The sequence below is a fragment of the Pristis pectinata genome, chromosome 16 (genome assembly GCF_009764475.1).
Source record: "Pristis pectinata isolate sPriPec2 chromosome 16, sPriPec2.1.pri, whole genome shotgun sequence".
NCBI classification, from domain to species: Eukaryota; Metazoa; Chordata; class Chondrichthyes; order Rhinopristiformes; family Pristidae; genus Pristis; species Pristis pectinata.
In genome coordinates, this window is record NC_067420.1 from 18,807,018 (window position 1) to 18,879,106 (window position 72,089).

Below are 72,089 nucleotides of genomic sequence, written 5' to 3' on the forward strand. Positions count from 1 at the left end.
TGGTGAACTGCAGCACTGTTTGTGGGCTCAGGTACTGGGAATGGTCTCCCCCAGCGAGTGGGATCTCTCGTGGCAATACTGCTGGTGTCCATGGGGGGGAGATCAGTCTGTGTTCCTGTTCCAACCCCTGACTGTTCTGTATCCTCCATCTCCCAGAGCTGAGGGTCGATAGCCTCCGTACTGCTCCTGGGTATCCCAGAGCTGTGGTGCGTTGGATGCTGTGCTGCTCCTGGATATCCTGGAGCTGGGCGCGGCAGATTCGTTTCTTCCCTCGCTCGTGTTTGTCTCCTCCTCTTTGTCTCCTCCATTTTGACGCTTCCCCTGCCTGTGTTTGCTTCATTTTCTGACGAGGAGAGGTTGTTGGTGTCTGCCTGTTGCATTGCTCTTTTCTTCCCATTACTCTTATTCTCAGTGGCCCGTTGTCCCTTGGGTGGTGTCTTCTGCAACTTCTTCCTCTTCACCACCTGCTATTCCCCTTCTTGTCCCTCTGCCACCCCCTCTTCCTGTTGGGGAGGGGCCTGGGGACATGGCTGGGGTTTGGGAGCTGCAGGTAGTTGGGCTTCCCTCACTCCTCTTGGTCTCTGTCTTTGCTGGGGTCTCTGTGCCACTGGGGGGTGCATCGGTGTTCCTTGTTGTTGGTGCCAGTTCCCCCTGTCATTGCCTGTGCGTAGGCGCAGGCACGTTCTGGGCAGGCCTTGTAGAGGTGGCCTGCCTCCCCACCCAGGTTGCAGCATTTGCTTTCCCTGCAGTCCTTGGTCTGGTGGCCTCCCTGCCTGCACTTCTTGCAGACGGCTGCACTGCACTGGGGCGCCACGTGTCCGGGTTTGCTGCAGTTGTGCCACACCCTCGGTTGTCCTGCATATGCCTTGTACCCACAGTTCCCTCCGACAGCAAACACTGAGGGAGGGTGGATGATGCTTGACCGTCTCCGGGCGCTTGCTGGTCCAGATCCCGAACAGGTCCTTGATGCCCACGCAGCTTCCTGCTCCCTTGATGTAACGAGCCAGGAAGGTGAGGACATCCACAACGGGCACATACATGTTAAACATGTGCACCATTATCACACACTCCTTCTGGGTGGGTAAGGTGAAGATGGCTGCACCTTCAACAGTGACAGTGGAGCTTCATTCTCCTTCTCCCAAAAGTTCTGTCCCACCTTCTGCCATCCAACTGGGTGCTTGAAGGTAACGTCAAAGTACCCGTTACCTGGGAAGTCCTGGAGGCAGTAGATGTCCTTCGTCTCAAACTTGCAGCAATCCAGCAAGATCTTCTTGCTGAAGAGGTCCGAGGTGAAAGGGTTTCCCCTGCTGAGATCCTTCACTGTCACCCTGACAGTGTTGCGAATGCCTTGTCTTCCTCCCAAGGTTCTCGTTGCTGCAGCCACTCAGATGGAGCTGGTTGGTTACAGCAGGTTAGTTGCTGGAAAGAGGTGTTAGATTGGTTTCCCATTCACCATTATCATTCACCCCTCCGTCAGCAGGTTAAGCTCTTGTCAGGCAGCCACTTGATTGGGAAGAGTTCCTGTTGTCTTTCTTCTTCAAAATTTGAGTTCACGGAGATCACTTGCAAATCAGCTCAGGTAGATTGACCTTTGTGATTACTGCCCTGGGAGAACCGCCTTTTGATCATGGTCTCTCCCCTGCCAGGTAAGTAAGGCTACAAAGCCACTACCACTCATGACGTGTCCTTGTGGGAGCCTCTGCTTCAATGGCTCTGATATATATGTGAAGGAAAAAGGTTGAAGATACTTGAAACCAGGACTGCCATTGACAAACGGACAAGCACAATGCACCATACCACTTCCTCCTGATTTGTGTGCCAGCAAGAAAATAAACAAAGGAGATATGTGACATCAATTCTTTCTGATTTACCAGATACAAAGAAAATGAGCAAAGTAGATCATACAATTTACTCCTGATTTGATCCTTGAGTTAATCTTTAGTATAGGAATTTAATCCAGACACGTGTGAGGCAATTCTGTTAGGACATACAGAGCAAATGACAGGGACCTTAGCAATGTTGATGTACGGAGAGAACTTGGGCTGCAAGTCCATAGCTCCCTGAAAGTGGTGACACAAGTAGATAGGGTGGTGGGTGAAGCCATTTGATGTGCTTGCTTTTATATGCTGAGGCATTGAGTCAAGAGTTGGGGCTTCATGTTGCAGTTGTACAAAACACTGCTTATACTGCATTTGTGTACAGTTCTGGTTGCCACACTACAGGAAGGATGAGGTAACAATAGAGAGAGAGTGCAGAAGAGATTCTTCAATCAGTTGCCTGGAAAGGAGGGCTGTAGGTATAGGGAGAGATTGGATAGGCTGGGTTTATTCTCACTGGAACATAGGAGGCTGAGGGGCAACCTTTTAGAGGTTTATAAAATTATGAGGGGCATAGCTAGAGCAGATAGTTAGAAGTTTTTTCCTGAGGACAGCGGAGTCTAGAATTAGAGAGTACAGGTTTAAGGGAAGAGGGGAGGAAGTTAAAGGAGATCTGAGGGGTAAGCTTTTCCACCACGCAGAGGGTGGTGAATATCTGGAGCTGCAATAGAAGGAGGCATTTTCAATTACAACACTTAAAAAGTGCTTGAACAGGTACTTGAATAGGAAAGGTGTAGAGGAAAATGGGCCTAATGTGGGCAAATGGGATTAGCACAGGTAAGCATAGCAGTTGGTTGGTCGAGTTGTGTCAAAGGGGCCAGTTTCTGTGTCGTATGTTTCTATGATTCTGTATCAATGAATCTGTCAAGTGGATCAGAACATTGCAAGCAGAGTGCAATCTTGATAAGTGTGAGATGATGATTTGAAAAGGGAAAGCAAGGCAAGGCAATCCCTAATAAATGGTATGAAATTGAGAACTGCAGAGGACTGCTCGTCAACACATCCCTGAAGGTAGCATGTAAATGAGGTAGTTTAGTAGACCCACAGGATTAAAAATAAAAATAAAATCTGCAAATGCTGGAAATCTGCAATAAAAAAAATAACTAGAATTAATGTTTCCGGTCCAAGAGCCTTCAAGATTGACTAAATTACAGAACATAAGAGCAAGGAAGTATGCTGGAATGGAATAATACACTAACTTGGCTACGGCTAGCTTTGTGGGCTGGAACATACAGCCAGCAGCAAGCTCCCTCTGCTCACTGTTGACATTCAAGGAAATTCTTTTTGGCCTTGGGTGAATGGGAAAGAGTAGCTGACGTGACTAATGATGTGGAACTCAGGAACAGAGGACCTGACTGTATTGTAGCTAACCTTCCTCATCCTTGCAGTTCCTCCTCCTCTGTCCACTATCTTCTTCAAGCAGCTTGCTCTGCCCTTCCAGAGTTAACTCTCTGCTCTTGTCTCATTTTAATGACTTTAAAAGACAATAGTATTATTGCAGGACTGCAGCCAAAAACCGGCGAACCCCAGTCTCAAAATCAGCCAGGAGAAATGTGACCAACTGAAAATACTGCTTGATCCCTTGAAACAGAACCTCCATTCAGCTGAACTTTGTCTTCAGCTGCGTGAAGTTAAGACAGGGAGACGTGGATCTCGAAAATGACAGAAGTATCCTGCAGTGAAAAATTGCTGAATTTCTAGTGACCCTTACTCAACTCTGGAATGGCATATGATCTCTTCTGGGAAGTCTGAGCTGGAGCTGCAGAATTATGGCAATGGCTCCGCACACAATCTGAGCCGAGAGCACCGAATCAGCAAGTGTTCTTTTTTTCACATAAATTAGTATCTGAACAAAGATTTCTGTTCATTTTACTGTATGCAAACTAACCTTGGTATGACACATCACTTTTCAAACAGATGACAAATCATTAATATTTACATGCATATGAAGAAAACTGTCGGAAAACGAAAACATGTTTCTGCGGAAGATTAAGTGAGTTTGTTATCAGAATCAATGAAACACTTTTATAATTGACTACCGAGTAAAATAGCCTGAATTTTTATTTGTTTGGATTTACTGTTGAGATGTAATTTATCAATACTGTGTCAGAGTCACTGTCTAACTTTATTGTAGCCTGAAGCAATTCTCTCAGTCTCTGGAGTCTGTAATTACTGGTGGAGTTTCCAAGTGAGAAAAACCTGGAAGTAAATCACTAGTCATTAAGGACAGGAATTTCAAGTTGTGCCACTTGATCTTATTATGCTCTGGCACAAAACTTTAAATAAACCACCCGCGACTGCGATTTGCTAAACAAATTCAAAATCACCTTTGCTGGATACAGAGTCATCATGGGGTTTGGAATACATACACTTGTGCTTTTCTTCATAATTGTAAGTGCATTTTGATTACTTATTGTTTAATTTGATTGTTAAATCCATATTTAACCCATTTAATAAGTCACCTTGTTAAAATGGACTCAATAAATTCCACGCAGCGTGAATAAATACATACTTTTGACTCAAAGTTTTAGCAAAAATATTTGTCTCAAATATGCTTCATCTTATTAAATTTTAACCAATGCACTACATGATGGCAAACTGTTGTTTTTATAAGGAGAATTTGTTTGCTTTACTTTAAAATACTCAAGGATTAAATTTTGTGCCCGTTCTTTGTAATGAGTCATGAGTAGGTAGGAAGGCAGAAGCCAGCCTGTGAATGAAATAAGATTTTTATCAAACTGCAGCTTTCCTTTCTCCGCATTCTTTATGGTGACAGTTAAGAACAATATGACACTTTTCTCTCTGGCCATGCAATCATCGGCTATTAATCAAAGAAATTTCAATTACATCAATACAAAATATCTAATGTGAAAGAAACAAAGGGAGTTTTACACCAAACAACGTTTCATATCTCAGATTTCTGTTGCTCTGCGGTGTCAAAAATACCAATTTGCAAGTTCACAGTTTAAGCTTATTCTAATTAAGATAAAGTAAAAACATACCTAAATTGTTCAAGATCCCACCACTGTGTTCTGTCAGTGTTTCATCTTTTCATTCATCTTGAATGGTTTAAATAATGTAATTTTTTTGTCTATGATATTGTTTCCATTTATATTGTCAAATCGCCTGAATGAGATTGGAAGGGGATATTTGTCGTTTGATTTCTCTTCTTGCTTATTCAACATCCCCTTCAGGGATTATAGCTTTCTGAACTTGAACAGCTATGATGTGAAGTCAGAGACTTTAATATAGAATTTTTTTTGCAGAATATTGTGCATTATAATGGAATCTTTTTCAAAGAAGTGATTGCCAAATGGTTAATGCGTCAGTAGTGTTCTCCCAGATTTTCAATTTACCTCCTCCACCTCTGATGTAGTGTGCTTGGAAACCAGTGGGTCACAAGCTTCCAATATTGAAGCAGGTCTGAATGAAATGGTTGAGTCTACTTTGCATAATTTACAGTCCTCAAGCTTAAGCTGGGCCAATGACATGGCCGACTGAGGCATCAAATGTCCCCCAGACAGGCTCCTTCTTTGAATTTATTTGCTATTTATCATCGTCATCTTCCTCCTTGCTGTTCCTCAGCCCAGGCAGCCCAGCCCGGACCTCACCCTTCATCCACCTCCAGAGCAGTGCTGCTTTAATATGTGTGCTAAAATTTTTGTAGTTTCTAGCTTTTAGTAACTTTTAATTTACTTCATTTGGCATTAACAGTGTTACTACAGCCTCAAATTCAGACCCATGCTTTATACTAACCACTCCAGTCATTTTGAAAAGGTATTTCTGCAAGGTGTCCAAAATTCTAGCCTGTTTCAGGAAGTAGCCTTGTTTTAATAACAATGTCTTTAGATGCAAATAAAATGCTTATTTTCACTTTGAATGGGAATGGGTTGTGGTCTTTAGTGCACAGGTTCCAATCATTTTCTGTATGATGGAGCAGAAGAGGGTCAGTGAGGGCAATTTCTGAATTATTTTTGTGGAACCTGGAGCATCAGGAATACCCACCTGCATAAATTTATCCTGCTGGTTGACTGGGCAATAGGTGGGTTTCAATCCAACAATTTGCATGGGTGAGTCATTTAGCACCCAGCAGATTGTTGGCTCGATATAAACACAGCTGGTGCCTAAACATCATGGCTTCCAGTTTGCATGCGCAATGCTCCGCTGGGTGCAGTACAAGCTTAAATCCTCCATCCCTTCCACCAACTCAGAAAGCCGGGACCAATCAAGATTAGGACCAGAATTTCCATCAATTTTGCATTCTAACAGCATGTGTCGAGTTACTATTTAAGAATGTTATGTACAATAAGTATAAACATGAATGGTGAATTAAAGGATATTTAGAATTTGGTACTGCTTAAAAATTAAGAGAGCTGATTTTTTTGAAGAGGATCTCTTACTGATAGATTGGGGGCAAATTCGCGTCTTCAGAATTGAAACTTAAAGAAAGCATCTGTGAACAAAATGTTACATATTAATCTTGGATACTTGTATATTAAAAATTGAAACCTTAAATTTAGGACATGTGCAGGGCTGAAGGGCAGCATTCGATCATATTGCACCGGCAAAAGAGAAGATGGATTTCTGCTGTTTTTAAACTTATAGAAGAAGACCCAGGACCTTATCCAAAGAAGGCTATAAAAGTAAGCACTGTAATGGGACAAAGAAGATATTCTTTTTAATGGGAACAAATTAGCATAAAAGAAATCTAAGTTTTTCAGAAAGTTATGAAGTAGTGCAATTTTAATATCAATTCAGCTTCTGTCTCACACAGAACGTTGATGACTGGCTGACTGTAGCCTTATGTTCAAGCATTACAATTACTTCAGTGTTGGAGAAAAATGTTGCTTGTTATTCTCTATTTAAATTAATTTGGTGTTGGTTATAGTTGTGAGAGGTTCTAGAAATTTGTCTTGTACAAGAAGTGCATGTGTCTATAATTTCTATCGTACCAAACTGCTACCCTGTGCCTCCAACTGTGGAAGCCCTGGAAGTCTTCACCTTTTCACAATATCATTGCATACATCTCTCAATTGGAGCAAGTGACTTGGATCATATAGGCCAAATGACCAATACAGCCTACAAATGTGGTCAATCTGAAAAATGTGCTGGAATTGCAATGCACAAGTAATGCATGCCAACATGACCTGGCTTCCTTCATGCATGAAGTTAGTGCATGCCCTTCATTAACACAATTATAGGCTCCAGCCAATGGCAATGTTTCTGCTTATATGGACATTAGATGTATTTTAGTGCACATTCACAGTCTGCGACCTCAAGACTCCTTGGCACAAGCCAAAGATGCAAGTTACACATGACAGGCAAAAGTTCTGGCAGTAATCGGGGCAGCCACAATATAGAGAGTGGGGGGTACAGAACTGATAAAAATGTCCACTCCCCCTTCCCATAAGGGCAGGAGAAAGCCATCTTGCCCTTCAAAGCTGCTCTGCCATTTATCAAGATCATGGCTGATCTTTTACCTGGCATCTTTTTCCAGCACAGTTTCCACATCTGTTGATTCCTTTAGTATCCAGATATCTACTTATTTCTGTTTTGAATGAACATAATGACTAAGCTTCTACAGCTGTCTGGACTTAATAATTCCAAAGGGTGACAATTCTCTGAGTGAAGACGTTTCTCCTAACCTCATTCCTAATGGCCTCCCCTTTATTCTGAAACTCTACGCATTGTTCCCAGACTCCTCAGACAGGGGAAACATCCTCTCTGTATCCTGCTTGTCAAGTTCTTCAAGAATTTTTGATGTTTCAATGAAATTTTGTTTTCTACACTCTGAAGGATACAGTCCCAGCCTACTCAATCTCTATTTAAATGGCAAACTTACCATCTGTGGAACCAGTGCAATACATCTTTGCTATACTCCCTCTATGGCAGATAGTTCTGGATACCAAAACTGTACACAATACTCCAGGTGTGGATTTCATCAAATCCCCATGCAAATGCAATAAGACTTCCTTACTCCTGTAACCACAACTTCTTATAATTAAGGCTAACCTATCATTGTCCCTCCTAATTGCTTACTCTACCTGCATGTTGTCTTCTCGTAGGACTCTTTGAGTATCAACACTACCCGAGCTCTCACCACTTTTAACAGTACACTGCTTTTCTGTTATATGCACCAAAGCAGATGACCTCATATTTTTCCACATTATATTCCCACTGTCATGTTCTCCCCCACTCTCATTCAGCTTGTCCATATCCCCTTGAAGCCTCATCGCATCCTTCTCCCTATTCACAATTCCACCTAGTTTATTGCCGTCCGCAATAATGTGACATGTAATTCCCTCAGCCAAATTGCTGATATAGGCTGTGAATAGCTGAGGGCCAAGAACTGATCCCTACAGCATCACACACCTGAGAATGATCTGTTTAATTATAATTCTCAATCCAAGTCAGATCATTACCTCAAACCCCCCCATTCTCACATCCTACTTCCCCTCTTCCATTATTTCCTCCTAATTTGTGCAGATGACTTAATTATACTTCTATGTCCTTCTACCTTATCCATGAACTTCCAATTACCCAGGTCCCATCTGCCCAGAAGAAAGGCTTTCAAGAAATCTTCTCATTCAGTCTGATAACTGCAACCACCAATACAGCTCCTGGCACTTCTGTACTGGAGGCTAGTACAGCACGTGGTGGGTCACCAGGCAATCATGTCCTCCAATCACAGTAGATGGGAAGAGGAGCTCATGTGTCAGTTTCCTAGAGGGGAAGGCCACAGATAGTTCTGCTCCAGCAGACTCAGTTGAGGATTTTGCTGTAGCAGACTTCCAATGAAGGCTGATAGGTGTGCAGGTTTCAAGCACTGAGCATTTTAATTGGATTAGTAAGTGGGAGTTACACTAAGAGACTGGAGTGGTGATTCACCATCAAATTTCCAACCAAATTGGGACCATCATAATCCAATTTCTAGACCTACTCAGTGTCAGCCCTAGTGTCATCCACAGCTGTAACAGGGATTACAAACTCCTCCACTAGATCCAAAATAAACACATCTTGCTGCCCACCATCCAACTGCATACTCTTCCAAATCTGACTATGTTATTTTGAATAGCTTTTGATAGAGTCTCTACTATCGAATCTCCTTGCTCCCAGCTGTGGAGAAAGATGCTGGATTTCTACAGTCAGAATATAACTTCACCATCTCTTTCCTCAAGCTCATCTTCTTTTTTCATTCTCTACATTTCTTCACCTTTTTCATTTTCTGTTTTGTTTCAGCATCACATGTTTTTGTTTCATATTTAATTTGGACATTCTTTCCTTCTCTTCTGTTCCCTCACATTTTCTTCCTCTCCCATTTGTCACTCTCTTGTTCTCACTTGAGTTGATTTTTCTGTTTGCCCATCACTTATGGACAATGGTACTTGTATCTCTGTCCTTGTTTCTCCAAAGATGGAATCTGAGAATAAACAGAGAGAAAGTAGAATCAGGGGGATAGTAGAAGAAACAAGGGACAAGGCTCTGGGGGTTTCATTATTTTGAAATCTTGGTGCACTTCAGTCAAGTTGTGTTTCCTAAGAGATATTACAAGAATTGAGCCACTGCATTAAAAATGACCACTTAAAATCTAAAGATAGTGGATATTCTTTTGAAATACTTTTGTAATAACATGGGAAAGTGTGTATTCAATCATAAGAAAGTAAAACTTGTCTGACAGTTCTTGCAAAAGCAAAACAGGTGTACAGGCATTGGCATGTCCATCTGTTGTAGATTGTGAAAAATTGTCATTATAGATTCCAGCTCAATGAAGAAGTATAATCCATTTAAAACAAACTAACATAACTTTTCTTATTTAATAGAGATTAGCAGCTTAAATATTTATAAATATTATCCTATGGAGTAAATTCAAAGCCAAAGTTTTTAATGGCACGTCATGTTTGAAAGTTAAAAGCTGAAAATTAGTTTCATATTTTAATGAAATGCTCTTACTAAGTCACCTCAACTCATTCTCTTGGATAATTATTTCTAAAAGTAACAGCTTTCTTCTCTTGCAGCTTTCCAATGACAAGTCACAAAACCATTCATTGCTGTTTTCCATTTCGGGAGAGGGGGTTGAGCGCGATCCTGAGAAAAACCTCTTCTCAATCGACAAGTATACTGGCGAAATATTTGTTCATCATAAAGTTGATCGCGAGAAGACAAAATCATTGATGGTACCTGTTTTCTTCCTATGATTCACTTCAACAAAAGTTTTGCTGAATGATTTGAAGCATACAAACTGGGTCCTATGATTTACACACACCTGTCCTGTGCTGACCAGCATTAAATACATGAGATCTAGAATCCCATAAACCTAATCCCATACCTTAACAGTGCTGGATTTCTCAGAGCTTGGTAATCAGGCTGTTACTGTGTTGACAGAGGTGGGGTGTCATAGGCAGGGGTAAGGGACACTGAGCAGAATTGTCACAGCTAGCTAAAAACATCAGCCTTTAATAAAAATTGTCATTTTTTGTTCAGAAGCTGATTCTCCTTGGCACAAAGACCCCTGAGTTGTAATTTCAGTCAATCAAACCAATTTAGAACAATCCCGAAAAATTGGAAGTACTGTGGGTGCTTTCAGTAGTATTATGGCTTTCTCGGAACAACCACATGGTTTTATGTTTTGTGACTTTTCTGCAGTTGCAGAGGAGAGAGAAGTCAATGTTTGCGTCTTTTGTCTAGTACCTTCCTGAGAATGCTGCTGTAATTTACTATTTGTTTCTATTTATACATACTAACCTCAATTTTGTGTCTTAAAAGGTGCATGGTTATCTTATTCTCCTAATTACATTAAAACAATTCCTGATTTTGATATGACCAATGTAAGCCAGAGACACACATTCAGTTCCGCCTCTATTCATAAACTTAACATCACTATTTCCACTCATAAAACCTATCATCTGCCTTTCTGCATTTCCTGCAATGGTGTCTCCATTAATTTCTCCTGAAAAGTTTAGTTCTTCACACAACACTCCCTAGCATTACTATAAATTGCACCAAAATATGATCTTTAAATGCTGAAATAAGCTTACTCCTTTTCAAAGGAAAGCAGTTATCCTTTTGTAAATGGTGTCTTCCCAAAATTTCCAGCCTCCTCAGTTGAATTGGATTTCACCCCAATTATCACCATCCATTCTCCAAATACTAGGAATGTGTCTGGAAATTGCAGTGAGGTGAGCTGTCCTAATACTGGCACGTTGAGGGGGTTCTGATGTGGTTGACACTATTTGGCACTAAGCTATCACTTAATAGGAAGTACAGTCAGCATTTGTAAAAATAAATCACGATCATGTCTTTTGGACTCTTGAAAGTCACTGGACAGATTGTACTCTATCTGACTCACTGGCTGCACCTTCTAGGGCTGCTCTAACATGCTGTGAACCCTGCGACTGGCCACAACAGAGGCTTCTGCTCTGTTGTCAGTGCTCCATGCTGTAAAAGGCTCCTTCACTGTATTCAATATCTCTGATATTCTTAGACATTTAAAAACTGTTGAAATGATTGAAACAGTAAAACAAAAAGAATTTAAAAATAAAAATGTGAAAAATACATTACTGTTATTTAAAAATAAATATACAGTGAAATAAAGAAAACATTAAACTGAAAATGTTTTAATAAAGGTTGATGATGCAATTTAAATGAGCTAAAGCCAGTGTAAAATTGAAGGTTTCAGATGCAAAGCACATCTGTCCAGCCTGTGATCTTGATATGTTCTTGATCCACTGCTGACCTCAGTGGTGAGACTAGTTGTGAAACGGGAGTGTAGGTGGCTGGCCTCAGATCTCCAGTGCATTCCATTCTTCAGTTTTGCAGAGCACGGGTGTGGATGTTGAAAATGTGCTGACTAGATGAACCTACGAGCATATGAATGAGGAGCTGTGTAAGCCACAAAACCCCTTGAGTCACTTTGACATTCTATCAAATCACGGGTCATCTGACTGTAACTTCAAGTGTACTTCAGAGTCATGGAAAAATAGAGCACAGAAACAGGCCCTTCTGCCCATCTAGCCCATAGCGATCATCAACCACCCATTTTACACTAATTAGATATTAATCCCATTTTTTATTCTCCCACAGGAAGAACCTGCAAATTCCAAACAAACAGCACCCACGGTCAGGATTGAACCTGGGTCTCTGGTGCTGTGAGGCTGCAGCTCTACTAGCTGTGCCACTGTGCTGCTCCTTCCCCGCCTTTCATCCCCAATAACCTCCCATTCCCTTGCTTATCAAGAATCTATTTACCTCTGACTTAAAATTATTCAAAGACTCTGCTTCCACCACCCTTTGAGGAGGAGAGTTCCAAAGGCTCATGAGCCTCTGGGAGGAGAAAATTTCGCTTCATCTCTGACTGAAATGGGTGATCATTTATTTTTTAAATAATGACCCCCTAGACCTAGACTCTCCCACAAGAAGAAACATCCCTTTGATATCCATGTAGCCAATATCTATTTCAATTAACTTATCTTTTATGCTTCTAAACTCATTCTGCCTGTCCAACCTTTTGTCATCAGACAACCTGCTCACTGTAAAAATAACTTCCATTAATTTTCTGACTTTTTTCCTTCAATTTTAATAGTGGGCACAATTCAGCACCACCTTGGATCACTGATATCAGAGACTGGTCCATTGAATCAAAGACCTTCTTGCTGGGTCACTGAGCTCTATGGAGAGCACAGCATCACAACAAAGGGACTACTAGATTGAAAAGAGGCCTGTTTGCTTATCTTCTAATAAGAAAAGCTTGTAAATGCCAACAGTTACAGGAATAACTGCTGACCAACTATTGCAGGATATGCCACAATGTCTTTGCAAAATGTAATCTATCCGAGGAAACAGCACTCCTGCATTGAATATCGGCCTAGATTATGTTATAATATATTATGTTATAATATAACCTACTCTTGACATTCAATGACATTACCATTGCCAATTATTATATAATTAGATTATGTGCTCAGTCATGGGTGTGATGTTTCAATCTATAACCTATTGAACTCGAATCAATATGCCTTCAACCTACCAAAATAAAAAAAGTCCAGGAATGGAAGTATCCTGACAAGGTACATAAATTATAAAATGAAGTTTACTTTGACAAGAGGTAATGCACTTTGGGAGGTTAGATTCTGTCAGGACAAAAGGAGTAAAGGGCAGAGATCTGAGGAGTGTTGATGTACAAAGAGACCTTGAGGTGCCAGTCCATAGTTCCCTGAAAGAAGCAACACAGTTGGATAGGGTAATGAACAAGGCATTTGCTATTCTTGCCTTCATAGGCCGAGACATTGAGTATAAGAGTTGGGAGGCCATGTTGAGGCTGTACAAAATAGTGGTTAGATCATATCAAGAGTATTGTGTACTGTTCTGGTAACTACACTGCAGGAAAGCAATAGAGACAATGCAGAAGAGAATCACCAAGATGTTGCCTGGAACAGAAGACTATATTTATAAGGACAGATTGGATTGGTTGGGTTTTTACTCACTGGAACATGGGAGGCTGAGGGGTGATATTATAGAGGTTTATAAAATTATGTGGGGCATGGTTGATCAGAATCTTTTTCCCAGAGTAGGGGAGTCTAAAAACTAGAGGGGAATGGTTTAAGGTGAGAGGGGAGAAATTTAAAGGAGATCTGCTGGCAAGTTTCTCACACAGAGGGTGGTGAATATTTGGACAAGCTGCCAGAGGAGGTAGTGGAGGCAGATATTATAAGGCACTTGGATAGAAAATGAGTTGAGGGATATGGGCCCAATGTGGGCAAATGGGATTAGCATAGATAGGCATCATAGTCGGCATGAACAAGGTGGGCCATAAGGGCCTGTTTCTGTGCTGTACGTTTCTATGATTCTATGATAAATTAAGTATATAATGCACCTTTTAGTGCTTTTTGATTGTGGTATCTCAAAATGAGATACCAAACTATTGAGAAAGTAAATGCAATGATATTTGCTCATGTATAATTAATTTTTGTATGATACCTAATTCTACCTATTTTGGCTTATTTAGTTTCAAGTTGATGCTATGGACAGGGATACTTTGAACGTAGTAGATGACCATATGTTATATAAAATTCAAGTGATTGATATCAATGACAATCGTCCTGAATTCAAACAAGCAGTATATGATGTCGACGTATTGGAAGCTACATATCCAGGTAGGAGTTTCTTTCAAAACAGATCTTTGTTTTTATATTTCTTTTCATTTATTCAGAACAAATATATTAATGTTCAGAAAGGAAGAAAGAATGGATGCTTAAATAATATAGTTACTCCTTGACCACAGAAAATGGGGTCGTCCATGCCTGCTTGACAGTAAGACAAAGACAACACTGTGGGAAGAGTTGATAAGCAGCAAGTAACATTCATCCCATGAAAGTGCCAAACAATGACCATCTCTAACAAGAGTGTCAAATGACCTATCCTTGACATTCAAGGACATTACCATTGCCAAGCCCCACACTTTCAATATCTTGGGGTTCACCATTGTTCAGAAATCAACTGGACCTGCCACTTAAATTCTGCAGCTAGAAGAGCAAATCAGAAACTAGGTGTCCTCCGGTGAGTGGCTCACCTCCTGGCAGTCCAAGACCTTTCTTCCATCCACAAGGCACAAGTCAGGAGGGTGATAAAATGCTTTCTACTTGCCTGCATAAGTGCAGTACTAACAACATTCAAGAAACTTGACACCACACAGGATTAAATAGGTCACATTTTTGGCATCCCAGTCATAACCCTAAACATTCAGTTCCTTCACCAATAACACACAGTATCTGTAGTGTGTAACTTCCACAAAATACTTTGCCCCGGCTATTCTGACAACACCTCCCAAATCTATAACCTCTACCAACAAAGATGCATGGGAATACATACCTGCAGGTTCCCCTCCAAGTCACACCATCCTGACTGTTCATTGATCACCACTGGAACAAAATCCTGGAACTCACTAGCCAACAACGTTTTGGGAATATTTTCACCAAAAGGACTGCACTGATTCAGGATGGAGGTTTAACACCACCCTTTCATGGGCACTTGAGATCTATGAGATCTACCCAAACAATAGTCGGTGAGATCGTGTTGACTTTAGCCAATTGTTCCATTCAGAAACATTAGTATTCAAACAGTGAGACTGAAATAAATCCCTATCTTCTGTGCATATGCTATGAAAGGTGGAAGGCTGAATCTACAACTCACTCTGCCACTGAACCCCCATTGCTACTTGGACCATGTGCTGAGACTCAATTCATTGCAAGGACAAAGGAGGCAGGGGGAACATTAATTACACCTCAAAAAATACTTTGCATTTGTTTATTGTTTTTGTATGTTATTGGTTTATTTTAAAATATTTCATAATTTTGTTTTGCTTATTTATGTCAATTTTAATAGTTTCTAAACATTACTTGATTTTGGAGACGGCCAAACACTATTAAAATCAATTAGAACTGGCAAAGATCCACACTTAATTTCGCTGGCTGGCAAATGGGTAGAGTCTGCACCACATCGTCTGAGTCCAACAGCCATCTAGACAGCACCACACAAGGGCACAAAGGGTCAGTGAGAAAAATCTACTGCATCAAATGTCTGCTCCATGTCCATGCCCATGGGGGGAGTCCTTGGGTGGCGATTCCAGGCCCATTGTGTTGTTAAGTATTGGTTAGTCCATCAAACATTTCCAGTGTCTTGTGTTTTTGTTGGATATATCGCTTCATGCAAGGTGAACAGAACTTTTTCTGGAGACTTAATGTAACTTACTAAGTAATTCATGTACTATATTTTAGGGGCAGAAGTCTTCAGAATTGAAGCAGAAGATGCTGATGACAAAAGCAATGGCAATGGATTTGTTTCATACTCAATTGTTTCTCAAGATCCTAAAATACCTTCGAATGTGTTTAAAATTGATGCAAAGAATGGATCCATTCTTCTTCAAAAATGCTTAAATTATGAGGTATGTATCTGGAAATTTAATACGTAACTGCTTTGATTATGTGCCACAGTGACAGGCCAGGCACGGTAGTGTAGCTGTTAGCATAACGCTTTACAGCACCAGTGACCTGGGTTCAATTCCGGCCACTGTCTGTAAGGAGTTTGTATGTTCTCCCCGTGTCTTTGTGGGTCTCCTCCGGATGCTCTGGCTTCCTCCCACTTTCCAAAGACGTACAAATTAGGAAGTTGCGGGCATGTTATGTTGGCGCTGGAAGCGTGGCGACTCTTGCGGCTGCCCCTGGAACATTCTACGCAAAAGATGTATTTCATGTGTGTTTTGATGTACATGTGACTAATAAAGATATCTTATCTTTTTTACTATTACCTTTTTTTTAAGAGATTGTCTATAAGGTCATGTACACCCGATTCTTCTTTGTGTTTTAGGCCATCAAATCTTATTCGTTAATCATTAAAGCAAGAGACAATGGACAAAATGTGACCTCATCTTCTGCGGAAGTGAGGATCAACGTGATAGATTCCAATACCTATCCTCCTATTTTAACTCAGAAAAGTGTAAGTATTTTTATAGACACTTCAAGGGGAATATTAAGCACAAAGAATGAAGAAGATGGGAGTAGGTTGGACTTACGTTTTTGTGATCAAAATGGCAACCAGGGTCCAATGTACCCTTGTCTGTGCTTAATACCTTTGTATTTGGATACTGCTGAGCAGGGATGTGTACAGTAATTTAAATTTAACTTCTTTTGGAAAGGCATATCATACACATAACAACTGGATGCAAATATGCTTTCATAATCTGCCTAATGATAACTGGGAGTGGGTGTCTATGCCTCTGCTAAACTAGCTGCTGTGTACACTCCTCACTGAAGATGAAGATTGGATTTTTGAAGACGAACAGGTACATGAGCAATTAACATCCTATGGGAGATGTGAATGAGAGAATAAAGAGCTGAGACCATGGCCTTGGGGAGAGTGCAAGAGAATGTTGAACATGTACTTTCTACTATTTCTAAGTGGGGATCCCACATGGCTTCACTGACTGTAGAAGCAGGCTACTCAGATCCCTGCCCTGACTGATGAGATGCTTTTTTGCCTTCTGGGTTTTTACCCCATTATCACCCGCTTCCTGCTGACCCCAAATATTGCTTTACTTTTACCCTCAAAGTCTGCTCCATCTCGACCTCTTCAGAGGCGCACACGACCACAGGGAGATGTAGCAGCATGGCAAGTACTGAAGGAGGGAGGAATCAACTGATTAGAAGAGGGGACGCTTTCAATGCAGTTCCCACCTTCACGAACCTTTTGCCATCATTCTTCTTCTGGCCAGCGCCACATCAATCATATTGGTGTGCTAAAGAGCAACTTGGTGCATTGCAGTGCCAGGGATTCTGCTCTCTCTCTGCTGTTATGGAATGTGTCTGTACAACATGTGTCAGTGCCTGGATAAATTGATTATGCCCTCTGGCATCCTTCTTCTCAATGATAACACCTGGATTCATTGTCCATGTCCTGTTAAGAAGAACTTGGAGACACTTACATACCACAATGTGGATTTTCCACAACTGATGGCTTATGCTTATCTGTGAGTTTTGGATCAGAGATGAAAAATCATCTAAATGTATAAGCAAGTATTTGTGCTAGTGGATGTCAATAGGTCCTGACAAGTGCACCCTGAGAGGAAATGAAGCCCTCTTAAGTATCAGCCTGTTAGTTGTCTCGAGATGCTTGCTATGTGTGTGAAGACTTGAAAGACAAAAGGAAATGGTGTGAATTATTTCTTGAAACCTCCAGACTTGACATCATCATGCTCAGTATTCCAATAGTTCAGGTTAGTCACTGATGAGGGAGGCTGATACGTTGGTCAAGTTCAAGAGATTGTTAGATAAACATATGGAGGAATTTAAAATAGAGGGATATGTGGGAGGAAGGGGTGAGATAGTCTTAGGTGTGGTTTGAAGGTCGGCACAACATGGTGGGCCAAAAGGCCTGTTTTGTGCTGTATTGTTCTATGGTTCTATGATACAAGTTCTGTGTGTGTGTGTGTGTGTGTGTGTGTGTGTGTGTGTGTGCGCACACGTGCACGCGGGGGGGAGGGGTTGGGGGTGGTATGTATATGTCTCGGAGATATTTAAATTTTGTTTCTCTCTTTTTCTGAGTTCCATGTATCTAGGCAGTTGAGCACCAGAAAGGTCCATGAAATCATAAAGTTACTTATTTTGACTTTAGAGTCCAAATGTTCATGAATTCAAATCATCGTGTTGTAACTAAATGTTTGGTGTAATAAAGTTCTAAAACTTACTAAAGTTTTTCTTCTGTGACTATCTAATTTTCTTTTCCTTAGGTTTCAGGAAGTATCAATGAGTCCGACAAAAACATAGTTATATTACGAGTAGGTGTTACTGACCAAGACACTCCCAATACACCAGCCTGGAGGGCAAAGTACAAAATAATAGAAGGGAATGAAAATGAAAATTACAGGATGGAAACAGATCCAGAAACAAATGATGGACTACTGATTGTGATAAAGGTATGATATTTTAACTTGAAAACATTGCATAAAACTCTTTGCTTTATTTATGCTCGAAGAAAAAGAGGGTGAAGAGATGTACGTTATCTTCATTTGTATTTTTTCCAATATAAATATATTTTTCATTTTCTATATTACAGCTGAAATGCATATTTCACCATTTTCCTTTGTCCTTGAATATTATTTATATACTACTTTTGTGATTATTTGAATTAAGTTTATGTTTCTGCCTTTTAGATTTAGCGATCAAGTGGTCAAAACCAGAACTCTGGGGTGACATTTCTGTATCTCTGGATTTGATTTTTAGTTCATGTAAATGAGTCTAAAATTGTTCCTTTTGCGTCCATGCAGTTGCACTTTCCATCATGTGGTTAAGAACAGGAAATCTCCCAAGTTGGTTTCCCTTTCTGTTTCAATTGTTCCAAGATCATTTGTAATGCTGCAATTCTTTCTGGCTAATCTGATCATTCAAAAATGCAAAGTCAAATCTAAAACCTTCTGCTCCCAAAGGCCAGCAAACAACATCAGTACTTATCTGTATCTGAAACAGTGAGTTGGATTTCGAATAAACTTTAGCTGTTAGAATTAATATAATGCTGAAAAAATGCCTATTGACTTCAATAGATTACATGCAAATAAATATTATTACATTTCAGAACCCAATTACTGAAGCTTTGTACATTTTGAACTACGAGGCACATTGTTGATCAGCCTTTAAGAATGCATTTGGAAAGCTTCCAGTAAATTTTAAAACAGTGTCAGATGTGTATGGTTACAAAAATGTCATCATAGCAATTAAAAAGAACATTACCTTCCTTGAATGTACTCTTTCATAAGACCTTTTCCTTGCTTTGTATTTCTGTCCCATCAGAAGCCACTTTTAGTTCTACGATCTTGAGGTCTTTATTTACTTTGTGATCACCAAGGTAAAGAATGGAATTCTTTCTACTTTCAGAATTCAGTATCATTCAAACCGCAGGTAATAGTTATCCAAAAAATTCTGACAACTGGGCAATGGCCTGAATTTTCATTCAGAGCTCCAAGAATAGACAGGAAACAGCACATCATTGACTGCTGTTTTAGAATACAGGTCCTCCCCAAGTTACAGCAGGGTCCGTAGCCTGAACAATTCACAAGTCAGAAATGTGGCCGCTAACACGTACAGGCACGGCAGAAGGTGACTGCAGCCCCACAGCAGATGGCAAATCCATCCCACTGGTCTCCCAAATGCTCGTTCATACGTACAGTCTGTACATAAGTCAGCGTTCATTAGCTGGGGAGGACCTGTAAGGAAAATCTCCATAAGATATTTATACTGTAATTCAAACTGATGACATGTTTTTACTATTGCAGTCTGTGGATTATGAGCTTGGTCCTCAAAGGAATCTTAGGATAACTGTGGAGAACGAAGAACCACTTTTTACATGTCCTGATACAGAAGACAACATTAATAGAAAACCACAAGAGTTATCTGCAGTTATTACTGTGAAGGACTTGAATGACCCTCCAGTGTTTGATCCTCCAGTGATAACCATTAATGAGGTTGAAGGTCAAAAACCTGGAAAAGTTCTGGGAAGATTCAATGCTTATGATACTGATACATTTTATAAACATTCCATCAAGTAAGATACCAACAACTATAGAATATAAATGTGAAAAACATTGAAATGTGCTGTTTTTCTGCCATTCAAGATTATTGTTTCATTTCTTTATCATGATGTGAGAAGCTTTAGCTAAACTTTTGGCATGGTGAGCTACTGCCATAGCATCAGCCAGATAATGTGTAAATATGGTTTCGCTACTACATAATGTGTAAACTTCAATAACTTAAATATAAAAGCAGCAGATAGAGCAAAGTACTGCATAATCAATGGATCATAAAAAAGATCTGATGTTCGGCAACGTTCAGTTGAAATTGCTGGTGGACTAATAGAAAATGACGAAGCCCAGTATAAAGTCAAGAGACAGCTAGAAGTATCAAATAAATGATCTTACTCAGTAACATCACCATTGGTATCAGTATCTAGCTGCAAGATGTTCATGAGTGTCTGAATACATTGAAAGGCAAGAGCTTGGAAATTCAATGTGTGGTGAAATACTTTTCAAAGTCACACAAATGAAAATCAGTTATATTTGGAGTGGATTGTGTTGGTCACCATTTCCGGGTTGAATCGCACTACTCTGGAAATTTAACCAGATCATGGGCTAATGGCACGAATTCCAAGCCAATGTACATAGAATTGTCATTTCCCATGCTCTGCCTGGGAAATTAGGTCTTATCCTGACCAGAGCTGAAGTTAGGAACTTCCGGAAGCAATGCTGCCTCTGTAGCAATGGAATTTGATTGGATGTTACTGAAGAGGACCCCCCAAGTGCTGGGAACGTTGACTCTTGAAGACTCTTTAATTTAATTATTTACCAGTTCTCCTCTGGCTCCAACAAATCCCCCAGACAGTGATTGGATTTCCAACCATCATTCCCTGATTCTGTAGGTGTCTCATCTTTAAATGTTGACATCCACTCTCCCATGAACCAGGATCTGCTCCCAGATGTCCCCCAGACTTTCCTTTACACATTCCACAATGGCACAGTGTGAAAAGAAAGCCTCCTCATCCCAAGAGAAAAGTGGCTGGCAAGGTCATTGCAGAGGGCATTACATGTAGTCTGAACCAGGTAAACTAATGTTTACTGTGCTTGCCACATCATTGATGAGATTCCAGCCCTCTGGACCCTGACAACATTGCTATTATAGTACTGAGGACCTGCACACCAGAACGAGTGGCTCCCTCATCAAGCTAAGTACGTCACAGGCATGAAGGCCTGAGTGGCAATGGGGCATTTCACCTAGGGATATACTATCCATCATAAAGAGAGGATGAATCTATTACTGCCAATTATCAGCTAACAAAATCACCTCTAAATTTCTTTTTGAGGTACTTTGATTCAGCAAGCATTGCAGTACAGTTAAAATACCATATCCCATTTATCAACAAACAAATAGAATGAAAGATGAATAGTTAAGCAATTCCCTATCACCACTAACCTATGGCCTTGGAGATAATGAGAAGACCTAGGAGCTATCGTGTTTATTGCTGTATAATATCCAGAATTCTAAACTATTGATCCAAAGACATGAAAACATAAGTGTGACCATGAAACTGCCATGTAGTTGTAAAACAAAATAAGGGAAGCAAACGAGTCAGCTTCACCTACTCTGGCCAACATCTGATTCCAGGCTGACCTCTTGAAATGTCCCAACAAGCCAATTTGTTCAGGGGAAATTAGTAACCAGTGATAAATGTTTGCCAGGGCTGTAAAGAAATGATCTCTGGAAAATTCCCCTCTGACTTCCTCAGATAATTGAATGCAGTTTAGGAGATTATACAAACTTTTCTAGTTGCAACAGGTACAAAACTTAGTTATTCATTGAGTAGTGTTCAACAGTCTGAATTCTTGAATAACCTAGTGTGTGTCTTTTTGTTTGAAAGGTATTATCGAGGTCATGAGCCAGCTGAATGGGTGACTGTAGATTCAGAAACTGGTGTTGTCACAACAGTGAAAGAATTGGATCGAGAATCACCTTATGTGAATAATAGTGTTTACACATTTACAGTGTATGCAGTTGAAGATGGTAAATCTTTTCTGTATATTTATTTACAGCTGACTTGCTTAAATGGGAACTTGAATTGAATGTAGCCTTGAAATTGATTGGCACCTGTTTATGCACATTATTCACTTTAAACTATTGATACACGACAAGCTTTCTCTCAGTTTCTCAGTTCATTTAAGTTGTTACAGACCATTTACTCCCAAGAGAAATTTGTGTAAGTAATGTTATTTCATTTTACTATTGACTGCATCTCTTACTACTCTAGATGACATTCCCATAACAGGAACTGGCACATTGTCTCTTATTCTGGCTGACATTAATGATAATCTGCCATATCTTAAGACTAAATATGCAAGCATATGTGACGAGGGAGAAGTCCAATTTATAACCGTTTCAGCAAGTGATGAGGACCTAGAGCCCTTCGGTGGTCCCTTTACGTTTGAATTGTTGGACAATGAACAACATATAAAGAAAAACTGGAAATTAGGCAAAGCAACAGGTATGTGTTTTCTTTAAATGAGATAAATAATAAAAAATACATCTTAAAACAAAAAAATAAACCTAGAAACATTCAACAGCTCAGGTATAATATGTAAACTAACAAATTAGTATTTCAATTTTCTAGCAGTAATGCTTTGTGTTGAGATACTTAATTTGGCATCCTATGAAGACCAAAGCCCATCTTGTGCAATTATACTCTCTCAATCTTCTTTGGCCATGTATGAATGAAATTTAATTGGGAAAATTAACCTTCAAAACTAAGGAAAGTTTCCTCAAACTGAATGCTGGCTATCAGTTGAAAAGGCAGTACATATAATGAGGGTTTATATTTGATTGAACTTCTCAATACATCTCCTCTCAGGATATTTTTTATTCTTTGATATTTTACACAACTGTGTTGTAATAATAGCACACAATTTTATTAGCTTGTGAGTAGCCTAATGTTGCTCTCATTTGTTCTGTCAGACAACACTGTTCAGCTCCAGAGAATAAGGAAAGTTCCCATTGGAAATTACACCATACCTTTCAAAATCCGAGATAGGCAGGGAATTACCCAGGAAAGTTCATTGAATTTACATGTTTGCCATTGCATTGATGAGAGAACATGTCCTGTTCCATTGCCTGCAACATCCTCCTTGGGCGGAGCTGCAATCGGACTTCTCCTTGCTGGTCTATTACTCTTAATTTGTAAGTATACACCGACTCAAAACATCTGTATCACCCATGAAATATTTTTACTTTCAGTTGAACAAGGTTGCGTTATTTCATGGTTCAACGCTATTTTTGTTGACTTGAAAAAGTAATATGTTCAAGGATAAGTCAGTACAATTTAATAGAGACACATGAGACTGCAAATGCTAGAATCTGGAACAAAAAGCAAACTGCTGGAGGAACTCAACTGGTCGAGCAGCATCTGTAGGGGGGGAGGGGGAAAGAATTGTCAACGTTTTGGGTCTCCCCACAGATGTTGCTCAACCCCCCGAGTTCCTCCAGCAGTTTGTTTTTTGCTCCAGTAGAACTTAATTTTATGTTTTAAACCACATATTGTTGAAATACTTGGCTGCATTCCATTATTGAAAGCAACCTTAACTAAATGCTGAGTTTTGGAATTTTGAGTAAAAGAAAGCGTAAAAATAGAACAAAAAATAAACAGAAAATGCTGAAAGCACTCAACAGGTCATGGAACACCTGTTGAGAGAGAAACAGAGTTAATATTTTAGATCAAAGACCTTTCATCAGAACTGGAAAAGTGAGACCACAAGCAATTGCAAAATTGTGGGGAGGGTGGAGAAAACAAAGTGAATGTCTGTGAAAGGTGGAGATCAAATTTGTCCAGGTAACACACATGCTGTGGTACTGTAGCTGGAGATACTTGCTGACAAAAGTGATGTGGCTGCTGAAGTGAGTTTTGCTCAATAAATTTTCAAGATAAAGAAGGGAAACAGAAGTGATTGAGGATGAGCAAAATAAAAGAGACAAATAGAGATCCCATCAGAAATAGGAGTAGAACATCTTCAAGACTGAATATCTTCAGCATTTTCAGTTTTTATTTCAGATTTCCAGCACCTTCAGTTGTCTGTGGAGGCCATTGGGTTAGAATTACTTGTGAAGAATTCAGTTGCAAAGCTCTGGCAATGAATGTTTGTGAGACAAAGAGTCAAATTTCCACAGACGTTGCGCCATTGGCTATTGTTGTATTGATAGAGACCCTGGCAAATGATGGGGACAAGAAAATGCTGAGTCTTTTAATGTCCAGGAATCTGCATCATGCTTTGCAAGGAACAGAGTATTTATTTGCCCCAATAAAGGCAAAGCCATTCAGCCTTATGGTGGCATCTCCCTTCATAGGAGCTCCTGCTTCAATGGCTCCAATATATGTGAAAGCCACCCAAAACCAGAACTAACACTAGCCAATAGCAAATGCCATTTGTTCCTGATTTGCAACTTTGGTCAAACAAAACTATGATGTAACCCACTTCAGCAATTAAATCTACAGTGTTTTCAACTAAAAATGGTTGCATTTCTTAATGATTTCTAGTCTACTCCATTTATAGTATATTCAGTGCAATATGATTATTTTTATAGTGATACAAAATTCATGGATTCTGTGCAGATATGGAGAAACAGAGATACAATATTGATTCATCAAGTAAAGGCCAGGTTCACATTTCAACAGAAAATGGTGAAACACGCAACGGGTCAGAAGAGAAACTGAGTTAATGTTTCAGGTCAAATATCATTTGTCAGAACTGGGAGAGTGAGAAAACAGGTTGGTTTTAAGTTGCAGAGAAGGTGGTGGGGGGGGGGGGGGGTACTTATCTCTGACAGGACAAGGCCAGATAATCTTAATGTTAATGGAAACCTGGCAACTCTTACCTAAATAAAAAAAGTGAAAGTACAGAACCCTTGTAGGTCACCTCATGTACTTTCTGGCCACTGAAATACTTATATAGTAGTCATTAATGTCAGAAACACAGCAACCTATTTGTTAACAGCAAGATCATATAAACAGCAATATTAAATTGATTAGGTTAACTGTGTTTGGCATGCTGATTGATGGATGAATATTGTCCAGGACACTGGGGAGGACACCATTGCTTTTGTTTGAAATAGTGCCATGAATGTCCATTTGTCCATCTGCGAGAGCAATGCCAGAGTTAATGCAAAATCTTGTCTCTCCCAATGCAGCAGTCCCTCAGTATTAGTAGATTAAAAAAAGTGTGCAGATGGAATTCAAGGGCAAGTGGAAGTTTGGTGTTTGGCCTGCTTGAACAAAGCAAAATACTTTTCGTGGTATGCCTTGCTGGAAATTAAACTGTTCTTGTTAAAGGAGAGCAGTATTCACGCTTGAATGCAATGTACAAATTTATGCCGAAGGGAAGACTTACAACACTTTAAACATTTAAATTGATGTAGCTTTGCCGGTAGGTTTTCTTATTGCATTGAATTTACCTTTACACGTGTCAAACGGAACTAACAGGGAATTAGCAGCCACAGGGAGTCTCACTGCATTTCAATCTGATGCAAAGTAAGATCTTGAACTTTGGACTTATACTTCTACTTAAGAGTGAAACAGTGCAAATACAGCTTTAGATGCAAATACTGAAAAGGCTCAATGAAGCAGTAGGCTTTACATTACATATTAATTTTGAAAGCATTTTTAAAAATTAGGTACATCAACAATGAAAAAAAAAGTCGAATTGAGGTCTGTTGTTCCTGAGGTAACCTATATCCATCTGACAAACCATAAAGAGTGCATTATAACAATGTACTAGATGAAATACACAGTAAATTGAGTGTCCATTCCCCACTTCCAAAAAATACTCATGACTGTTTTAAGGTACTGTTTCTATTACAAAACATTCCATTTCCTTACTGAATAAAATATTTGTTATAGTTTAATCCTTATAATATTTGAATGTTCGGTTATCATGCCACTGTTATTTTGTTAAATTAGTAAATTGGTTTACTATTGTCACATGTACTGAGGTACAGTGAAAAAATTTGTTTTGTATGCCATCCATACAGATCATTTTCATCACATCAGTACACAGATGTAGTATAAGGGAAAATGAATCACAGAATGCAGAATAAAGTGTTAGTTGCAAAGGGAGTGCAGTGCAGGCAGACAATAAGGTGCAAGGCCATGACAAGGTAGATTGTAGGTCAAGAATCCATCTTATTGTATAAGAGGTCCATTCAATAGTCTTATAACAGCAGGATAGAAGCTGTCCTTCAGTCTGGTGGTACATACTTTCAGGCTTTTGTATCTTTTGTTCAATGGGAGGGGGTAGAAGAGAGAATGTAAGTAAAAAGAACCTGTAAATGAAAATATAAAAACTGCAGATGCTGGAAATCTAAAACATAAACAGAAAATGCTGGAAACACTCAGCAGGTCAGGCTGCATCTGTGGAAGAGTAACAGAGCAAAACTGTCAGGTCAAAGAGCGATATTAGAAGTGGAAAGGAGAGAAAAGCTTGTTAAGCAGGGAGGGTGGGGAGAGGGGTGAAGAATTGAAGTGGCAGGAAACAGGAAGCTCAGGGATTCTCCTGCAGACGTCCTGCAAGGTGATCGCTCAATCTGCATTTGGTTTCTCCAATGTAAAGGAGAGCACATTTTGAACACTGAATGCAGTACACTAGACTGGAAGACGTGTAAGCATTAAGATAAGCTATAATTCTCTTTCAACCTGTAGAGATGAAACTGGTGGTCAAATGGACATTAACTGATTAAATTATGTATTCTTTTCTTTTAAAATTTTGCAGTGGGCTTATGTTTACTCCTGTTTTGTACATTTAAAAAGAAGTTCTTAAAACCTTATAATGAACCTACATGGACCTTGATTAAATACAATGATGAAGGAGTTCTTGTAGACAGTCAGGTAAGTAACTGAAATGTGTTTTAAACCTCTGTGCTTTGTAATTTTATGATAACATAAGTTAATTTATTGACCGTTCTGCTGAGTAAACATAAATTAATGAGTGAAAATCATTAAGGCACGTTTTTAATTGTTGCATTACATATAGAGTCATAGAGTTATGTGGCCAGAAATAGGCTCTTCAGCCCAAGGGTAGCTATCTGTAGTAATCCCATTTTCCACCACCATGTAATGCTTTATATAGTTGTAACATAATCTCACTGTCCATGCCCCACTGGAGAAGGTAAGTATCCCATTTGGCTTCTTAACCACCTTACCTACCTGTGCTGTTGCCTTTATGGATCCTTGAACATGTAACCAAGATCCTTCTCTTCCTCAATCATACCATTCAGTGTGTACATCCTAGTCTTATCAGTCCTTCCAAATCACATTTTTCAGGATTAAATTTCATCTGTGATTGTGCCCATTTTATCAACTCATCAGTATAGTTCTGTAGTTGAAGACTACCCCTATTATCCACAATGTCAACAACTTTCGTGTCATCAGTGAACTGACTAATCACATTTCCTACATTCACATCCAATTCATTAATTTATATAAAAAATCTAGAATGCATGGTTTTGGGCATCACTTGAATGTGTTAAATAGTCCATGTGTAGCACACAAGTTAATGCAACATTCTGGTCAAACTATATTAATCAAGATTCATTTGCTATTATAAGGTCAATTGCAACTTACCCTAATCCACCATGTACTAAATTTGCAAAATACAAAATTATTTGAAATACGTGATTCTTTTTCCATTACAGAAGCCAGCAAGTATTTATATATCAGAAGTAGCTTCCAAAGAAGTTGGCCTGGGTGCTGAAAGAAATTCAATCAACTCTGGCATTCAAGGACATCTTGAAGTAAGTAATTGGCTTCACTTAAAGGCACATTGATGGCTGTTTTAGATGCATTTAGTTTAATATTTAGAATATTACTACACAATGTACATATCTTTGCAGGAAACATTTAAAAAAAGAATTGAAGCATGTGCATGATCATTCTGTATATGATTGGGGATGAGTTGTTTTGTCACCAGCGGTGAAATTTGACCTTGTAAATATAAATAAAGATTTCTTCTGATTTCCCACAGTATTATCATATTCTGATAAAGTAAGTAATAACAGCAAGAATGTATAATGTAGAGAATAATGGCTTGCTACAGGGTGGGGCCAGCTTGTTCCCGATTGCTGTGCCTTGGTATTGCTGCCTTCTTCTCAGGTAATAGCTGGGGCAAATATGACTTGCTTCCACTGTGGTTTTGTGGATCCTGAGGTGTCTGATGAGTCCTGTCTAGGATCTGTAGACTCTGCCACAGATGGGGCACAATACTCCATGTGTGGTCTCACCAGCGTCTTGTGCATTGCAACATAATGTTCCAACTTCTGTACACAAGATGCTTACTGATTAAGTCCAGCTTGCCAAACACCGTCTTCACTGCCCTGTGTATCTGTGGTGCCACTTTCAGGGAACCATGTACTTGTACTCCTAGGTTCCTCTGTTCTATAACACTCTCTGGAGCCCTACCACTTACTGTGAAAGTCCTATCCTGGTTTGACTTCCCGAAATGCTACATCTCACACTTCTCTGGATTGAACGCCATTTGCCATTCCTCGGCCCACTTACCTAGCTGATCAAGGTCCCCTTGTAATTTTTAATGACCATCTTCACTGTCTATGATACCACTTATTTTAGTGTCATCTGCAAACTTATGAAACATGCCTGGTATATTCTCATCAAAATTGTTCATATAAATAACAAACAATGGCCCCAGCACCAATCCCTGCGGCACACCACTAGCCACTGGCCTCCAGTCCAAAAAATAACCCTCTACCATCACCCTCTGCTGCCTACCATCAAGCCAATTATGTTTCTACATAGCTAGCTCTCCCTGGATCCCATGTAATGTAACCTTCCAGACAAGCCTTCCCTGTGGGACTTTGTCAAAGGCCTTGCTAAGGTCCATGTAGACAATGTCCACCACCCTGCCCTCATCAATCTTCTTGGTCACCTCTTCAAAAAAAAACTAAGAGATTTGTGAGGCATAATTTCCCACACACAAAGTCTTCCTGACTATCCCTAAGCAGTCCTTGTCTACCCAAATGCTGCTAGATCCTGTCTCTCAGAATCTCCTTCAGTAAATTACCCACCACTGATGTCAGGCTCACTGGCCTACAGTTCCCTGGCTTGTCTTTGCTGCCCTTCCTTAAATTACAGTACAGCATTAACCACCCTCCTGTTTTCCAGAACTTCACCTGTGGCTAAAGATGATGCAAATATCTCTGCAAGGTCTTCCGCAATTCCTTCCTTAGCTTCCCACAAGGTCCATGATCCTGCTTGGACAGGCCCTGTGGATTTATCCACTTTAATGTGCTTTAGGACTGCCAATACCTTGCCTTTGGTAATTTGTATATGGTCCAAGACATCACAACTCATTTGCCCCAATTCCTCAACTTCCATGATCTTCTCTACTTGTGTGGTTTGAGATATTGGTTTCAGGGTAGGATTCTGTGGGTGTGAAATGTGAGTATAATTGATCCCAATGTAAATTCATAGCAAATATTGAACTGGATTTATTTTAACTATAATTGGTTTCATTACAACAAAAATCAAATATTATGGTAATCAATACATTAAAACTCTGATAATCCACAGGTTGGAAAGTGGCTCATCAGGTGCTGATTCCTGTGCTCCCTTGAAACTTATCTGGTTCACTGGAAAATTTATTTTTCTGCTGCATAACGTTTTTTAAGAAGTGAATTAAAAGTTGGAGTATTAATAGAATAACATTCAATAGTCCAGAAACTCTGCTAATCCGGCACCACCAAAGTCCTGAGTGCCCCGAGTGGTTTACTATATTTAGAAATACCAATTCCACAAAAGTGGCAGTTCACATAAAATGAATACTTTTAAATTTTTTATCTTGTCAAGAATATATGATTAGCGAGGTTTCACCAAAACATAGTGCATCTGTAATACAATTTCTACTTTAATATTCTGTCTTTAGATAAGAGCCAATATCTCATTAGTCTTTTTAACCAATGTTTATATTTGCCACAAATTATTAATGATTTTTATTCTTGGACTCCTATATCTCTCTGCTCTTCCACAGTTCCCAGCTTCTTATCAAATAGAAAATATCCTAATCTATCTTTATCAGATCCAATATGACAATATCACACTTTCACACATTGAAGTCCATTTGCACAGTTTGCTCACTCATTCTTCGCAAGTTTCTGCATATACTGGGTGGACTAGAATTTTAATATCATCAATAAACTTTGATACAAAGCTTTCTTTTACATCTTGCATGGCTGTAGCTCCAGTACAGATTGCTGGAGAACATGATGAGATATTTTTTCAGAAAATGTGACTATACACCCATGATTACTACTCACCCTCCTTTTTCCTTTCCAAGTCAATAGATTGCTTCCAATTTCATAACCTGACATGACTTCCTTTTGCGTTAGGGGATGACATCCTTTGTCGATGGGACGATGAGACAAATCAAAGCCAATAATTCAAGAGTATGGTCTACTAGAGACAATTCGGTAAGAGCAAATCCTCAATCATTGCTTAATAATATTTTCAATTCATTTTTGTAGGATGGCAGGAAACACATAACTGAAGGTCTCAAAATAAGTTTCAGAACAAAATAAAATTGAGATCATTCTTGACCCTCATTCTGTGACTGGTTCTCTAAAGGTTCGAGTGTGTAGTGCTGGCATTTTGATCATTATAAACATTGGCTCAGCTAGAGTGTTGTGACCAGTTCTGAGCACAGCACTTCAGGAAAGAAGGCAAGATGAGATGGAGACTACTTTTTCCTATTGTAGAGGAGTCAAGATCCAATGACATTGAATAAAGTTAATTGGCCAAATTACAGAAGAATGAGAGGGGACCTCATAGAAACATTTAGAATGTTGAAAGGACTGGACAGAGTAGATGTGGTAAGCTGTTTCCCCTGGTGGGTGAGTCCAGGACTAGAGGGCACAATCTTAGAATTAGAAGTTACCGGTTTAAAACAGAAATGAGGAGACATTTCTTTAGCCAGAGGGTAGTGAAATTATGGAATTCTTTGCCACATACAGCTGTGGAGGCCCAATCATTGGGGATGTTTAAGGAGGAGATTGATAGGTATCTAATTAGTCAAGGTATCAAGGGATATGGGGATAAGGCCGGAAATTGGGGCTAGATAGGAATAATATTAGTTTAGCTCATGGAGCAGACTCGATGGGCCGAATGGCCTACTTCTGCTCCTTTGTCTTGTCTTGTGATCACCAAATGTTACAGGAGGAAAGTTTTTCTTTATAAGTGAGTGGTTACAGTCTGGAATGCACCAGGGGTTGTAGTGGAGGAAGATTCAATTGTAGCATTTCAACAGGAGCTGGCTGAGTATCTGAAAGGAAAGAATTTACAGGACTGGGGAAAGTGTGCAAGGAGTGGACTCAGCTGGATTGCTCTTATATAGAGATGGTATAGATTTGGCAAGCTAAATGGTCTCCTCCAGTATGGCAGCCATTCTGTGAATCTTTGATGCACTATGCTCAAAGAAAAAGAACTTCCATTACTTTTCTTTCAGCAGAAAACATGAGGGTGAGTTGGGCTTGCAGCTCTGACCTCTACTTCCCAGGATGCAGACTGTGTTTATGGTGCACTGTGGTCTCCCCTTCAAACCCAGAGCTCTTAATTAATAAAGGGCTCTCATTGCTTCCAAATACATTTTTACTGATACATATTTTCCTTTGTTTTGGGTGCAGTCTTAGAAAAGTTATAAAACAAACAGTAAAATATAAAGTTTCTGTGGTCCTAATCAATGCAACTGGAAGATCCTGTGTTAGAATTTGCAGTAAAAATTGAAAACAAATAGAAGGTGCAGGAAGATTTACTAATCCATGGAGGCTGCAGTTCGTTTGTTCAAGAAGCTTTTCTTTGGAAAAATTAATGTTATTTAAAATTCTTGATTTCTTCCTAATGTAGATTCATCACTTGTGGGTAACATGTTCAGACCAGTCTCTAGCTCCTTGGCATTTTGGGAATACAAACAAATTTCTTTGAGGAAACAAAGTTTGCTACAAGTTCTCATGGAAACATGAGAAAATATTGGGAGCGACTTTTCCACATGAATTCTTTGATGTTTTGTAAACATTCCTGTTTTGAGTGTTTTGTATTTTAGCAAAAAGCATGAAAGGATGAGAGGAGGAGAAGCAGAGAGAGAGGGTTGAAGAGAGGAGGAGGAGGAAAGGGGAGGGTGGAGAGAGGAGGAGGGGCATGTAGAGGAGCAGGGAGAAGAGGAGGGGGTCTTGCTTCAACTGCATTATAGCTGGAGATCACACCTATGGTATGGTGTACAGTTTTGTTTGCCTTATTGCCAACTTATGTACATGTTCACTGGGTTGATTCCAGAGGTTGTTTCATGATTTAGTTTATTCCTTCTGCAGTTCAGAAACACAAGAACAGATCTGATTGAAACATAAGGTTTTGAGGAAGCTGGTAGGATAAGTGCTGTGACAATGTTTTTTTTAGTGGGGGATATCTAGAACGAGGCAGTGTATCCTTTGGATATAGGTACTTCAACTTAAGTATGAGATTAGGGTGAACTTCTTCCTGCAGAGGGCCATGAAATTTTGGAGTCCTTTACGCCAGAGACCTGTAGCTGCTGAGCTGTTAACTATATTATGGGAGCTGGTGATGTCCTCAGCCCCTCAGGAATTCAGGAATACTGATTCCTGAATGTGGCCTTGTCAGATAGAAAATGCAAAATGGAGGTCAGGCAGTGGCTGTGGAAATCAAAATGGTTAACTTTTCAGGTCTAGGACTCACCTTTAACTTGAGACTATTTCAAACACAACTCACTCTGGCAATTACTCAAAGGACTCTGTTCCCATGTGTACAGGTGATCAGTCCTCTCAGTATCTCCCTTGCAAATTGTTAAACATTGCCTACAGCACTGTTCCTTCACTATAGAATCACAGCTGTGATAATTTGAATGATGTGATTGCTCCCTTACGCTCACACTGTGATTACACCATCTTTAGCCTGCATGTGTTGCAAGTGTGCAAAATGTTTCCTTCTCATTCCAGCGTCAGTGATTCCCACTGTCCTCTCAAGGGAATGTCATAGTGTTTGATGTTTTGACTAGTATCACACAAAGGTGATTTGATGGGGGAAATTCTGGGTTTATTCATGTTTTGAACAGATTTTACTCCAGGTCCTACGATAGTTACTGCATTTGGATTCATCTCCTTCTTGAAGATGGTCATGATTATGGCATCTCTGCACTTGCCTGGCAGATCCTCTGTCAAATTTGGGAATTTTAGCCAAAGCACCCAAGGCCTTGATCTCCTTCACAGGGACTTTTTGATTTCTTGTTGATCAGGGTGGCAGGACTGAGTAGTTTGTTGTTGAATGGAATCAAGAAGAGAGTCGTGTTTGAGGAATTCTTCAAAGTGCTCCTTCTAGTTGGTGCCAGTTACCTCTTCATCTTGATAAGTTTGCCTCCATTCTTGGCTTTCATTTGGGGTGGGCCTTGGGTGTTCGGGCTGCAGATGAAGAATCATCATGGTTACTGCGGAGTTTCTGGATTTCCTGTGCTCTTCCTAGCAACAGTTGTCCTTTAGGTCACAGGTTTTCTGGTCTTCAGGGCCTGAGGAGCTGTTTCTTTTCCCTTGAGGTCTGGTGGACTTCCAATCCAAGCAGCTGCTGGTCATACTCATCAAACCCATCTGGGTGTTTTCTGGTAGAGTAGCAGCTTGAAGTTTTAGACAAGGAAGGTAATTTGGAGTTAGCTTGAAGTTAGAACATAGAACAGTACAGCACAGAATAGGCCCTTCGGCCCACAATGTTGTGCTGACATAGCGAATCCCCCTTATCTACAGAATGCCCATATCCCTCCATTTTCCTCTCATTCATGTGCCCATCCAAGCCCCTCTTAAAAGCCCCCAGTGAATTTGCCTCCATCACCCTATCTGGCAACACATTCCAGGCATCCACCACTCTCTGAGTAAAAAACTTACCTCTTATGTCTCTTCTGAACCTACACCCTCTCAACTTAAATGCATATCCTCTGGTACTGGATCGTTCATTAATGGGAAAAAGATATTGCTTGTCCACCCTGTCTATGCCCCTCATAATTTTATACACTTCCAACAGATCACCCCTCAGCCTCCGCTGCTCCAGAGAAAAGAGCCCAAGTTTGTCCAGCCTCTCCTGATAGCACATGCCCTCTAATCCAGGCAGCATCCTAGTAAACCTCCTCTGCACCCTCTCTAAAGCCTTGACATCCTTTCTATAGTGATGTGACCAGAATTGCACGCAATACTCTAAATGCGGCCTAACCAGAGTTCTATAGAGATGCATCACAACTTCTTGACTCTTATACTCAGTACCTTGGTTAATGAAAGCAAGCATTCCATAAGCCTTCTTAACCACCCTATCTACCTGTGTAGCCACTTTCAATGAGCCATGGACTTGCACCCCAAGGCCTCTCTGCTCTTCAACACTGTTAAGGGTCTTGCCCTTAAGAGTGTACTGCCTCTTGACATTAGTCCTACCAAGGTGCAACACCTCACATTTGTCCGGGTTAAACTCCATCTGCTGATGTTGCCGATGAGGATGAACCAAGCCTGGGAGCACAGGTACGTAACCCTGACTATTGTGCTCATGACCCAAAACAACTGAAAATGTAAGTAGTTCTTCTTGGCTTATGGCATAGAAGTCTAAATAACAGCAGCTAACTTCAATCAGAAACAAGCTAAAATGTTTTAAACAATCATTTTCAAAAGCCTTCATTTAATCTGATTACTTTTATTCTTTGATGAAGTAGAACTCACTTTGAATTATTCATCTTTCTTTTAATTGTAGCAAAGGTATGAAGATGGCAGATTGAGAATGAATAACATGTCACAAAGATATAACTCGTATGGTTGGGCTAACAGGCACAATATGGTAGGAACAATTCACTCTAAGCTCGTGTAACAGAGCTACACTGTTCTATGTTCTATTAATATATTGTACATTGGCTGCAAATTGTGGAGAATAGGTGTTCTAGTCTCTGTCTACTGCAAATACTCTCTAATCTGTATGAATATAGACATATACCTAAAGAAGCACACATTAGTTATTTGGCACTGGATCAGATGAATTAGTTCCCAGAATATGAAAGCAATATTACACATATGTTAGCCATTAAAACCCTGAAAATATATACTAAACATACCCAGGGTACTGCCTATTGAAGAGTGCCAGTGATCTGGGAATGAGATTTTGGGTTCCCACTGGAGACAATTCATTATTTTGGCCCCACTAATTCCCTTTGTTGCTTGGACAGGTATTTGCTGCAACCAGTTTGTCAGGGAGCTACATTTGTTTTGACCAAGTCTGCCTCTGCCATTGTTTTGCTGAGCCCTTTCAAAATCCCAAGATTTGGAAACTCCTAACACAAGGAAGCCCCGTCTCTTCCTTTGGCAACTATGGGGATCACCATCCCAAAAATGCCAATTTAGCAAGTTATATGGCAAATGTATTTAAGTTCAGCTTACTGAACTCCAGGAGTTTCTCCTCAAGTTACAGTGGGAACATACAGGAAGCGCCTTACATTTTCAGGACCTGCATACAGTATTTTCAATGTAGAAATTAATTCCATGGACCAGCAGTTGAGGGAACTATTGACAATCAGATGCTTTCAAATAAGGATGTACCAAAGTTCCACAAAACCACTGGTCCATCCACCATCTCATTTCATCACTAGTCTCCACATCGAAAATGGGGAATGGGTGTTTGGGATCATATACCGAACTCAACATGGAACTGGAAACTCCAGTCATTTCAATGGGGGTATCCAGACTAGAGATTAGGAGAAGAAAAATAAAAAGTAATCTACCCAATTTAATGTTGTCAATGTCTTCTAAACATTATTTTAAAAACAAACACTTTATATGTTTCTTTAATTGTTTGCAGCAATTGTAATTACTCTGAACACAAGATATTTAGAAACTTAAATCTTTACCAGGTTGGGAGGGAGGTGAGGCTCTTGATGTGCCTTGCCTCTTATCCAAGACTGTCAGGGTGTTCTAGACTGGGCTTCAGTAGCACACTGTCTGAGGCATACTTGCTGTCTAAGAACCCCTATGCCTCATTGCCCAAATCACAGGGGCAGGCACTTCACTCTTTCAACCTCATACATGTAGCCCAGGTAGGTGCATGTGGATAGGAGCCACTAGCATTAAGGCCATTCCAGCTCAAGTGGGGCCCCAGGTCTTCAAATAGTGCAACTGATGTACATGGGGGAACAGAAGAACAATATTCAAAATATAATGCAGTAAGGGTCAAAAGAGAAGCCATTGCTGCAGGTACTTTGGCTAAATTAAGACAGACAAGAGGGTAAAGCAGCTACAGTTGTCTCACTGAACTGGCTAATGAGGGAAAGGCATTGGAAGAGCTGATATGTTAACTGTGAAAGATGACAAAACCACAGAGCAGGATGAGATGGAGAAATAAAGCACAGTCAGAGGATGGCATTTTTGATTTTTAAAAAATAAGTTTGAAACCTGATTGGAGAGGCTCAAATTCTGAGGTGCGAGGAAGGTGCTGATGGATTTGGAAGTCAAGAATGGATATTGGTAGCAGAGGGGTTAATAGTAGTTTTATCAAGGAGGCTGGTGCAAATTGTGGCCATTGATATGAGTGAGGCTCGTACTTCCAAATTAGAATTATTATTATCACTTATTTATAGGATGTGAAATTTGTTGTTTTGTGGCAGCAGTACAGTGCAAAGACATAGAATAACTATAAATTACAAAAATAAATAAATAGTGTAAATCATGCAAAAAAAGGAATAACGAGATTGTGTTCATGGACCATTCGGAAATCTGATACGAAGGAACCCCCTTCATGAAGCCAGCAGGGGATCCAGGAAGGAAAATTGAAAATGTAACGGTTTAATATGACTGGAATCTAGAAACCAAGCAAATCTGATTTCAAACAAAATGAGGCAAGAGAAAACAGAAAAGAAAATAGGGGTCGTGTAGAATTGGTCAAGGGATAGAATGAATCGTGGGGAATTTTGGTTTCATTGGGAAGAAACAATCAAAGAAGATGAAGATGGTCTGAGTCATACTTAGGAGGACGCCAGGATTTATTGCTGGAGGGGAAAGTGAAGGTGGTGTGGAGAAGGGCTGGCTGTACAAGGACCGAGAGGCATTGACAGGACAGAATGGATGAAAAATTGATGGAGAAGTACCAAGCTAGGTGGAGATTGAAAATCCCAAGGGTGAGGAACTGCTCAGTCCAGATTCTGTCAGCAAAAGATAGAAGAACAGAAAAAAATAATCTGATTTAGACTTGGAGGTATAGAGAATGTAGGTTTTATTTAAAAAAAGAACTAGGAAATGAATCAAATGGGCTTCCTGTAGGATAACATATTGCTGAAGGAAGGTGAGAGATCAAATGAACCAAACTACATGTGTAGGCACAAAGTATTTTGTTACTCATTGGATAAAGTAACAGTCCACTTATATTAAATGTTTTTAGTTTCTGGGACAATTAAATATTTTATTTTCACTACAGGAACGTTCATCACGTGCAGCCTCTCTATTCATCTCAAGGAATTCTTCACGCTTTTATGGTGCACAAGATTGGGGCACCAGGGAATATTCAGTAAGGATACATTTTATTGTGCCATTATCTAAAGCATTCCTTTTGTTTCTAGAATGTCCAGAATGGTACAGGAAACTAAAATAGCATTTTACAACTTTAAAAAAAAATGGTGAACTGACAATAATCATACCTTTTGGATTTAATGAAGGGGAATAATTTATTCTCATCTATAAAGGAGTAAATTCAACCCATTGGATCCATTCTGGCTCACAGGGGGACATTCCCATCAGTCCCATTTGCCCTCTCCTTATTTCCCTGTAGCCCTGCAACTCCTTCTCCAACATACATCCCCATCAGCTCCACAGGAAGGAGAAAGTTACAATTAACCTATCAGATGTGGGAGGAAACCCATGTGGTCACAGAAGGAACACCACTCTGCACAGATAGTACCCAAAGTCAGAATCAAACCCAGGTCCCTCCTTAGACTTTTGAGGCTGTAGCACTAACTGCTGTGCTGCCATGTTACCCTAGTGGCCACCATCAAGTCTCTGCCAGCTCCCAGCACAGCAAATCTCATTAGCCCCATTCCCCCTCTTCTTATTTCCCTATAAACCCATGACTTATTCTCTCTTGTTCTAATCAATTCCCACTTTGATCCTTTTGACTCTTAACTACACCGAAAGGAAACTTTTCAGCAGTCAATGAAACTAATAGTACATTTTTGGTATGTGAGTGGAAACAAGAGCACTTGAAGGAAACCCATGCAAACTCTATCCAAAGGTTGGGATTGAACTCGGGTCACTGGAGCTGTGAGGTAGTGGCACTAGGTGCTGCACCATCCATTATTATTCCATTTCATTTTAAGAATAAATATAACAGCTTGATTTCTAATGGAAAATCCACCTTAAGTGCTCTGGCCAAAACAGTCTGCCTCAAACTTTGTTTCAATGGAATCGTAAATAATAACTAGCCTTGAAATTTGATCCATTGGAACTCAGCTTTCATGTGAGAACTGTACATAAATGTGGTTCTGCCCAGGCAGGTTCATGCAAGATCAGTTTCAGGGTGAAATTGTGCCCAGTTGGAAAATGACCTTGGCAATTCTCTGAGCAATACTTACCTATGGTGTATCTGATGTTAACTGACATGAGTCACATTTCTAATTATTATCACATTTCCACCATCACCAGCAAGAACTGGAACTTTCAGGTGAAACCCACATGTAAAGTGAAGAGATTGAAATTGACAATGAGACTTAAATTAAGGGTGTGCACTGTGACATTGACATCTTGTACACAGTACAAGATCATAAGACATATGAGTAGAATTAGGCCATTCAGCTTAGAGTCTGCTCTGCCATTTGACCATGGCCGATTTATTTTTCCCTCTCAACTCCATTCTCCTGCCTTCTCCCCGTAACCTTTGATGCCCTTACTAATCAAGAACCTATCAACCTCTGCTTTAAATACACCTAATGACTTGGTCTCCATAGTTGTCTGTGGCAATGTATTCCACAGATTCACCACCCTCTGGCTAAAGAAATTCCCCCATATCTCTGTTCTAAAGGGATATCCTTCTATACTGAGGCTGTGCCCTCTGGTCCTAGACTCTCCCACTACTGGAAACATCCTCTCTACATCCACTCTATGCAGACCTTTCAATATTCAGTAGGTCTCAATGAGATTCCCCCCCTCATTCTTCTAAACTCCAGCGAGTCCTGGCCCGGAGCCATCAAATGCTCCTTATATGGTAACCCTTTCACTTCCAGGATCATTCTCATAAACTTCCTCTGGACCCCCTCCAACACCAGCACATCCTTCCTTAGATAAGGGGCCCAAAACTGCTCACAGTGTGGTCTGACCAATCCCTTACAAAGCCTCAGCATTACATCTTTACATTTATATTCTAGTTCTCTCAAAATGAATGGTAACATTGCATTTGCCTTTGTTACTACTGACTCGACCTACAAGTTAACCTTTAGGGAATCCTGCACTTGGACTCCCAAGTCCCTTTGCACCTCTGATTTCTGAACTCTTTCCCCGTTTAGAAAATACGCCTTTATTCCTTCCACCAAAGTGCATGACCGCACACTTCCCTACGCTGTATTCCATCTGCCACTTCTTTGCCCATTCTCCCAACCTGTCCAAGTCCTTCTGCAGACTCCCTGCTTCCTCAACACTACCTGCCCCTCCATCTATCTTTGTATCATCTGCAAACTTGGCCACAAGGCCATCAATTCTGTCATCCATATCATTAACATACAACGTGGAAAGTAGGGGATCCAACACCAACCTTTGGGGAACACCACTAATCACCAGCAGTCAATCAGAAAAGAATTTTATTCCCAGTCTTTGCCTTCTGCCAGTCAACCAACATCTGCCAGTCTCAGTTTTAAATATTCAGGGTAATGGAAACTATTACCAATTATCACCTCAGCTATCACAACTTTTATATACAAATCAGACTGCATACTATAAACACTGCCCCCTTGATCATCTCTCCCCTCATGGTGGTGGGGACTACACATGCAGGGCACTTGATTGTGACAAACCACGTGGAGGTGTCCGGTTGCATAGGAGATTGATTGCATCCACCCAGTGTTTTCCCTCACTGCTACTGTAGCCTATTATGCAGGTACTTCATGGCTGACATGAGGAGAAGGGCCAGTAAAGTACTTTGCAATGATCAGAGTGGCAATGACCTGGCAGCTGCAAACTTTAAGCACATTCTGCTGGGAAACACACAGGTTCTGTTTTGGCAAATCATTCTGTGTGCTAACTGTCCAAGTGCTGTATCCATCATACCCTTGCCCAATTTTTTCAGAGATCTCACTGGGTGTTAGTGCTACACTGAGCACATGTTCCTCAGGCTAGAAAAGTATAAACTGCACGTTTCTAGACAACTGACAAGAAAAGCAGTGGGCACAGTTTCTGCAGATACTGCCAGTCGTCAGTACAATTCATGATCAGTATTGGCCCACATGGTTGAGATCTTAGTGTGTGATATGGAAGCCTGTTGGGTGGTGGTTCTGTATACACCCTCCCATAGTATAGAAATAGCTGACAGCATCTGTTGTTTTCTACAAGCATATCCAGATCAACATCATAGTCAAAAGTTGCCAGGGGCAGTGCAAGTTTACTCTGGGATATTGTTTGCTATGTTGAATTACAAGAAATAACTTGCCCTACTGTTATAGTGTTGCCAGAAATCCAATCAGATGACTAATCAGAATATGTGGCACACCTTTGATGAAGCAAAAAGGGTGTGGTAGGCCGAAAAACAGTTTCTGTCCTGTTACAGCTCTGTGACTATGAGATAAGATTTCTTTATTAGTCACATGTACATCGCAACACACAGTGAAATGATGTTTTGCGTAGAGTGCTCTAGGGGCAGCCCGCAAGTGTCACCATGCTTCCGATGCCAGCATAGCATGCCCACAACTTCCTAACCTGTACGTCTTTGGAATGTGGGAGGAAACCGGAGCACCCAGAAGAAACCTACGCAGACAGGGGGAGAACGTACAAACTCCTTGCAGACAGCAGCAGGAATGGAACCCAGGTCGCTGGCACTGTAATAGCGTTACGTTAACTGCTACACTACCATGCACCCTTCTGAGGTCTATATATGGATAGCTGAGGATATTCTTACTCCAAAAACAGCACCCAGTCACAAAAGAGCAAATATAATTAGAGTCCAAAAGGCATATTGTTGAATAAAGGATTTCAAGAAATGTTTTTCATGTAGTGATTGAACGTATCTTCACAGTGCATTGCTATAGCTGTGATTGTAATTTTACAGTTATAGTGTAATACAGTACAGCAAAGGTCCCTTTAGCCCAACTGGTCGATGCTGACCAAAATTCCCATCTAAATTGGTCCCATATCCCTCTGAACCTTTCCTATCCAAGTACTATTCCTGTGCAAGTAGCTTTTAAGTGTTGTTAATGTACCTGCTTCAAACATTTCCTCTGGGAGCTCATTCCATATACTGACCACCCTCTGGGTGTAAGTATTGCCCCTCAGGTTCCTAATAAATCTTTCCCCTCTCACCCCAAACCTATGCCTTCTAGTTCTGGATTCCCCAACCCTGGGAAACAGACTGTGCACATTGACCCCATCAATGCCCTTCACTATTTTATATACCTCTATAAGATCAACCTTCATTCTCCTACACTCCAGTGAAAAAAGCCCCAGCCTGCTCAACCTCCCTCCATAATTCAGTCCTTCGATTCCTGGCAACATCCTCGTAAATTTCCTCTGCACTCTTTCCAGCTTAATGGCATCTTTCCTACAGTAGAATGACCAAAACTGAACACAATATTCCAAATGCAGCTTCACCAACATCTTATACAACTGCAATATAACATACCAACTTCTATACTTAGTGCCCTGACTGATGAAGGCCAGCGTGCCAAAAGCCTTCTGCACCACCCTTCCTACCTATGATGCCACTTTCAGGAAACCATGTACTTGTACTCTTAGGTCTCTCTGTTCTACAACACTCTCCAGGGCACTACTGTTGACTGTGAAAGACCTACCGTCACTTGTCTCTCCAAAATGCAACACCTTACACTTATCCAAATTAAAATCCATTTGCTGTTCCTCAGCTCACAACCCAGCTGATCAAGGTCTTTCTGTAAATCCTGATAACCATCTTCACTGTCAATGAAACACCTATTTTATTGTCACCTGCAGACTTACTAACCATGCCTTGTATGTTCTCATCCACACCGTTGATATAGATGACAAATGGCAATGGGCCTAGCACCGAGCCCTGGGGAACACCACTAGTCATGTATATCCAAATGCTTGTATCCCTTATCCCCCAGAATCCCCTCTAGTACCTTACCCATGATAGATATTAGGCTTACTGGTCTGTAGTTCCCAGGTTTTTCTTTGCAGCCCTTCTTAAATAAAGGCACTTCTCCAGTCTTCTAGCACTTCACCCATCGCTGATGATGATGCAAATATCTCAGGGTCTCTCTCTTCTCTGGGTAGGTAGATTGTACAAAATGAACCTGCAGACACTAATTCAAAAGTTACATCAATAATGCTTTAGAAGATATATTCATCATTTATCAAAACTCACCATTTTTTAAGAGAAGATTATAACAAATAAAATAAAATGATAGATACTAGTAAATAATAGTGGATTCCTAGTTTAAGAGATGAGCTAATGGCTTTGGAAAATCACTTGTGTGGAGGATCATTTTTGTGCAATTTGTAAAGGAATTTGTTTCAAAAATATTATCACCAAACACTTGTAGGCACTTATTTCATAGATTTTGTGGAATGTCAGATTGGTGACAGATCCTTCACACTGTGAGGCACTTTGTGCATAGAGATGCCTTGATGGAAACAGTAAAACACACATCTTGACACCACTTCTGCTAAACCTGTTTGGGTGGCCAGTAGTCAAGGTGGGCCATTTGTGCAGAAACACATCTTGATAACACACAAAGCCTACTTCAGAGCAACTTAAAAGGCACCTGCCTGAATAAATCCCAGGTAGAGGAGATGGCAGTATGGAACCATTTATAAGTGAGTCTCCTTTAAATTCTGTACCTACCCTTGCTACACATGCCCTTGGGCCTTTCACCACCAGATTCTTACCTCTTGCAATGCTGGATCCTTCCCACAACAACTGATCATAACCAGACCCACCATCGTCACTATCTGATTGGAATGCCTGCCTTCCCGCCCCCCTTCCATGGTGAACTTGCACTCACTGAATGAAATTCCAGCCTTTAACTTCTTCCTCACCCTGGCTTTCCTTAATTGCAACCAACCCTAGTTTCCCAGTTAACTCTGTCAATGCAAGTCTTTGGCAGTGGGGATCCCAGACCAGCATCCATTGGCCCACTCTTTTCCTATCACAGCGTAATTTCCAGGCCATGTCACCTTTCCAGGTTTTCTGCCAATCTTCCACTTCACAAGGAAGAAACTTTTTATTTCCATGAAGCATCTGGTATGCAAATTTCATCACTAAATCTGCATATTCTTACTCTTTGGTTCATTGTAAAACTACTTTTATCTGGCTGCTGCCTTACTAATATTGATTTGTTAAAAAGAGGGAGAAATTGGTCTCTATAATGTCTAATATCTAGAGAAAAACTGGGGAAGCCAATTTCTAGGTACAATCCATCCTGGAAATTCAAAAACAACAGCTTCCAAGACATCAGCTTAAATGTGGAGGTCCTGTGATGAATGAATGTGTTGTTCATAATAACCCAAATTTTAATTTTTTGAGAACAGATACTGATTTAAGATCAATTTTAGTTGAAAACTATGCAGAAGTATAAATAACAAGATAACTAATTTGATTATTAATACTTCAACTTGTTTTTAGGAACCAGACACAGGAGATGCAGAGGTTATGTACAAGCCTGTTGTATACAGCTATGAAGGAGAAGAAGCAAGTATGCTAACTCTTGATTCCATCAGCAGGTTTGAAGATAACATCAGCTTAAGCTACTTGAATGATTTGGGACCAAAGTTTAAAGCATTGGCAAAAATATGTCAGGAGAAGAATCCACATTTAAGTCAACAGCAGTAGATCAAAGCTGTGCCATAAATGCCTTTTTCAAGATAATACCCAGTTAAATTGCATAACTTCTGTTTGTGACATTTGGATTGTGAACAAAATGATTTTATCAAAAATTCTGTGTTCAAAACAAAAAAGATAGCACATTGAACTAAAATGACTCAATTTCACAATGGCTTCTAAGGAAACCTTATACAATACTGTGGAACATTCAGACAATACTCGGTTTAAATTTCTGCTGTAGTTTTCTTGATTACCTAGTGGAACATTACTGGTTGATCTAGGGAACGCAAGTGGGATAAAAAAGCAAAAGCAAATTCAGAAAAGTAATCAAAACAATATTTAGTCAAGGGTTTGGGGAATTTCTGCAAACGACCAAACAAATGAGGAGAATCACATTGGAAGTTAAATTCCATAAATCATATTTTTAAATAAAAAGTGGAGACTGGTTTTGAGTATGTTTCACACGATTTTTAAAGCTCTTGACTCATTGCCAATTAAGGACTGAAATTGTCTTCAGGTTGCTATTTTATTTTCTTTGCAATATTACTTAACTGTTTGAAAATTATATAAATACTACAAGAGGAGTTAGCATTATTTTTTTAAATATAAAAGGAACAAACAACAAATATTAAGTGTTTTTTTTCAGGCAAATTTCAGCATTGAAACAGAGGGTTAAATTATCCTTTGGCACTCCATTAGCAAAACAACTTAAGCTTGTCCAACATCATTCCTGGCCTAACCACAAATCATATCCCTCAGACTTGCCCAGGGCAGTTGCCAGTTACCACTTGCCTCTTCATTGGATAAACAAAAACACCCTTGTAAACCACTTCATTTCCTTGCCCTTTTCCCTACAGTTAACCAAGCAAATGACACTGTTACTTTCACAACCCAGCTTGGTGAGGGGATCCTTCTGACAATCCAATTTTGCTTGATGAACTTAAAGTTTTGGGGTCAGTATGATGGGTGAAAGTCCTAGCCCAATGCGATACCACCAGCAGAAAAGAAATCCAGTTCAGAATTTTGAGTCAGAATGTAAAATGATAGATTCACTATTTGGAATTCCATGTTCTTCTGTATTAGCTATTTTTATTAACAAATGTTATACTGGTGCCTTGGAACAGTGGGCTGACAGTAATTGTTGTGTAAATAGGTGTATGTTTTTTTTAATGACAGGGTTTGAAAAATGTACAAGTTAAATTATGCATAATCTGTTTCAGAGAACGATTCTTTTGGAGTTTGGCTTGTTTTGAGAACTGGCAAAGCTGGTTTTGATCTTTTAAGTATGCAACGTTGAATATTTTATATTAATATTTGTTACAAATTGGTTTATATTGAATATTGTGGGATATGATATACTGCATGTTTAAATATCCTTTTGTTTTCTGGCTATTCACCAAGTACAGAGCAGCGGCAATACACCATTCTTTTTATCTTAAAAGCCTATATCAGCAGTTCATCTGCAACAGATACAACTGTTCGCACTAATACTGGGAGGAATGACCACTGCAAATTCTTTGCAGGAACAAAGTCCCATCTTCACCACTTGCACCCTCTATTCTGATGTATAACTCCAGTGTGGTATTTTTGAAGACTGTTTATTTAAAACGTGAGTGCATCTTGTGATTTGATTCATGATTTATTGGTGGGCCAACCACTGCTGATTGTTGGAAACTGATTGTCTTCAATAAAGGATACTTCATTGGTAACTCTATCTGATTTATTAGCAAACCTAAGCACTAACACCCACACTACACTGTTGACATGTTTGAGATGGTGCTGTCCAAAGAGGTAAGCTGGAAAGTAATGAAATGCAAGGTTAATATAGAATATGTTCCCTTGGTAGAGTAGTGATGGTCTCAGACAGTGGACAAGCAAATAGGTTGGCAAGCTTGAGAATTATAACTGGTCTATACCATTTGATCTTGATATGAAATGAATGGAAATATTAGAGGATGAACAATACATCAAAATCTCAGGGAGGAACAAAGAACAGAGCAATGCAACTATACATGTGAAGAGGAAGGTTATGTTGTTGCAGTAATAAAGACTAAAGGCATACAAGAGTGAGACAATGGACTTTATCTAAGGGTCTTAAAACAGGTTGATTCATTGGTTTAATTGGTTCATTGGTTAATTGGTTCATTTCCAAAACTCCTGATGTCCTAAGAAGATTTCAATAGATTAGAAAATAACAAATGCAACCTCTTTACTCAAAATGAGGGAGATAGAAAACAGGAAACTAAAGGTCATAACATGTCACAAAGAAAGTGTTAGAAGCTATTATCAAAAACATTATAGCAGTGTACTTGGAAAAATGCAATGTCATTAGGCAAAGTCAGCATATATTGACTAATTTATTGGAGTTCTTTAAAGTAGTAAGACAGTATGCTGGGCCTCAACATTTTTAATTGATTTGCATAATGGATGAAGGCACCAAATTAGCTGAGGGTAAATTGCCAAGGCGAGTACAAAGGTAGAAAGAAAAAGTGAGTGGACAGATATGTTGGGAACGTGTGGAATTGTTCAATTTGGTATTAAAAACAAAAGCAGCACTAAATGACAAGAGATTGCAGAGTTGAGATGCAGAGAAATGTGGGTGTCCTGACAGATGATTTGCAAAAGATCAGTACAAGGGAGTAGAGAAACAGTCAGAGTATATAGTAATATTAAAGCTATAGATACAATCAAGAACCAACCTTTAAGCTAATTCCAGAGGTGGTCTCACCAACATCCTGTATAATTGTTACAGTACTTCCATTCTTAAACTCCAACCTCCTGGGCAATAAAGGCTAATATGTCATTTGTCTGAATTACCTGCCACATCTACATGCCGACTTTGGGTTTCATGCACAAGAACACCCAAATCCCTCCAATTTGACTCATTTGCTGTCTCTTTCCATTTAGCTGATAGGCTGCCTTTTGATTTTTTCCCACCAAAGTTCACAAACTCTCACTTTCCTATAATATCTCCATTTGCCAAATGTTTCCCACTCACTCAACCTATTTATATCCCATTGCAGAGTTCAAATATTCTCTTTGCACCATGCCCTCCCACTTATTTTTATGTCATCAACAAACTTGGATATCTTACACTCTGCTCCTTCAAGGTCATTAATATAATTTATAAACAATTGAGGGCCAAGGACCAATGTGGAGCATTCCACTAGTTATGTCTTTTCAGTCTGAAAAATATACATTTATTCTTACTCTGGTCATCACATAGAAGACAGCCTTCAATCTATATTAGTGTATTTCCCCGAATATTACAAGCTTTTATCCTGTGCACTAGCCTTGTGGCATCTTATCAATTGCCTTCTAGAAAATCAAATACACTGTATCGAAAGGTTTGTCTCAATTGATTCCACTTATAACATCCTTGAAGAATTCCAGCAAATTTGGCAAAAATAATTTCCCTTTCATGCAGCTATGTTTATTTGATTCTTACAGCAATGCATTTATGAAACCTACCTAGAACAAGCTATTTTAGATTTAATAATGTGCAATGAGGCAGGATTAATAAGAGATCTTGTCATTAAGGATCCTTGAGGGAGTAGTGATCACAACATGGTAGAATTTCGGATTCAGATGGAGGGCAAACTGTAAGCTTTTCTTCTTTGATTATAGACTCCAGTATCTTCCTACTTTGTACGATTTAGTTTTTGAACTAATATTTTCCTTTACCTCCTCTGCTAACCATTGATGGTTCATCTTTCTCTTTGAGTTCATCTGTCTCTGTTCCTCTTTCTGATTGGGATAGATTTCTGCTGAGTGTTATGAAATAGTTGCCCTGCTCATTTACGGACCTTTCCTTTAGCCTAATATTCCTGTCCACTCTAGACAATTTTTCCTTCAAACCTCCAATTGCCATTATTTGAAGACACTGGTCTTGGACCAGAGGAGTTAGCCCTCCATCTGTATCTGGAATTCTACCATGTTGTGATCACTGCTCCCTCAAGGATCCCTGAGTAGAAGATCTCTTATTAATCCTACATCATTGCACACAACTAAATCTAAAACATCTTGTTTCTAGGTAGCTTCCATAAACACATTATTCTAAGAAATAAACCCTGATGTACTCCAAAAATTCTCTTTCCATGGTACCATTTCCAGTTTGCTTAAGCCAATTAAAAGCACAGATTAAAATCACCCATAATAATTGCAGTTTGCTTCTTACATGCCTTCAATATTTCCCTGTTCATGCTTTGTCTAAAGTGAGGCAATACTTTGGGTGCACATGGCCCACTCCCACCCTGGTTTTCTCCCCTTGCTATTCCATATTTCCACCCAAGCTGATTCCACATCAAGAATCACTGCACTGATACCTTCCTGTATTAATAACGCTACCCACCTCTTTTCCCTTTTTGCCTATTCTTCTGAAACTTTGAACAACCTGGAATAATGAATTCTTAGTCTTGGTTTCCCTGCAACTACACCTGTAACAGTTATTATAAATCAAAATATTTTCATTCCATTTTGTCATCAACTCCTCTATCTTGTTACACATGTTAGATGTCTGAGTAGTTCTTTACCCACAACATTTATATTTGTGGCCTTTTTTTTTGCAGACTTATTGTTTTTACACTCTGCTAATCTTTACCCATAATCACTTCACTCTGCTCTTATCCCTTCTCTTTAGATTTCTAAAATTTCACCTCACTATTTAAATTAAAATCTTATCTTCAGCCTCAGTTAGTTGATTTCTAACAACACTGGCCATCCTTATTCAAGTGAAGGCTGTCACAATGGAATTGCTCTCCAGTAAAGGCACGCATATCCTATGAATCAACAACATCTATCCACCTCCCAGACCACATTAAGCCACCTGTTCAACTCTGATCTGTTTGACTTTATGCTAGTTTTCACGTATTCTGGTAAAAATGCAGGGCTTAATACCCCTGTAGTTCTATTTATTAATTTAGACACTTGCCCCTCATACACCTGCTGGGTATATCTATTATTTTGGCCTACATCATGGGCAATGACAACTGGATCCTCCCCTTCCCACTGCAAGCAAGTCTCTGGCTCTAATAAGTATCCTTAATCCTGACACTGGGTAAACTACCTAATCTGCAAGGCAGGTATTCTTGAGTAGATCTGATCCACCTCACATCTATGCTTAATTCATAGAGCAAAGATTACAGTTCCAGCAACATCATAGCCATAACGAAAAAGGCTATGTCACAGAACTTGCCAAGCTGTTCCAGCAAAGCTACAATACCTGCATCTCCCTGACAATTTGGAAGATTTCTCAATTATGTTCATCCCACAAAATCAGGAGCTATCTAATCCAGATGGCTATCATGTCATTCGTCTCCTGTCAATCATCTGCAAAGTAATGGAACATATCATTCACTCACCAATAACCTGCTCACTGATGTTATGTTTTGGTTCTGTCAGTCTTCATTAAATCCCAGAGAATGATATTCCAGAAATGAGGTAAGAGTGATTGCTTTTGTCATTGAGACAACATAACCCAAATGTGGCATCAAGAAGCACTAGTAAAATTGAAGTCAATGGTGACTACAAATATGTCCTTTGCTTTATGGACTTACATCAATAATTCAGTCTAAAAGTTGGGAACCATGATTATGAAGTTTACAAATATTCCTAAAATTAACAGCATGACCAATAATGAGGAACAATTATAAGAGCAGGTAGATAGGAAAGAAATGGCAAATAGAATTCAATCCAGAGAAATAGGAAGTAATGAATTCTGCGGAGGCCAAATAAGCCAAGGGAATTCATGATAAACAATAAGGTACCAACAAGTGTAGAGGAACAGAAGGATGTTACAGTGCATGCCATGAATTCTGGGGCACAGCAGTATAGTTTTTGTTACAGGTGCATTGGGGATGTATGCATTTATTGGTTGAGGCAAAACATACAAAAGCATGCTAGAGCAATGTCAAACATTAATTAGACCATGGTTATGAGTAGAGTCATACAACATGGAAACAGGACCTTCAGCCCAACTTGTTCATGCTGACCAGGTGCCTACTTAAGTTAGTCCTGTTTGCCTGTGTTTGGCCCATATCTCGCCAAACCTTTCCTATCCATGAGCCTGTCCAAATGTCTTTTAAATGTTGATTTGTAACTGTCTCTACACTTCCTCTGGCAGCTCATTCCATATATCCACCACCCTCGGAGTGAAAAACTTTCCCCTCATGTTCCCATGAAATTTTTCTCCCTCACCTTAAACCTATGCTCTCTAGTTTTAGTCTCCCCTACCCTGGGAAAAGACTGTGACTCTCTACCCTATGTATGCCCCTCATGAGTTTGTAAACCTCTATAAGGTTCAGGGGCCCTCTATAAGATGAGTACTCTGTACGTTCTGGTCACCATGCTGCAGGAAGGATGTAATAAGATAAAATTTCTTTATTAGTCACATGTACATCAAAGCACACCGTGAAATGCATCTTTTTTTTTGCGTAGAATGTTCTGGGGGCAGCCCGCAAGTGTCGCCACACTTCTGGCGCCAACACAGCACGCCCGCAACTTCCTAACCCGTACAACTTTGGAATGTGGGTGGAAACCGGAGCACCAGGAGGAAACCCATGCAGTCATGGGGAGAACGTACAAACTCCTTACAGGCAGTGGCTGGAATCGAACCTGGGTTGCTGGCGCTGAAAAAGAGGTATGCTAACCGCTACACTATTGTAACATTGAGAGGTTGAAGTGCAGATTTGCAAGGTTGTTGCCAGCCTGGAGAAGTTTAGTAGTGAGGAGAAACTGGTTAGTTCGAGGTTATTTTCTGGGAGTGGAAAAAATACTGAAGAGTCACGTAATGGATGTGGATAACAATCTGAGAGCTTTTGAAGGGACAAATAGGAAAGATCTGTTCCCCACAGTACAAAGTACATTGACTAGATGACACAAGTTTAAGGCAGAAAGGCTGGACTGGAGCTGAGTAAAAGATGTCGGAGGTCTGGGACTCACTCCCTGAAAGGTGGTGAGGCAGAAATTGTCATCACAGTTATGAAGAACATGACTGAGCACTTGATCATTTACTAGTCTACATATCAAGAGGGAGGAAGTGGAATTAATTAAAACTACTCCAGCTTGGCTAGCCAAGGCATGAAGGGCTGAATGGCCTCCTGTGCTGTAAATTGCTGTGATTCTACAATTGTATAGGAAGTGGATTCGCTACGAGCTTATCTGTGATCCTTCTTTAGTTTCCAATTTCCACTGAGGATGACAGCAAGCATCACTTTTCTGAGGCCATCTGGGATTTTCTTGTCATTCCCAGTCCTTGGGCTGAGAGTAAGGAAGTATGACATTGAGGGTTAAAAACTGTAACCACACCTACAGATGATAGAAAAGATACCTCGCAAGCAAGTGCATGCAAGCTGCTGACTCAATGGATAAGGTGCTAATTGTTGTGTCTGGGACCTTGGTGGCAGACCAATATACAAGAGGATAAGGGTGATGGGTGTAATAAACAGACTGGAGGAAGCTTGTTTTAAACAATGAGGGTGATACCTGTCTTTGAATCTCTTGATTATAACTCAGTTATGTTGGATAATAGGTGCAATGTCTGTCTTTGGTTCTCTGAGGTCTGAACGAAACTCGTGGAGCCGAATTCGTTAAGTCTGTGTGACAATATCTGTATAAGTCACTGTCTGCTGCTTTGGACTGCGGAGAGCTCCGATAAAGACTCTGCGTGAGAGTTTGAGGAGAATTCTCCCACAGTATACTGCTAATAAACATGCTTTATCGAATCAACCTTGTGGCACTATTACTTTGCAGCGGACAGAAGTGGGAACTCAAAATCGGGGCAACAATTATGACATAACCTCCAGTTTTCATGAATGAAGACTCCAGCAAGGATTTCATCAACTCTGGTTACTCTATTGTTTTTTCATCTTCTGATGAGATTTTAATTTATCAAGGGTTCAGGAGATTCCAAGCTTCTCACTTACTCAGTGTTCAAAAAGAGCACACGTCTCTTTCAGGATTCTGGTGAATGGCATGTGACTGATGTTGCCAGCCCAAAGATGTCGTAATTGGGGGCTCAATGCTGGGGGGGCTTGGCTTGGGAGAGGAGGCTGACACAGTTCACTCGCCTTCCACTGGATTTAGGGGAGGCAGTGTTGGTGGCTTCTCTCCTTATGTGCTTGCCATAGATGGTTCAAATCTCAGAAACAGGTAGGAGGAAGGGATCATTGCTGTCCAGTAGATCATGAGTTTGTGTCAGGTTTTCTCACATCCTTCTCCGCATTCAGCCAAAGGATGTCCCAGTCCACTGGACAATGTTGAAATTTGTCATCAATGTTTATTTTGATGAGATAGCTCCCCAGATGTGGAAAGTTGTTCACGTTTTCCAGAACCTTGCTGTGAACCATTGTTACTAGAGAAGGTGTTATGTAATGGGAGCATATTGGCAGAGGACCTTTGTTGCACGGACGTTCAGTGTAAGGCCCATCATCTCGTATGCTTCCGTGAATGAATGCATGATGGTTTGGAGCTCGGCCTTCAAACATGCACGAATGCAAGCATCGCCTGCAAAATACAGCTGGACTGCTGAGGTTGGGTTAACTTGGCTCTGAAGTCGAGGTGCTGTAGGTAGAACGGTTTCCCATTAGTGCTGTTGGAAGCGAGGAGAGGCATTGCAGAAAGAAAGATTGAATAAAAATGACACAACTTAACGTGACGCTGCTCTTTACTGGGATTGGTTCTGTAGTGGACCTGATGGTTAGCAATGCCATTGTGAAACAAACACAAGTATTCCAGCAAGGAGCCAAATTTAAGGAAGGGCTCTACAGCCTCTCCTGATTGATTGAGTTGAAATATTTAGAGGTTGAAAGGCTCTGTGAGGTGGTTGGTACAACTGCCTGAATTTCTCTGAGTTGGCCTACAGTGAATATCATGTTCACTGGGCCACTCGATGGATATTATCAAGTGTGGGATTCAAGAAAGAACACATTTGAACTTTGGTCTGATGGAGTACATCCAGCACAGGTTACTGGACAGTTTTTCCACTTGGGAAAGCTCTCCAATGCATTTGTGCAGCACATGTCACAAAAAGCAATGGGGTTTTTAATGTTGTTGCATTGCTAAACTCTCTGTTTAGGCTAGCCATCAAGTTTGGGACTTTACTGCCTGGTAACTCAGCTATTTCTTCCCTTCAGCAGCCAAGCCAGCCACACAGAATGAGGCAATGCAGTTAGCATTGCTACAACCTTAGTTCAATCCTGACTTCCGTTGCTCTGTGTATTGTTTGTATTGTTCTCTGTCACTGCGTGGGTTTCTGTCAGGTGCTGTGGTATCGTCCCATATCCTAAAGATGAGCTGGCAGATTAATTGACTGCTGTGACTCACCCTTCAAAGAATCAAAAAAGGGAGTTGACAAGAATGTGAGAATAAGTTGCAGAACTGCTGGGAAATGAGGAAGGGGTGGGGGCGGGTCGGGGTTGGAAATAGGAGGGTTCTGCCAGGAGCCTGAGTGTCCTGATGTGCCAAATGGCTTCCTTCTGGGTATGTATGGAGAGTTTGTAATGCTGTGGTGTTTTTTAGGAACTGGATTAAGGAGGACCCATTAACCTTATGGTAGCAATAAACATCCTCTTTGAAAAGGAACTAATATTTCACTTCACTGACAATGCTTGCATTCCACACATAATGTACCTTGGATGAGTCATTCAATGCCTGAAGCATTGACTAGAAAGGGACATCATTAATTTGCAAATCAGAAGGACTAAAGAGATCTTAATTTTATAGAAAATATGTGAAAGGTGACATTGTATGTTTGGTATCAAATGTCCTCAAATGAAGTTCATTTATAACCTGGCTAGTTTCAGTATTACAGCTCACTAATGCTGGGGTGTTGTGGCATGTCCAGATCTTTATCAGTTCAAGAGAGAGAAAGAGGAAGCTCAGAATAGGGTGATCTTGGTGGTGGGTGTCAGAGAGCATGCAACTTATCCAAAGGCGATCTTACTTCAGTTTAATTGAGACAAAGTCCTCCTCAATGGGGCTCCAAGCCAAGTTTTCCAAAATAGCCTTTTACGTGGTAGATGCAGAGTTGCCATTTGCTCAGGCCACAGTGTACTGAACCGGAGGTCAGTCTGAAATGAAGATTCCAGCCACACTGATGAGAAGAAATTACTTCACTGAGATGGTGTTGAATCTTTGAATGATGGAACAGGAGCAAGGAGCTGAATGGCCTAATCCTGCTCTTTTGAGTTTTATTTAACTTTACTTTTTAATTTTTTAAAAAATCATTAACTTTAGTTATAAGTTTGTGAGCCAACCCCCGACCCATCCTCCCCCAACATCTGGGGAGGCAAGTCTAGGAACAAGTAGAGCATGGGCAGCAACTGCAGGCTGCTAGTCAGATTAGTGTGATCTGTCCAGCTGTTGCCATGGAGACAGTTGTCCTGCTTCATCAGGGCTTAAAGCAGGATTTTCTAAAATAGGTCCATACAGACCACAAAAATAGGTGTACCTTGAAATCTAGCTTGTCTGCCACCTTTTAAAAAAGGTGAGACATATCCTCAGTTAGTCTACATCAGCATGGTGAGGGATTATGGCAATATAGAAGTAGGAACGTCACTCATAACTTGGCTATTTCTTATTCATTGCTCTCACTAGATGAACCTCCAAGATATGAGAGCATCTTGACTTTGAGATATTTTCCAGAGAGGCAGCTACTGAACTCTCATGTGGTTAGTGCCAACTAGTAAAGCCAAATTCTCCTGTGGTTTTCTCTCAGGTTTCTGAATGTTTGTAAGATTTTAAGTATGGTTGAAGAGCCAACTGTTCCATTGGTGAGTCAGTGGGCTTGATTCTGCCCATCACCGATGCTGGTCCCACTGTTCTACTCAAAACCCCAAATACCCTTTGCTGCACAGTGGGTAGTACTGCCACCAGGCTACCTGATGGCCTTTTGACAGATTGCTGCTGTGAATATCCTTTGTTTTTGAATGTCTTGGATAATTAGATATTTCAAAGATATCTAAAATATATATCTATTTAAAATGTGTTTAAGATTAATCTTAATGCTTTTCAATTAGTTTAAATTAAACTAAAGAGAAAGGAATTTACCCTATTGAAATAAATGGGACCACACTGCAACTGTCAGCCCTGGTTGGCATAAGGCTGAGAGGCAGGATCCAAAGTGCACCTGGCCCTGGATTCAGTGCCAAGTCCAGTGGTGGAAAGGTAGGTCTGAGAAATGTGAAGGTATAGAATTTAAACAGGCCTATCCACAATGATCACTTGACTAGCAGTTCTCTTTGAAGCCACTGGCAGAAGGTAGGTACATTTCAAAGTCAAAGTTGAGTTTATTGTCATGTGCACAAGTACATGTGTGCAGAGGTGCAATGAAAAAACTTGTGGGAGGGATGTGCTTGTGATGTATTGGGCAGAGTCCAACATTCAGCCACCTTCAATAGGAAGGCACATGATTACTTATATTAGGAGAATGGCAAATGGTTGGCAAGGGGTAATGGCGTGGGAATTTGGCCCAAGACCTAATTATGGTTGGTCCTACCCTTATTTGTAAAATTCTGTCATCTCAGTGGTGGGACACGAGTTTAAAGTCTTTCATGACATTATTTACATATTTCACTGAGTACATGAAGCTGCTTTACTTGCTTTACCAGTGCTTTACAATGGACCCAGTAATTGTTTTCAGAGCAGCATACTACAATCAGGAACAGAACAGGAAAGTTGTAATCTTGTTTTGGGGGTGGGGGAGGAAAATTTGCATCAGTCGCAGCAATCCATCACATCAACAGCCACAGGGTCCCCAAACTTTCTTGATAATTTATACCAGTGACACCAACCACAGGATGTGGAGCAGGATCAGCACTGGGTTAAACAGTGATGTAATGAAACCTCAGGAATTTTAGGTCCTAAGACTTAATATCTTAAGTATATTGGGTATATTTTGAAGTTCAAGTGGAATCATTAAAAGTTGACTGATGAGATGAGAGATTTAGGATTATTGCATGTCAACTTGGATTTATTACAGATGGCACTATGTCCTAAAGAGTATAACACTTCCTAACAAAGATCTCCTGACTAACAGAACACTACAGCACAGAAAACAGGACATTTGGCCCTTCCAATCTGTGCTGAAATGTTATTCTGCTAGTCCCATTTACCTGCACCCAGTCCATAACCCTCCAGACCTCTACTGTCCATGTATTTATCCAATTTATTCTTAAAACTCAAAAGTGAGCCTGCATTTACTACATTAGATGGCAGCCCATTCCACACTCCCACCACTGAGTGAAATTCCCCCTAAACCTTTCCCCCCTAAAGCCATGTCCTCTCATACTTCTCTCCTAATCTAGGTGGAAAGAGCCTACTTGCACTTACTGTCTATACCCCTCAATTTTGTAAACCTCTATCAAATCTCCCCTCATTCTTCTATGCTCCAAGGAATAAAGTCCTAACCTGTTCAATCTTTCCCTGTGACTCAACTCCTGAATACCTGGCAACACTAGTAAATCTTCTCTGCACTCTTTCAATCTTACTGATATCCTTCCTATAGTTAGGTGACCAGAACTGCACAATACTCCAAATTTGGCCTCACCAATGTCTTATACAACCTCACCATAACATCCCAACTCCTATACTCAATGTGATTTATGAATGCCAGGATGCCAAAAGCCTTTTTTACAACCCTGTCTACTTGTGACACCACTTTCAGGGAATTATGTATCTGAACTCAGATCTCTTTGTTCCTCTGCACTACTCAGTGCCCTACCATTTACTGTGTATGTCCTACCTTGATTTGTCCTTCCAAAATGCAACACCTCACACTTGTCTGCATTAAATTCCATCTGCCATTTTCTGGCCCATATCCCTCTGCAAGCTTTGAAAGCCTTCCTCGCTGTCCACTACACCTCTAATCTTAGTGTCATCAGCAAACTTGCTGATCCAATTTACCACATCATCATCTAGATCATTGATATAGACAACAAACAACAATGGCCCCAGCACAGATCCCCGAGGCACACCACTAGTCGCAGGCCTCCAGTCTGAGAAAATCATCCACTATGTCTTCTCCCACACAGCCAATTTCAAATCCAGTTCACAACCTCTCCATGGATACCTAGTGTCTAAACTAACCTCCTATGTGGGACCTTGTCAAAGGCCTTAAAGTCCATGTACACAGCATCCACAGTCTCTTTCATCTACTTTCTTGGTAACCACCTTGAAAAACTCTACGAGATTCATTAAACACGATCTACCATGCACAAAGCCATGCTGACTATCCTTGATCAGCCCTTGGTTGTCCAAATACTTGTATATCTAATCTCAAGACAGGAGAGCAGGAGGCCATTTGGCCCATTGAGTCTGCTCTGAAAAGGGAAAAGAAAAGAGAAATTGGGGGGCAAAGAACTACTCTAACTCCAATTTCCAGCCTTATCCCCATATCCCTTGATACCCCAACTAATTAAATATCTATCTCTTCATTAAATGCCTCCAATGATCTGGCCTCCACTGCTCTACATGGCAAGGAGTTCCACAAATTCACTACCCTCTGGCTAAAGTAGTTTCTCCTCATTTCTGTTTTAATCCCGTACCCTTTAATTCTAAGATTGTGCCCTCTGGTCCTGGACTCACCCACCAAGGGAAACAGCTTAACCACATCTACTCTGTCCAGTCCTTTCAACATTTTAAATGTTTCTATGAGGTCCCCTCTCATTCTTCTATACTCCAGTGAGTACAGTCCAAGAGCCAACAAATGCTCATCAAATGCAAGCCCTTTCATTCTGGGAATCATCCTCAAATCTCCTTTGAACCCTCTCCAACATCAGCACATCTTTCCTAAGATAAGGGGCCCAAAACTGTGCATAGTATTCCAAATGAGGCCTCACTAGTGCCTCAGAGCATCATCAACACTTTACTTTTATACACTACCTCTTGAAATGAATGCTAACATAGCATTTGCTTTCTTTACCACCGATCTGACCTGGTGGTTAACCTTTAAGGTATCCTGCACAAGTACCCTCAAGTCCCTTTGTACTTCTGTACTTTGAATTCTCTCCTTCTAGATAATAATCTGCCTGTTTATTTCTGTTTCCAAAGTGTACAACTGCACATTTCTCAACATTGAATCTCATCTGCCATTTCCTTGCCCATTCTCCTAAACTATCTAGGTTTCTCTGCAACCTTCCTGCCTCAATACTCTCTACTCCTCCACTTATCTTGGTGTCATCTGCAAACTTAGCCACAAACCCATTTACTCCATCCAAATCATTAATGTACAAGGTAAAAAGAAGCAGCCCCAACACCAACCCCTGCCAAACACCACTAGTAACCAGTAACCAACCAGAACAGGATCCTTTTATTTCCACCCTTTGCTTCCTGCCAACCAGCCAATGCTCCATCCATTGTTATCCTACCTGTAATTCCATGACCTCTCATCTTATTAATCAGTCTCTTATGCAGAACCTTGTCAAAGGCCTTTTGAAAGTTTAAATACACATCTACTACCTCTCCCTTATCCACCCTACTTGTGATTTCAAAAAACTCCAATAGGTTGGTCAGGCAGGATCTCCCCTTCACAGAACCATGTTGGCTAGGACCTATCTTGCCTTGCACCTCTAGGTATTCCATAACCTCATCCTTGAGGATTGATTCCAATAACTTTCCAACCACCGACAGACTAATAGGTCTGCGATTTCCTTTATGCTGCCTCCCACCTTTCTTGTACAGCAGAACTACATTTGCGACCCTCCAGTCCTCCAGAACCATGCTGGAGTCTATCAATTCCTGGAAAATTATCACCAATGCCTCTGCTATCTCTAAAGCCACCTCCTTCAGAACCTGGGGATGCACCTCATCCAGTCTGGGAGACTTATCAGTCTTTAGCCCATTTAGTTTTCCTAGCACCTTCTCTCTAGTAATCTTAGCTGAACTCAGTTCCATTCTGTGAGACCTCTGACTAACTGGTATATTGCTGATGTCCTCTAGTGAAGACTGATACAAAATCCTCATTTAGTTCTTCTCTTTATCATCCATTATAATCTCTCCTGCACCATTATTGATTGGTCCTATATCAACCTGTCTTTTATTCCTTATATATTTAAAAACTTATATCCTTTCGAATGTTATCTGCCAGCTTCCTTTTATAATTCATCTTTTCTTTCCTAATGACCTTTAGTTTCTTTCTGCAGGTTTTTAAAAGTTTCCCAGTCTTCTGTTTTCCCACTAATTTTTGCTTCCTTGTGTGCACTTTTGCTTTTATTTTAGCCCTCACCTTTTGATATCCACATTTGTGCCTTTTATCCATTCAAAACCTTTTTTCTTGGAATATATCTATCCTGCATTTTCCTTATTACTTGTAGAAATTCCTGCCATTTCTGCTCTGCCATCCCTCCAGCTAGCTTACTCTTCCAATCAATTTGGGCCAACTCCTCTCTCATACCACTAATTTCCTTTGTTCCACTGAAGGATTGATACACCAGTTATCAGCCTCTCCTTCAAATTTGAAACCGAACTCAATCATATTGTGATCACTACTTCCTAATGGTTTTTACTTATAGTTCCCTAATCACCTCTGGTTCGTTACACAGCACCCAATCCAAAACAGCCGATCCCTGGTGGGCTCATCAACAAGTTGCTCCAAAAAACTGTCCCGTAGACATTCCACAAACTCACTCTAAGATCTACTGCCTTGCTGGATTTCCCAGTCCACATTCATGTTAAAATCCCCCATAATTATCTTCATGTTGTCACTCTGACACTTTCTATTTCAAACTGCAACTTATGGTCCACTTCCTGACTGCCATTAGGGGGCCTATATACAACTGCTACTATTGTCCTTTTACCCTTGCTATTTCTTAGCTCCACCCATAAGGATTTTGCCTCTTCTAACCCAATGTCCTTCCTTACTATTGATTTTGTATCATTATAACCATCATGGCTGCACCTCCCCCTCTGCCTACCCACCTATCCTTCCTATACACCGTGTACCCCTGGACATTCAGTTCCCAATCACATCCATCATAAAGCCATGACTCAGCAATTGCCACAATATCATATTTATTAACCTGTAGTTGTGCCACTAGGTCATCTACTTTATTCCTAATGCTATGTGCATTTAAATGTAGTACATTTAGTCCAGTATCTGCTATTGATTGTTGTACTTCTATTGTTCAGCAAATTATCCTGACTTTTCACCTGCCTGTCCTTCTTGCCATCCTCACTACACACTGTCTTGGACATGTTTCTATGTACCTCATCCTCTATCCTAACATCCTGGCTTCCATCCCCCTGCCAGATTAGTTTAAACCCTCCCCAACAGCTAAATTAAACATTCCCACCAGGATATTGGACCCTTGAGTTTAGGTGTAACCCATCCTTAGTGAATAGGTCATGCCTCCCCAAAAAGGTCCCAATGATCCAGAAATCTGAAGCCCTGCCCCAGTCACTCAACCACACATTCATCTGCCAGATCTTTCTATTCTTTCTACCACTAGCACAGTTAGTAATCCTGAAGTTACTACCCTTGAGGTCCTACTTCTCAACTTTCTCCCTAACTCCTTGTATTCCTCCTTCAGGACCTCTCCTCTTTCTACCCATGTCATTGGTGCCTACATGTACCAAGACTTCTGGCCGATCACCCTCTCCCCTCAATATTCTGGACCCAGTCCATGACATCCCATATCCTGGCACCAGGGAGGTTACACACCATCTGAGATTCATTGTTGGTTTCGCAGAATCTGTTATCTGTACCCCTCACTATAGAATCCCCAATAACCACTGCATTTCTTTCCCTGCTGGACCACAGTACCAGGCATGGTACCAAGGTCCCAGTTGCAATGGTCTTCCTCTGTCAGGTCATCCTCTCCAACAGAATCTAAAGTGAGATACCAATTTGAGGGGGACCACCACAGACATACTCCGTACAAACTTTATAACGCCTATCTATTTCCTGCTTACTCTCCCTAATCGGCCAAAGGTCATCAACCTGTTGATCCAGAATTTCAACATGTTCCTTGAGGAGCCATATCTGTGCACTTTGTGCGGATGTAGTTATCGGGGAGGCTGGTAGTCTCTCAGGGTCCCCACATCTGACACTCCAAACACAAGATCAACCTCAGAACACCTTAATAATTTACTTACTACTGATGTCAGACTCACTGGCCTGTAACTACCTGGTTTACTTTTAGACCCTTTAAAAAAATGGAACAACATGAGCTACTCTCCAGTCTTCCAGCACTGCACCTGTGGCTAAGGGCATTTTAAATATCTGCCAGGGCCCCTGCAATTTCTACACTAGTCTTTCATTATCTTATCAGGCCCAGGGGATTTATCTACCTTTATTTGCTGTAAGGCAGCAAGCACCTCCTCCTCTAATTTCTATATGTTCCATGACACTACTGCTTGTTTCCCTTCCTTCCATATACACTATGCCAGTTTCCTGAGTAAATACTGGAAACTGTTCAAGGTCTCCTCCATCTCCTGAGGCTCCACACATAGATGACCATTCTGATCTTCTAGGGGACCAATTTTGTCCCTTACTATTTTTTTTAACTCTTAATATACTTGTAGAAGCCCTTCAGGTTTACCTTCACATTATCTGTGAAAGCAACCTCATGTCTTTTTTGCCTTCCTGAATTCCTTTAGTATTTTCTTATACTTTTTCTATACTCTTCAAGTACCTCATTTGTTCCTAGTTGCCTATAACTGCTATACGCCTTTCTTAACCAGATCACCAATATCCCTCAAAAACCAAGGTTCCCTATGCTTGTTAACTTTACCTTTAATCCTGGTAGGAACACGCAAACTCTGCACTCTCCAAGTTTCCTTTGAAGGCTTTCCATCTACTGAACACATCCTTGCCAGTAAACAACTTATCCCAATCCACTCTTCCTAGATCCTCATTTCCACAAAATTGGCCTTTCTCCAATCTAGAACTTCAACTCAAGGACCAGACCTGTCCTTATCCATAAGGAACTTGAAACTAATGACATTATGGTCACTAGACCCAAAATGCTTACCTACATATACTTCTGTCACCTGTCCTGTCTGGTTCCCTGGAGATCAAGTATTGCATTCTCTTGTTGGTACCTCTATATTGATTTAGAAAACTTTCCTGAACACATTTGACAATTCCAAGCCATCCAGCCCTTTCACAGTGTGGGAGTCCCAGTCAATGTGGAAAGTTGAAGTCCCCTACTATTATAACTTACTGTTTCTTACATCAGTCTGCTACCTCACCACAGATTCATTCCTCCAACTCTGACTATTGGACAATCTATAATACAACCCTATTAGTATGGCCACACCTTTCTTGTTCCTCAGCTCCACCCATTTGGCTTCTTTAGACAAGCCCTCTGAGCTGTCTTGTCTACACAGCTGTGATATTTTCCCTGACTAGTAATGCCACACCTCCCCTTTCATCCCTCCCCCCATCATGTCTGAAACAATGGAATTCCAGAACATTAAGCTGCCAGTCCTGCCCCTCCTGCATCCAAGTCTCACTAATAGCAATAACATCATAATACCATGTACCAATCCATGCCCTAAGCTCATCTGCCTTACCTACAATACTTCTTGCATTGAAATAGAGGCACCTGAAAACTTTTCTATCACATACAAACCTTTGATTTCTGTCTATACCTGCAGTCCTCACATGACCTTTTTCCTCCTCCACCTCACTACCTGTTCTAACACTCTGGTTCCCCTCCCCCACAAATCTAGTTTAACCCCCCCCCCCCCCCTCAGAGCAGCACTAGCAAACCTACCCACAAGAATGTTAGTCCGCCTCCAGTTCAGGTGCAAACCGTCCCATTGGAACAGGTCCCACCTTCCCTGGAAGGAAGCCCAATTGTTCAGAAACATGAAGCCCTCCCTCCTGCACCATCTCCTTAGCCACATATATAGTTGTAATGATCCTCCTATTTCTAGTCTCACAGCACAGGTAGCAGTCCTGAGATTGCAACCTTGGAGGTCCTGTCTTTCAACTTTGCACCTAATTCTCTAAACTCTTTGCAGGACCTCCTCCTCCCTATCCACATCATTGGTCCCTACATGGACCACAACATCTGGCTGCTCACCCTCCTCCTGAGAATATCAAGAACTCAATCCAAGATATCACAGACCCTGGCACCAGGGAGGCAACAGACCATCCAGGATTCTCTGTCCCCCTAACTATCCAATCCCCTCTCACTACTACTCTTTTTTCCCCACCTTCCTTTCTAAGCTGAGGGTCCCATCTCAGTGGGAGAGACACAACCACTGCAACTTGTCCCTGGCAGGTCATCCCCTCCAGCAGTATCCAAAATGGTATACTTATTGTTGATGGGAACAGCCACAGGGGTTTTCTGCTCTTTTTGTCTATACCCCTTCCCTTTCCTGACAGTCACCCAGCTACCTGTATCCTGACTCTTAGGGGTGACTATCTCCCCGAAACTCTTGTCTTTTTCTGCCTCACAAATGATCTGAAGTTCATCCAGCTCCAGTTCCCTAACTCAGTTTGTCAGGAACTGCAGCTGGATGCACCTTTTACAGGTGCAGTCATCAGGGACAAGTGTGTTGTCCCTGACTTCCCACATACTGCATATGGAGCACTCAACTGCCCTAACTGCTGCCTTCATTATCTACTCCTAAATTAATTAAATTAAAGGAACTTACCTTTACCTTTACCTTTACCTTTACCTTTACCTTTACCTGCCCCTGCCCCTGCCCCTGCCCCTGCCCCTGCCCCTGCCCCTAAGCACCACTCCTACCCTGAGCCACTCACAAACTGACCACTGCTCTTGTTACCCCTCCTTATATTTGTCCCTGCCAATTACCCCAAGTACACACTCCCTCTAATCAACCACTCAACACTCTGCTTAACCCTTCAGTTGACCTCCACTTATTAAGCTGCTCCAATGGCTCCCGGGCTACTTCTGTAAAACATCTGGCAACAGTTGCATTTCACAGGTTAAGTTTGATGCAATGTTCAGATCATTTTGGGATGATGCGATTTATTAAATTCTGTATAGAAAAGAATCTAATAAAGTGCTGAGTAGGATAGAGAAGATTAATTCTGAGCACTGTTTTAAATCAAAGAGCAGACAAAAGTGAACAGATAACGATCGTGCATAGCAATTTAAGGAGTGATATTAGGAAGAATTATTCATAATGAGTAATAAGTACCTGGAATTATCCTTATGGTTGTGCGGAGATTGCAGAATGGATACAACACAGAAATAGCCCATTCGACCCAGAGCACATACCAGGTCTATATTAGAGCAGTTCAGCTAGTCCCCTGCCCCTGCTCTTTCCCTATAACTTCTCAAATTCTTTCTTTATAGTTACTTATCCAGCTCCCTCCGAACACTACAATTTAATCTGCCTCCTCTTCCAACCCTGGCAGTGCATTCCAGACTCTATACAAATATATTTTTCATGTCACTTTTGGTACTTTTGCTCATCACCTTCATTCTATGTGCCAAGCAGACAGTTTTTCTCCACATACTCTTTCTATATCCTTCAATCTCAGAAAATCTAAAATACAGACGGTGACAGTTTCAGAAGTGAAGAAAGGAAACAAATGATATGTCTTTATTTATTCTTGAGAGGATCAGAATTTTCATTCACTGAGGCACACAATCTTACATATATGAGTGGCTTGAGTTTTTGGCAATGTGTTTGGATAGTTTATATATGGTAGTGGGTACTTAATTTTTTAAATAAATTATTATGTATAAAGGCTTAGAATTCATATAGCATTATGGAGGAAGGATAGAATTCCTGCAGGTTTTGAGGGTGGCCTTTCCTGGGGTAGAACATTTGCACTCAAACTTTGGATGGTACAACAGCTTCCATCATCTTTAGTCATCCCTGTGATCTGACTGGTGACTAGAACAACATTAAAGGTTGTTTTAAGTATCCTACGGGCACAATAAAAATGGATTGTAAATGCACTGGTGAAGAACAACTCCACCATTTCAAATGCCAAGCATTCCATAATTTCATACATCATTTTAGGCTTAAAAATATTAATTTACACATTGTCCTTGTAGATTAAAGGAAATTCAAGATATTTTGGGGCCTTATTTATTTTCTGTGCGTGAGCTCTGAAAAGGCAAGCAAGCTTCAAATTTACTACTTGGTCAAGTAAGTCCACCAACTGTGGGCTTCTATAGTAATTGATTCCTACCAATATTATATTATACTTTGATGAAGAACACTATGATGCTGGAGGAACTCAGCAGGCCAGGCAGCATCCGTGGAGAAAAGCAGGTGGTCAACATTTCGGTTCAGGACCCGTCTTCAGGACGGAAGATAGAAAAAGGGGAAGCCCAATATATAGGAGGGAAATGCAGAGCAGTGATAGGTGGACAAAAGAGGGGAGGTGGGGTGGACACGGGGAGGTGATAAGTAGATGCATGTAAGAGATAGTGATAGACAGGTGCGGGGGAGGAGGGGAGAGCAGATCCACCGGGGATGGGTCAAAGGTAAGGGGAAAAAAAGGGGGGTAGAGAAAGAGATAGGTTAGGAAAGGGAAGAAGAGAAGAAGCATGGTGGTGGGGAAGGGGGTGCGGGGATTACTTAAAATGGGAGAATTCAATGTTCATGCTATTAGGCTGCAAGGTTCCAAGACAGAAAATGAGGTGCTGTTCCTCCAGTTTGACTGTTCCTCCAGGTGACTGTTTCGCAGAACACCTGCGCTCTGTCCATAACCGTGATCTGCGTCTCCCCGTTGCCAGTCACTTCAACTCCCCCTCCCACACTATCACTGACATGTCAGTCCTCAGCCTCATCCACTGCCAGGAGAATTCCAAGCACAAACTGGAGGAACAGCACCTCATTTTCTGTCTTGGAACCTTGCAACATTGAATTCTTCCACTTAAAGTAATCCCTAACCCCGCCCCCCCCCCCGCCGTTCCCCACAACCCCACCCCCACCATGTTTCTTCTCTTCTTCCCTTTTCTTTTTCCTAACCTATCTCTCTTTTCTCTACCCCCCTTTTTTTCCCTTACCTTTGACCCACCTCCTAATGGATCTGCTCTCCCCTCCTCCCCCTCACCTGCCTATCACTATCTCTTACCTGCATCTACCCATCACCACCCTGTGCCCACCCCCCCTCCCCTCTTCTGTCCACCTATCGCTGCTCTGCTTTTCCCTCCTATATATTGGGCTTCCCCTTTTCCTATCTTCAGTCCTGAAGAAGGGTCCTGACCCGAAATGTTGACCGTCTGCTTTTTTCCATGGATGCTGCCTGGCCTGCTGAGTTCCTTCATCATCATCATGTTTTTCATCTAGATTCCAGCATCTGCAGTCCTTTGTTTCTCTAACATTATGCTTTACTTCACTATTAGACAGCATTACACTATACAAATGTCATCATCATTCCTCCAGTGTTTTAAACCTCTAATATACAATATTTGCCTTCTCTAGATTTAAGTATCAGATGGAATCTAATTGTTTGTTTTAGTGAATCTATCTTAAACTCTATCATCCATGTATGAACTCTGTTCTCTTTCATCTCCAGTGTTACCTTCACTGCTTTAGCCCCTGCTCTTTATCTGTTGAATGCATAATGAATATTTTCCACATAATAAAAGTTCAAGCATATGATTGAACGTATATTTGCTCCAAAAGATCTTGTTCACATGTATAAACATGTACAGTTAAGTTCATTTATAATTAAAATTGAATTTTGGAAGCCATAGTGCTTGGCTAGGAATTTCACCCCAGACTTTTCAGTGGGGTCTCATTAGCACAGGAATTATTGTTCTGTAGCGATGGGCTACGCACTGAGCTAGAAATAATGACATGCAGTTGGTAGGTTGCACTTGAGACTGGTTTATTGCGAACCTCGCCGTGCTGGCTTTTAAACAGTTAAGTTCCCGCCCTCTCCGGGCGGCGATGACATCAGAGGTGCGCCACCAGAACCTCTTCTCGTGCGCGGGCTTTCTCCCCTCGCTGGTGGAGAAGAAGGCCTAGCGCCATTTTGTGGCTGGCCTCTCTGCCGACGCATGTGCCATTTTCGAAGCCGGTTCGCCTGCGTGGAATGTGGATCGCCACATAACCCCTCCCAGAACCAGCGATACACCTCCCAAAGTCCACAGACTGGAACAGTCGCTGTTTGGGCGGACTGCCTCTGTGCCGTGGGGCCTGAACCTCAACCGGCTGCGCCAAGTCCACATGGGCTGGTTTGAGCCGGTCCACCGTGAAAACCTCTTCTTTCCCCCCACTGTCTAGAATGAAAGTGGACCAGTTGTTCCTGAGCACCTTGAACGGCCCCTCATACTGCCGCTGTAGCAGTGTCCGGTGTGCGCCCCTCCGTACATATACAAACTTACAGTTCTGCAGGTCTTTGGGTACGCAGGTCGGGATCTGTCCATGCCGTGAAGTTGGTATGGGGGCCAGGTTGCCGAGCCTCTCTCATAGTCTGTCCAGGTCTGCCGCGGGTTCTTCCTCTTGCCCCCTTGGGGCTGGTATGAACTCCCCTGGGACGACCAGGGGTGCACCGTACACCAGCTCGGCTGACGAAGTGTGCAGATCCTCTTTGGGTGCTGTGCGGATTCCAAGCAGGACCCAGGGAAGCTCGTCCACCCAGTCAGGCCCTTCCAGGCGGGCCATGAGAGCCGACTTCAAGTGACGGTGGAAACGTTCCACTAGTCCATTCGACTCTGGGTGGTAGGCAGTTGTGTGGTGTAACCAGTGCTCCCAACAGGCTGGCCACAGCCGACCACAGGCTGGAGGTGAACTAGGCGCCTCTGTCAGAGGTAATGTGGGCCGGTACTCTGAAGCGTGCTACCCAGGTTGCAATCAGCGCTCGGGCTCAGGAATCAGCTGTAGTGTCAGTGAGCGGGGCTGCCTCCGGCCATCTCGTGAACCGGTCTACCGTAGTTAGGAGGTACCGTGCTCCTCTCAACACTGGCAGGGGCCCCACGATATCCACATACATGTGGTCAAACCTCCAGCGGGTGGGTTCGAACTGCTGCGGTGGGGCTTTGGTGTGCCGCTGCACTTTGGCTTCTTGACACTGCGTGCACGTTTTGACCCATTTGCTGACCTGTTTGCCAAGGCCGTGCCACAAGAACCTGCTGGAGACCATCCAGACGGTTGTCCTGAGAGATGGGTGTGCCAAGCCGTGTATGGAGTTGAAAACTCACCGCCACAAGGCTGCTGGGACAATGGGGCAAGGTTGGCTGGTAGCCACGTCACACAGGAGGGTCCTCTCACCTGGGCCTACTAGGAAGTCTTGCAGCTGCAAACCCGAGACTGCGGTCCTGTAGCTGGGCAATTTGTTGTCTGCCTGCTGCGCCTCCGCCAGTGCTACATAGTCCACCCCCTGGGACAGGGCCTGGATAGCTGGCCTGGAGAGTGCGTCTGCCACAACGTTGTCCTTTCCCAAGACATGCTGGATGTCCGTCGTGTACTCGGAGATGTAGGACAGATGTCACTGCTGGCGGGCCGACCAGGGATCGGACACCTTCGCGAATGTGAAGGTCAATGGTTTGTGGTCTGTGAACGCGGTGAAAGGCCTGCCCTCTAAGAAGTACCTGAAATGTCAGATTGCCAGTTATAGCGCCAACAGCTCCTGGTCGAAGACGCTGTACTTGAGCTCGGGTTGCTGCAGGTGCCTGCTGAAGAACGCTAGGGGCTGCCAGCGCCCCTCGATGAGTTGCTCCAGCACCCCACCGACTGCCGTGTTTGATGACTCCACTGTAAGGGCGGTTGGAACGTTCGTTCTGGGGTGCACCAGCATCGCGGTGTCTGCCAAGGCTTCCTTGGCTTGAACGAAAGCAGCCGCAGCCTCTTCGTCCCAAGTAATGTCCTTGCCTTTACCCAACATCAGGGTGAACAAAGGCCGCATGACACGGGCTGCTGAGGGGAGGAAATGGTGGTAGAAGTTGACCATACCCATGAACTCCTGCAAGCCTTTGACTGTGTTTGGCCGAGCGAAGTGGCGGATCGCATCTACCTTGGCGGGCAGAGGTGTTGCTCCATCTTTGGTAATCCTGTGGCCTAGGAAGTCGATGGTGTCGAGTCCGAACTGGCATTTGGCCGGGTTGATAGTGAGGCCAAAATCACTCATGCGGGAGCAGAGCGGGCGGAGGGGGGACAGATGCTCCTGACGATTTCTGCTGGCTATGAGGATGTCGTCCAAATAGATGAACGCGAAGTTCAGGTCATGTCCCACCGCATCCATTAGCCGCTGGAACGTCTGTGCGGCATTCTTCAGGCCGAACGGCATTCGGAGGAATTCGAACAGGCCGAACGGGGTAATGAGTGCTGTCTTGGGGATGTCTTCAGGGCGTACTGGGATTTGATGGTATCCCCGGATGAGGTCCACTTTGGAAAAGACGCTTGCCCCGTGCAGGTTTGCTGCAAAGTCGTGTATATGCGGCACGGGGTAGCGGTCTGGGGTTGTAGCCTCGTTCAGTCAATGGTAGTCGCCGCATGGCCTCCAGCCCCCGGCTGCTTTGGGCACCATGTACAGGGGGGAGGCCCATGGGCTGTCTGACCTCTGTACGATCTCCAATTCCTCCATCCTCTTGAACTCCTCCTTCGCCAGATGGAGCTTGTCTGGGGGAAGCTGTCGTGCGCGGGCGTGGAGTGGTGGTCCCTTGGTCGGAATGTGGTGCTGTATTCTGTGTCTGGGGATGGCTGCTGTGAACTGTGGTGCCAGAACCGATGGGAAGTCCGCCAGGATTTTGGTGAATTCGTTGTCCGACAGTGTGATGGAGTCCAGGTGTGGGGCCGGCAACTTGGGTGGCCCAAGGAGAACGTCTGGAAAGTCTTGGCATGGACCAGCCTTTTCCCGTGCAAGTCGACCAGTAGGTTGTGAGCTCGCAAGGAGTCCGCCCCCAGGAGTGGTTGGGCCACGGCGGCCAGTGTGAAGTCCCACGTGAGCTGGCTGGCGCCGAACTGCAACTGCACTGTGCGGATGCCGTAGGTTCATATCGTGCTACCGTTTGCGGCCTTCAGAGTGGGTCCCAGCTCCCTGTTGCAAGTGTCGTACCCCGTCGGGGGTAAGATGCTGAATTCCACTCTGGTGTCGACCAAGAAGCGGCGTCCCGACTGTTTGTCCCAGACGTACAAGAGGCTGTCCTGTTGGCCAGCCGCCGTAGCCATTAGCGGTGACTGGCCTTGGCGTTTCCCGGGAACTCACAGGGTGGGCGACACCGGCAGGCTTCTGTGCCCCACCGCTGGTGGTAGAAACACCACTGTGCATTGGCTTCCTCACTCCTGCCTCTGGGTTGTGTGCGCTCCATTGCCGGGCGTGGTCTGTCCTGCCGTTGGGCAAGTGGCTTGGTAATCTGTCCGATGGACGCCCCACTTTCCTTCTTGGCTTTCCTCAGCACGTCTGCCCGGGCTGCCACCTTCCGGGGGTCACTGAAATCTGTATCGGCCAGTAGCTGATGTATGACCTCGGGCAGTTACTCTAGGAATGCCTGCTCGAACATGAGGCAGGGCTTGTGTCTGTCAGCCAGGGCCAGCATCTCGTTCATTAATGCTGACGGTGGCCTGTCTCCCAAACCGTCGAGGTGCAGCAAGCGGGCACCTCGTTCTCGCTGTGAGAGGCCCAAGGTCCTTATGAGCAGCGCTTTGAATGCTGCATATTTGCCTTCCTTCGGGGGCAACTGTATGAAATCCTCAACCTGGGCAGCTGTCTCCTGGTCAAGGGAGCTCACCACGTAATAGTAGCGCGTGGAATCAGAAGATATCTGCCGAATCTGGAACTGGGCCTCTGCTTGGCCAAACCACAAGCATGGTTGCAACGTCCAGAAGGGTGGCAGTTTCAGCGAAACTGCGTGAACGGGTTATCAATTATCTTCGGTCCAATTCCTGTTTGGACCGTCGGGGTCACCAATGTAGCGATGGGCTACGTGCTGAGCTAGAAATAACGACACGCAGTCAGTAGGTTGCACTCGAGACTGGTTTATTGTGAACCTCGCCGCGCTGGCTTTTAAACAGTTAAGTTCCCGCCCTCTCCGGGTGGCAATGACATCAGAGGTGCGCCACCAGAACCTCTTCCCGCCCGCGGGCTTTCTCCCCTCGCTGGTGGAGAAGAAGACGCAGCGCCATTTTGTGGCTGGCCTCTCTGCCGACGCGCGCGCCGTTTTCGGAGCCGGTTCGCCTGCGTGGAAGGTGGGTCGCCACAGTTCTATGGTAGAACTCCCCCAAGTAATATCAACAATATTCTTCTCCAATATGATTAGTAAACTTGCAGATGATGCCAAAACAGGGGATATTGTGAACAGTGAAGAAGATTGTCTGAGGTTACAACAGGATCCTGACCAACTGGGGATGTGGGCACAGGAATGGCTGATGGAATTTAACTTAGACAAGTGCAAAGTGATGCATTTCGGGAAAGTAAATCAAGCCAGGACTTACACAGGGACCTTGGGAGTGTAATTGAACAGAAAGACTTTGGGGAATAAATACATAATTCCCTGAAAGTGGCGACACAGATAGACAGAGTGTTGAAGAAGGCATGCGGTATGCTTGCCTTTGTTGGCCAAGGCATTAAGCATAGGAGTTGGGATGTCATGTTACAGTGGTACAAATCATTAGTTTAGGCCACAGTCACAGCACTGTGCACAGTTCTGGTTGCCACACTTTAGGAAGAATGTGATTAAGCTAGAGAGGGTGCAGAAAAGATTCACAGCAATTGTTGCTCCAGATTCCAGCATCTGCAATCTCCTGTGTCTTCACAACAATGTTGCCTGGACTGGAGGGCTTGACTTATGAGGAGAGATTGGATAGGTTTGGAAGGTCTTCGCTAGAGCGAAGGAGGCTGTGGGGTGATCCTGTAGAGGTTTATAAAATTATGAGAAGCATAGATAGAAGAGATAGTCACAATCTTTTTCCCAGGGTGGGGTGGCTAGAACTAGAGGCCATAGGTTTAAGTTAAAAGGAGAAAAATTTAAAGGGGATCTGAGGGGAAAGTTCTTCACACAGTGGGCTGATGAGTATATGGAACGAGCTGTCAGAAGAAGTGGAAGAGGCAGGTACAATTACAATGTTTAAAAGGCATTTGGAGAGGCATATGGATAGGAAAAGTTTAGAGAGTTACAGGCCAAATGCAGGCAAATGGAATGAGTATAGATGAGCATCTTGCCCAGCATGGGCAATCTGGACCAACGGACCTGCTCC

General features: G+C 41.7%; 1 protein-coding gene across 2 annotated transcripts; it reads left to right on the forward strand.

Annotated features, from left to right (window-relative positions):
• The first annotated feature begins 3,771 nt into the window (after window positions 1-3,771).
• Window positions 3,772-45,703, forward strand: LOC127578822 (cadherin-like protein 26). Of its 2 annotated transcripts, XM_052031298.1 has the most exons (18): window positions 3,772-3,870; window positions 4,012-4,268; window positions 6,398-6,520; window positions 9,893-10,051; window positions 13,879-14,026; window positions 15,647-15,813; window positions 16,236-16,364; window positions 18,154-18,339; window positions 19,693-19,961; window positions 21,828-21,970; window positions 22,215-22,448; window positions 22,916-23,137; window positions 26,716-26,831; window positions 27,638-27,736; window positions 30,344-30,424; window positions 34,737-34,820; window positions 37,440-37,529; window positions 43,818-45,703. In XM_052031298.1, the coding sequence occupies exons 2-18, from the start codon at window positions 4,227-4,229 to the stop codon at window positions 44,022-44,024; spliced, it is 2,499 nt and encodes an 832-aa protein (XP_051887258.1). In that variant the 5' UTR covers window positions 3,772-3,870; window positions 4,012-4,226; the 3' UTR covers window positions 44,025-45,703. The 2 variants fall into 2 exon arrangements, with proteins under 2 accessions (XP_051887258.1, XP_051887259.1); XM_052031299.1 differs by having other exon boundaries at window positions 3,778-4,268.
• Window positions 45,704-72,089: the final 26,386 nt, after the last annotated feature.

What these genes read in the sequence shown, in the direction of transcription:
- LOC127578822 (XM_052031298.1), top strand. Translation starts at nt 4,227, where the DNA reads ATGGGGTTTGGAATACATACACTTGTGCTTTTCTTCATAATT. An exon ending in AGAAGACAAAATCATTGATG is followed by an intron (nt 10,052 to 13,878) that starts GTACCTGTTTTC and finishes TGGCTTATTTAG; the next exon opens with TTTCAAGTTGATGCTATGGA. An exon ending in AAAAATGCTTAAATTATGAG is followed by an intron (nt 15,814 to 16,235) that starts GTATGTATCTGG and finishes TTTGTGTTTTAG; the next exon opens with GCCATCAAATCTTATTCGTT.